This window comes from Thalassophryne amazonica, chromosome 8 (genome assembly GCF_902500255.1).
Source record: "Thalassophryne amazonica chromosome 8, fThaAma1.1, whole genome shotgun sequence".
Lineage (NCBI taxonomy): Eukaryota > Metazoa > Chordata > Actinopteri > Batrachoidiformes > Batrachoididae > Thalassophryne > Thalassophryne amazonica.
Window position 1 is genome coordinate 64,646,198 of NC_047110.1, and position 72,089 is coordinate 64,718,286.

The following is a 72,089-nucleotide window of genomic DNA, read 5'->3' on the forward strand; positions in this document are numbered from 1 at the left end:
GACATTGGGTCAAAAGTTAAAATTATTATTTTATATAACTTTTATGTTCATCAAACCTGGCACACATATGAAAGATGGTTGTGGACTTGGCTAGGTGAAGTCAAATTTGCCAAAGGTCAATCACTGGGGCAGCTGGTGTCAAAATGGTCAAAATGTTTGTTTCTACCAAACTTGGTATGTCAGTTAAGGTCGCCCTGGAAAATGCTATAAAATGTATTTGGTATAGGTCAAAGAAATTGTTTATCCAACTCTAATTGCACAAAATGTGGCACACACTTAAGTGGATTTCAGAATTGCCCTAGGAAGGTGAGCCAGAGGTAAATCGAAGGTGAAGTTCGGTTAGACTGCTGTAGCTGTTATTGCCTTCATGTCCGCTACTATTACCTAGTAGGATTTATAAAAAGCAAATATTTCCACTTGTGCATTAACCTGTTTAAGTTCCTACTGACTGTGAAAAGCTGCTTAGATTGTTCTTGCTGAAAATTCAAAGCTCTTCTGCTAATTATTCAAATGTTACAGCTGTGATTAAATGTCCAAGCTCCTGCTCTGTGCATCTAAATTTCAAAGGTCTGCTGTCTGAGTTACTTCCTTGTGGGAACTTTTTGAAAATAATATGTTGCTTCCATGTTGCAGTGAATGTACTAAATCACATGCATGTCAATGACTGTGAGCATTTTCTAAAGAATTTATTTGTAAGCTGCTGCTCATGACTTTTTATTGACATCACCAGTAATGTCAAAAACAACAACAACAACAACAAAAACAAAAACAAAATACACACAAATATTTGACCAAAAAAAAAAAAAAAAGAGAGAGAGAGAGAGAAGAACAAGCTGTAATTCCACAGCAGAAGTTGTACAGTTTTGGGACACAAATAAATGTGGTAAAAGCACGTGTAATTGTAAACATAAATAACCTTTATGCCCTATTGTATATTACAAATAAACATGCAGCATTTACTACGGATACATTTCCTCAACCACTTATGCAGCTGAGATCATTTAGTTTCCACAATTTCTTCACATCACACTGAAATTTTGACACGTCTTTGGCTACAGAAAAATGGAACTACTGCAAATGATTCAGTATGAAGTGCTGGTGATGTCACTTTGATTATTTTAAGAGGAAAAACACTATATATTTTCCACTGGGATAGGCTCCAGCTCCCCTATGACTTGTAACTGGAATAAGCGGAGGTAGAAAATTAATGAATGAAAGAAATAGTAAGTTGTTTGCTCATTCGTAAAGCTGATAAGGCACCGAAATCTGTATTTCAGCTTATTTGACTTTCATACTCTGCTTCTCTTGTTAACAATTCAGTTACTGGAAGTGGTTCACCGGCAGCCTAGGAAACATGGGTGTTTTGTTCCCTGTACTGATAACAGCACAGGGCGTGAACAGCAAAAATACAGATGAGTGAGTGAGTGAGCATGCGAGTGAGTGAATTAATCCATTCCAGCCAGTTGTGTGGACTCAAAAAACAATATAGTCTATAATCTTGTAACTCACCAAATTGATAACAGTTCATAACAAGGACAAATTAGTTTGTGTTGAACTCTGATGCACCAGATCCACCCCAAAAGCAACTTTGTTTTGCTTACGTATTATTTAAAAACATGTCTGTTTTGCCCGTCACATGAGAGTCAGTTAACAAACGTAGTTAAACTAGCAACACGATGCCCAGTGTGTGTGCAAATACAACACAAAATATACACAAGACCAGGAAAGCAAAATCGGAATTAAAGAATAGACAGAATGTGTGGCTGGGGATGGTGCCAAAACATTTTGTCAGTACTGCAAATTAGTGGTTGCTAACTCAATAACTCAATACCACTCTGAAACCTATATTTTAAACTTTGTTTAGGAGTCTTCGTGAAAAGGAACACATCACAATATGCGTCAAAATCTACAAAAGAATAGCAAGGCAAAATTGGAATTAAAGAATGGATAGAAGATGGGGCTGGGGATGGTGAAAACGTTTTGTCAGTACTGCAAATTATTGAGGGCTAACTCAAAATACTGTTTTGAAACCCGTATTTCAAACACTGCTCTGGAGTCTGCATGAAATCATAGACATCACAGTACGGGTTAAACTATACAACAGGAAAGTGAAATGAAACTGTAATTAAAGAATGGATAGAACATGTTTTTGGGGATGGTTCCAAACGTGTGCATCAGTACTGCAAATTGCTAATGGCTAACTCGAAACATGCTTCGAAACCTCTGATCATTGTTCCAGAGTCTGCGTGAATAAGAAAAAACGTCAGGAGCTGTTACCACATAGTGATCACTGCCACCTTCTGGACAATTCAGGTACATGCATTCATCTTAAATATGAATTTCATATTTAGAGGCTATGTTCAGTGCAGGGTCTGCACGTGCACTAGCACGTACATCGGTTGCTGTAAATCTGACCTGAAAAATTCACAGTAATTTTTATACAAGTCATAGATTCTGTCCTTTTTCTTTTCCATAGTTCAAGTCCATGCCTGCCTTTGTAACAGAACAGACCTTTTCATGTTTTACAGTTTATAGAAAAAAATACCTGAAAGCAAAGAAGTTTAGCAGGCCATTTTCTACCTCATTTCAAGAACATCAACCATTTCTGCTGGCTGGGTTTTGGTGTCTGCTTTATTATTGTCTTCTGTCTCCTGAACTTTTCTTGTCACCTTTGGGCTTGTCTTTCTCAAAGCCTGAGGGCTGTGTATTCCTTTCCGTTGTATCTGTGGGCTTACAGATCCTGAACTCATTTTGCGGTTGAGCAGGGGACTCTTGGAACCTTTCATCTTGGCAGGCTGCTGCAGACTCTCCATAGTCTTCAGGGGGCGCAGGCCAAGAAGTCCACAGTAGTAGTTGCACTGATGGTGTGTCAAGAACTGTTCAAATATGTCAGCGGAGCCACACGCTGATAAACCTTGATATCTGAAGGACACAGAACAATTTTTGAACCCAACTGTTCAAATAATTAACAACATACCACTACCATGTACTGATTTAGACACAAACCCTTTAGACTTGGTCACAACTCTAATGTTAGTCAGCTTCATTCCAACACCTACAAAAATATAACAGGAAAGATGATGGGTATTTTTAGTTCCATTACTAGATATACCTTGAACGCTTTCTATGTTTGGCTTACCCTCAAGCCAAGTGACTAGCAAGTTGCCATGCGTCCACTGATGGATCCAATGCTGGAAGGTGCAACATTTCTGCTCCACCTCAGAAGCAGTTCTGGAAATCAACTTGCCTTTAGGTTCCATCATACAATACATTTGGAAGACGCCCTCGATGTCAGCCTCCACTGTGGCATATGGCACAGAGTTTGCAGGCCGGTACATCAGATACTGTGGAATCACTCTGTGGGCATCAGGAAACAACATAGGTCATAAGTGGTGCAATGCCATGTGTCGAATAGGAACCATTTATTCCAGCTACAGCAAACTTACTCTAGAGAATATCCAAAGTTCTCAATGGCTCTGGTTTCGGCTGCAAATATTTTACAGTACTCACGAATCATGTTTTGGACTTTGCACTCCTGCCAACACAAAGATAACTGTCTTGTAATTACTGTATAATCAAAAGAAATTGATTAGATAACTTATCTCTGCCAAAGCGCTTACATCATCACTACTGTCTGTTGGGTGGTTGGTTTGATTGTCAGCAGCATTAGGCAAATACCAATGAACTAATTGTAATGAAATTCCAAGAAACAACCCTTTAAATTTGGGTGCAGATTGAGTCAAGGGGGGAAGCCAAGACAGCAATCAGGATGAAAGATCAGTAATTAGGAACAAAGTTGAAGCCACAGAAAAGGTCAGCATCAAAGGTGGATTAGCAGTATCAAATATCAGTATCAACAATGAGTGATGAGGAACAAAGATCAAAGGATCAAAGTTCAGCAGTCAGGATTAAAGGACAGAGTAAAATATGAGTGAGCAGGACCAAATATCAGGATGACTAATGAGTGATCAGAAACAAAGCTCAGGATCAGAGGACAGTGATCAAGATCAAAGTTAATCAATCAGGATCAAAGGTCAGGATCAACAATTACTGACCATGACAAAAGATCAGGCTCAGAAAGCAGTGATCAAGATCAAAGTTGAGCAATCAAGATCTAAGTTCAGCAATGAGGATCACAGGTCATGATAAAAGATGAGTGTTAAGGATTCCATGATTGTCTATTCATTGGTGCACCTTGGTCTAGATCCAGACCTGGTGGACAAAACCATCTTTTTAGACAGTTTTGATCCACTAGTCTTGGAAACAATGTGTCAAACTGACATTTATGTTCAACACTTTGCTGATAATTTATTAAATAATACGTTTTTGACTTTGACACCTGTCATTCAAGTTTGACAGCATATCATTTGCCACTGTGCTCTTTATTTTTTTCTGGGTGTATATTCAATCATCTGCTTACTTGCTTAGTAATATCTTGATTTCTCTCTGCAAGGTTCATCTCATGTTTGGTCCCATAAGCGATGGGGCTTTGAACTTTCATGATGCATGTGCTTCCAGATTCAAAGATGGGATCCAGGCCGTAAATGACCTTCACTCTGCTGGCTTTATGAGCACAGCCCTCCCCGAGGTGCACTGCTTCAGTCATGATGCGACCAAAGTACTTGTCGCCCCAACTGCCACAGTCTGCTAGGCCTTTAGTGAACAGCATGGGGGTCATTTCAATCTCCTCTCCAACTGAAGGAAAGAAAAACATTCCCAAATGGACAATACATCATTAGAGCACCATTTGTTGATCCACATTAATTGTGCTACTGAACAATTACCTTCCAGATCATCTCTCAGTAGTATCTCAGACAGAACTGCAAAACATATAACAGTCTCAGGAGGTATCATTTATGTTTTGTAGATAATCTGCATGATTTCTGAAGGTGTAACTTACTGTCGACACTGAGGAGAAAGTCAGTGGTGTCTGTCCCATATTCGTTGGTGATCGTACAACCGTATACGGCACAGTCATGGCTGGATGCGAGAACGATAGCCAGAGCTACTTGGGTTTCGTCTCCGCCGCTTGTGGACATAAAAGTGCAAAAATGCTGATTAGTGCAGCAAATAACGGAAACAATCCTACAAATTTTGATAGAAGCAACAAATTCAGGACAAATACTCTATTACACATTACTTTTTTAAAACAAAACGATTGGACATTTGAATTTTCAATAGGATCCAGGTCGGGGTCAACTGAAGAATTACACAGGGGTCAAAATTAAAAGATGCTCCAATCTTATTGAAAACTACACCAGATTATTTGTCTGATCATAAAGATTCCAAAAAGATATAGTTTGGACTATCTGTGACTGAATGTTCTGGAGTTATGGGGTAAAAACAGCAAAAATGGTGACAAAGGTCAATTTCAGTTTATACAGGGGTCGAAAGTTAAAGTTGCTCCAATTTTGGTAAAACGTGGTGCAAACTATTGGTTTTGTTAATAGGATTAATAAATGGAATGGTCTACCTGACTGTGTTGAATGTTTGGTCTGCAAAGTAAAGGCCAAACAATGTCGACATCCATTGGATTCTATGACGTGTCACATATCTTAACCCGTAACATGATTACTAAGCATGATAGATGTGCAAACTATTCCTTTTTAAACCCCTATTAACTCAACCAATAACTTGTATCACTTTCTACCCAAATTCGATCAACTTTAACTTTTGACCCCTGTACAAACTGAAATTGACCTTTGTCACCATTTTTGCTTTTTTTTTTACCCCATAACTCCAGAACATTCAGTCACAGATAGTCCAAACTATATCTTTTTGGAATCTCTGTGATCAAACAAATAATATGGTATAGTTTACAATATGATTGGAGCATCTTTTAATTTTGACCGCTGTGTAATTCTTCACTTGACCCCTACTTGGCTGCCTACTGAAAATTCAAATGGCCAATGTTTTTTTTTTTTTTTCAAAAGAGTAATGTCGAAGGTGTATTTGTGCCAAATTTGGTGTTTCTATCACCATTTGCATGATTCCTCTGTAACCATTTTTGTTATCTGCTGCACTTGAACACATCATGAACATGTTAAAATGATTGTCTTCTCAGTTTTGCCCAAAGTAAAGAAAAGCCTGCATCCCGAGCCACAAGGGGGCAGTGTGACACAGGTGGGAAGTGTGGGTGCATCTGCTGACAGCAGTCAAGAGCACATAAATAGACTTTTTGTGCTCCCTGGAGATGTCAAAATATTGTGTCAGATTACAGTTTGTGTGTCTAGTCGGAGGTTCTGTTTTGTGTGTCCCAGCTGTGGTGTTCACAGTCACATGAGCTGGATGTCTGCGGTATGAGACTATGACAGAACCAGGGGCGTAGGCAGAAATCATAAAACGGGTGGGCCCAGAAAAAATCAGACGGGCCTAACCTTTGGGGTTGTAGGTAAGGTGTAGGTATTATAATACACCGTTTGAAAAAGTGTGCCTTGTTTGGACAACGCAAGCAACGTTATCATCCTACAGCACTGGCAAAGTGAGCACACAGACGCGACACGTCAGACACAAGTACTCTTCATGGATAATGCATTCTCTGTTTTATGTGATTTGTGTCCTTTTGTAAATTGTTCTCTGCCCTGTGAAGCGGTAATGTAGTGCAATGCCTAAGACAAATTTCCCTAATAGGACAATAAAGTTGACCTTGACCTTGACCTTGAATGCAAGCTGCAGTGCAGCGCCACACACACACACACACACACACATTCAGTGCAAGTCTGGTAGCCTACTTGGCTCGGCCTAAACCCAAAACGTCAATAGGTATTTAAATAAGGCATTGTTTCAAAAATGAATTCCAAGTTTAATGATGAACTCATCTCAGCCAACTGCACAGACGCTGTGTGCACAGTTACACAGATGCAAAGTGTCAGACACAAGCACCCCATGGACAATGCAAGCAGCAACGCAACGCTTAGTCATGTAAAGTCCTTTAAAATAAAAATTCAAAATATATCCGCAACATGAAAACAGGTTGGCTCGGCGGCCAAATTATGAAACTGATAAACAATGGAAACCATGGATCGGCGGCCAAATTAAAAACCATCAGGACGGACACCAACATGATTCGTGGCAGTTGCAATATAATATTAAGAATTAGGCCTATTTAGAAGAAAAAAGTAATTAATGGTCTCACACATTTGATGAATCCTTTTAATGCTACAGCAGGAGACGACGGGGTTTTGTTGAACTCTCTTATCATGTCATCATAGTCCAACAATTCGGTCAGCTCTCTTTCAAGGGAGAGTGCATTCAGTCTGTGAGTCAACATGGATGTTCTGGTGGACGTTTTTATCTGATTAACGGTAGAAAGCAGCCGTTCGACAGTGCATGTTGTTATTGGCATTTTGATGAGGGCCCGCAGAAGACTATTTATTTGAGGAAAAATGTACTCCCTCGTTTATCGCGGGAGTTCCGTTCTAAAAATAACCCGTGATAAGAGAAATCCACAAAGTAGTCAGTGCTATTTTTTGCAATTATTATAGGTGTTTTAAGGCTGTAAAACCCTTCACTACACACTTTTCTCAAACAGGCATTAACATTTTCTCACTTTTCTCTCTTGTGTAAACACTCTCTTTTTTCTTCTGTGCGAGAAGATTATAAACAGACACACACAGAACACAATGCGCAGCTCTCCCTTCGCTCACTGCCTCCGGAGGTAACCCGCAAAGAATCCAAGTCCTCTCTCGGTGACCACGGAGCTCCGCGTCTGCGGTCAACATCCGCATCAAAACAGCGAGCATATAGTCTCTGGACCTGTTGCCAGATTTGGCGCAATTCCACACAGCAGACAGGAGGGCAGTGTGAGTGGCCCCCGCTGCTTTTATCGAGCCCGCAGAAAGAGCATCGGAGGCAGTGAGAGCAACCGCGGTGATGCCGACCGGTGCCGCGACCAACCCGCCTGATAAGGACGCAGAACACAATGCGCTGTTTTAAAAAAAGCATGCAAAATTGCACTAAAAAAAATCTGCGAAACTGCGAGGCCGCGAAAGGTGAACCGCGTTATAGCGAGGGACCACTGTACTCTGAAAATGAATTAATAAAAAAATCACAGATGAAGAACCAGATTTTTTTGACAAAATGTATTAATTGTCGCTCAGTGCTAATGCAATACCATATCATCGGAATACAATGAGGCAGCAACAGGTGACTGTCAAGTGTCGACTCAGCCTTCTCATTGGATGGGGCGGGCCCGGCTGACAAGTGGGCGGGCCCAGGCCCATCCAGGCCCACCCCTGGCTACGCGTAAGGACAGAACAGTGAGGGCACAGGACACACTCTGTGGCCCCTATAAATCTTAACCAGACATTTTGGTTTGGTTATTGTAGAACTCAACACAGTTTGCATATTATTTTGCTGATGTAAGATGAGAAGATGGTTTTACCTTCTTTTCACTTCTAATATTTCCTCTTCATCTTTGTACCACTTAATGGTGGAGTCACTGAGCACATTGAAGAACTGGCACCACAGCTTCAGGTGACCTGAAGCATCTGGGAAAGGCTCGCCCCTGATTTTACGAATGACCTGAGGAGCTGGTGGTACACAGGTACACAACACATGAATATATACAGACGTGTTTCTACAAGAAACCACTCAGAGGTGGGTAACCCCGGCTTGAGAGAGCATAAGTATTGTTTCTCCCTGTGCTCCTAAAACAGGCTATACTAAAATACGAAATGGGGCGAAATGGAGCCTAATAATCACGAAATGGGGGTAAAAAGTAACGAAATGAGAAGACTGACCCAGACTAACTCCAAATATGATTAAATATGATTCAATTAATTACTTGTATTAAATTATTTTTAAGCGAAATGGAGAGAAATGGGGACTAATAATAAACGTAGCGAAATTTAGCAGACTGACTCCAAATGTGATTCAATTAAGTACTTTTATTAATTTTTTTAGCTAAATGGGACAAAATGGGGACTGATAATAACAAAACGGGGGTAAAACTTAACGAAATGGAGCAGACTAACCCACTGATTGAATTTTCATCTCTTGAATGCCAGATGGCACACCTGCCCCTACTACATGTACTGAGCGCATCTAAAAAACAAAACAAAAACAAAAGCTAAACAATTAAATAAAAGTAATTATTTGGAGTCAGTCTGGTTCACTCTGATCATTTTGTTACATTTTACCCCCATTTTGTGATCAACAGTCCCTATTTCGCTCCATTTTGTGTTTTAGTATGGCCCCCTCTAACAGGTGATTTCACTGATTAGCTCGTCTATCTGCCTGAAGAGCTGAACGAATTAAAATCAAGTGGGTTTAGCGGGTGGATGAACCAAGTACATGGGAGGATTTTTGCTCACTGAAGCCAGTGTCCCCTGGCTGAACGGTCCCCTCTAAAAATTGGTCCGCCCTGCCTTCACTGTACATGCATCATTTCAGAGCGTCAGCAGCAGTTCACCGATTATCACCTCGTTTCTGCTTAAAACTGACTTTAGAATAAGTTATGAGGTTTTAATTTGTCATCTGATGGTTATTCCCTTTGATTGCTTTGGGTGTAGAGAGTCAGTCTCAGACACATGCGCTGTGAAGGACCAATTTTTAGGTGGGACCGTTCGGTCGGCGATACCGGCTAAAATTACTGCACCACAAGATTTAGGCACCCCCGAATTGGGAAAAATGTAATATTTGATTTTTTTTTTTTCACTCTCTTTATACAGTCAGGTCTTTATGTATTTGGACAGTAACACGATTTTTGTAATTGTGCCTCTGTGCACCATCACAGTGGAGTTCCAATGTGACAATAGGTGTGTGTAGTGTTGACTTAATTCAAACTGTTTTGCAAAAACACCAGGTTAGGAATTATTGTCATACAGAGTCTCTCTTTGTTTTAGAGGCAACAAGTAATTTATCCATTCATTCCAGGTAAGGGTCACAGGGAAGCTGGAGCCTATCCCAGCAGTCACTGGGCAAGAGACAGGGTACACCCTGGACAGGCTATTGCAGAGCCAACACACTGACAGTCAATTTAAATGTTCTAATTCACCAAATCTGGGGAAGCTAGAGCACCCAGAGGGAATCCATATAAACACAAGGAGAATATCCACACTCCACACAGAAAGGACCAGGTAGGACCTTCTTACTCTGAGGCAACAGTGCTATACTAAATCCAAAAATGGAGTTATCTGCAGCCAGGGAGACCACCTGTGGTTCCAGATACAGTTTAATGTCAAACTTATCAAGTCAAGTCAAGTGGAGCTGTGAGTCAACACATCCACCACACTACATCTGGATCCGGATACAGATTCTGGATCAAGTTTCACTTTATATAGGCTTTAGTAGGAGTACATCAAAACTGTTTCATGGATTCTTACCAAATTTTCATGATGGACAAATATTAGGCCATGGAAGACTCCTTTAAATTTTGGAGGTGATCCGGATCCGATTGTGAATCAAGATTTCAGTTTATATACGCTTTGAAAGATTACGTCAAAACTATTTCACGGATTCTCACCAAATTTGCACCACAGATAGATATTAGGGCATGGAAGACTCCATTGAATTGTGGAGGTGATCTGGATGTGGATCTGGATTCTGGATCAAGATTTCCCTTTTTTTAGATTTGAAGGAATACATCAAAACTATTTCACGGATTCTCACCAAATTTTCACGATGGACACATATTAGGCCATGGAACACTCCATTAAATTTTGGAGGTGATCTGAATCTGGATCCGGATTCTGGATCAAGATTTCTCTTTATACAGGCTTTAAAGGATTATGTCAAACCTACTTCATGGATTCTCACCAAATTTGCTCCACAGACAGATATTAGGGCATGGAAGACTCCACTGAATTTTGGAAGTGTTCCAAATTCAGATTGGCAGACGTCAGGAATGTCTGATTGCTTTTGCTAATATTGTTTATCAAGTCATTACCTTTTGCAAACAATGTTTATTTTGTAATACAGCCCTCATTGGAATAAAAATGCTGAATTATTTGCATAACATTGGAAAAACACATTTGGAAGATTCTGACTGAGCAGACTTCTTGAGTACCTTTCAATGGATCTAGCTTCTTTTCAGCAGGTTTCTCCTCAAGCTTGATGCTGATGGGCTCCTCTGTGTGGGTCTCCTCCGCAACCTTTGGCACCTCCAGTGTGGACTTCCTACGGCTCATCAGCGGGGAGCGCCTCTCCATTGGTGGGGTGTTTTGCCCAGCGGGTGCCTGTAGTAAAGCAGCTCTGCGAGCCTGGCTGGGCGACATGTATGCTGTCTCCTTCTTGCCCTGAGCATCTGGAGCTAATGGACCAGCTCCTACTCCCTCTCCTTCATCTTTAGCTTTTGGGATGAAGATCTTCCGGCGAGCCCCTGAAGCCAACTCCTCTGGGGTGGCCGAGCGAATGAGCGTCAAGCTGTCTCTTCTTTTCAACCGTGGGCTGGTTTCACAGGAAAGAGATGACGTTGGAGTCGACCCTTCGCTTACATCCTCATCTCCCTTGTCGCTCTGTCGGTCCCCCACGGTGATTACAGGGACGGATGTCACAGCCTCCAAGTCCAGATCTGCAGATTTTGACAGAAATTTGCGAAGACTCGTCGGACTCAGCGTTGGACACGTCGGTGTTTTAAATCCCAGTCTCTCCACAGATGACCTGTTGATGTTGAGATCCTCCAAACTCTCTATTTTTGTAGATTTTGTCTTTAAGATTTCAGGGACACTGCTGTCTCCTGTTTTTTCCACCTGTAGCTCACTGTCTCCAACCCTTGGCATTTCATAAAAGATAGCAGGAGTGTTTTCCATTGAGCATTTTGGCGCCGTTTGTTTCATTCTATGTTTTCTGTGGGGCTTTTCAGGTTTAGTGTTCATGCTGTCATCAACAACATCATGTTTTATTCCACTCAGGGAGTTAGGTGAGGATTCTGTTTCTATCCATTCCCTGTGAGAGGACAATGTGTCTTCAGCAACGCTTTCGTGACAAGTGACGGAGATTGGTGGCATGACAAACAAAGTCTCTGATGGTGCTTTGAGTGGCGGTGGAGTATCGGACACGTGAGGCTTTGCACCGCTATCAATTCCCTTGTCATCTGTACATGAAACGTTTATAAGAGGAATCTCTGCACTGTCCTCCTGAGGAAGCTGTTCGCTGCTTTTCATGTGTGCATTTTCACATGACTCTCTCTCTTCCTCTAATTGTGCAACTTCTTTTACTTTCCCTGGAGGTGACAGGTCCAAATTCTGCGGCATTCCTTTCTGTGTGGGTGATCTGCCTCCAGACATATTATAATCTTGGATTACTCCCTCTGACTTGTCAGTTGCATCATTCTTTTGCAAAACCACACCTTCTGATTCTTGCTTATCAAGGGCCAAAATTGTTAGTGGCACAGTGCACTCTTTGAATTCAAGCTCCATTATGTCAGTTTTTGGTATTATAATATGCTCATTTAGGTTTAAATCTGGTGTTGGTAGTTTAGTATCTGCTACGTCTTCAATTGTAGATATTTGGATTTGTGGGATTTTCTCTGTGGGATAGCCAAATTGTTTCTCACTAACATCTGGAGCTAAAACATCACTGTGTTCTTCAGACACAGCATTGTTTTCTTCATTGTTTGCTTCTGAAATGTTCTTAAACCCATCATCCATAAGCTCTGCTTCAACCAGAGCTGTTGTTTCCATCTCCATTTCAGTCTGCAGACTCTCATTGTTTTCTTTAGCACTCTCACCTGTTAAACCCATCGCCTCATTAACTCTTGGTTCGTTAAATAAGTTCACTTCTAAATTTTCTTCCAAAGCGACCATCAATGCATCTTTCAGCTGGCTGTCCTCATCACTGATCTCTAAACTCGATTTGGTTGCAGTGACATCACGGACTTCTGTGGTTTCCACTGCTGTAGCAGGAGCATGTTCCGGCAGCATTTTTAAGTCAGCCATCTCTAAACCCTGTGGTTCTGCAGTGGGCGGAAATGCAAAACTCATTTCCTGAACAAGCAAAGTACATTCTGGCTTTGCTTTTAAATTAATTCCATCTGCACTGTGCTCTGCCATATCAGATGATGTTGAAAGCACCTGATTTGCCATTTTGGAGTCACACGCTTCTGTTCCGTCTTCCAGAGAAGGTGATAATTCAGTAACGTTTGGGCTTTCTATATCTGGATAAAGGTGCATCTTTAATTTCACTTCAGCTTTCTCGTCATCACATAACTCATTGGGTGAACAGTGGTCTTTTGTGTCAGGTGTTCCTTCTTTGACAGTCTTATTGACCTGCATCTCCTTTTCTGAATCATTAGTCATTTCTTTAGCGCTGTCGACTGCTGAGGTAAGATAGGTCTGGGCCTGATTATCTTCTAAACTTGTGAGTGAACCTTTATCTTCATCAGGGGCTTTCATCTGCAGCAAGCCAGGCTCTTCGTCTCTGGTTGAAACTACCAGACAGCTAGTTATAGATTCTTCGTGGAATACAGGAACTACTACTTCAACTTCTTCAGAAGTTTTCTCCCCGGCCTGTTGAGAAATAAGAAGACCTTTTAAAAAAAACATTGTAATACTATTTTCCAATATGTGTACCACTGCACATTTCACCATCATATTCAAAGCTCGATAAAACAATAACTCAAAATCAATAAATGCTTTCTTCTTGTAACATAACTAATTAAAAGGTTGTATAATGGGAACAAACTCATTCAATTCTGGATAACTTTGTTACACCAGATCAATCCAAAAACATTTTTTTTTTTTTTTTGTTATATAATGTTCCATTGATGTGTCTGCTAATTGGACCTGTTTCTCTGTGCATGACCCAGCATGCAGGTGCCTGAGTGTTAAAGACCCCCAGTAGCTGGACAACGCCAAGAAGCTGTCCACGTTTCACCTGGCTGCAGCACATATACTCAACAAAAATATAAACGCAACACTTTTGGTTTTGCTCCCATTTTGTATGAGATGAACTCAAAGATCTAAAACTTTTTCCACATACCCAATATCACCATTTCCCTCAAATATTGTTCACAAACCAGTCTAAATCTGTGATAGTGAGCACTTCTCCTTTGCTGAGATAATCCATCCCACCTCACAGGTGTGCCATACCAAGATGCTGATTAGACACCATGATTACTGCACAGGTATGCCTTAGACTGCCCACAATAAAAGGCCACTCTGAAAGGTGCAGTTTTATCACACAGCACAATGCCACAGATGTCGCAAGATTTGAGGGAGCGTGCAATTGGCATGTTGACAGCAGGAATGTCAACCAGAGCTGTTGCTCGTGTATTGAATGTTCATTTCTCTACCATAAGCCGTCTCCAAAGGCGTTTCAGAGAATTTGGCAGTACATCCAACCAGCCTCACAACCGCAGACCACGTGTAACCACACCAGCCCAGGACCTCCACATCCAGCATGTTCACCTCCAAGATCGTCTGAGACCAGCTACTCGGACAGCTGCTGAAACAATCGGTTTGCATAACCAAAGAATTTCTGCACAAACTGTCAGAAACCGTGTCAGGGAAGCTCATCTGCATGCTCGTCGTCCTCATCGGGGTCTCGACCTGACTCCAGTTCCTCGTCGTAACCGACTTTAGTGGGCAAATGCTCACATTCGCTGGCGTTTGGCACGTTGGAGAGGTGTTCTCTTCACGGATGATGCGAAGGAGATGTGTTGCACTGCATGAGGCAAATGGTGGTCACACCAGATACTGACTGGTATCCCCCCCCCAATAAAACAAAACTGCACCTTTCAGAGTGGCCTTTTATTGTGGGCAGTCTAAGGCACACCTGTGCACTAATCATGGTGTCTAATCAGCATCTTGGTATGGCACACCTGTGAGGTGGGATGGATTATCTCAGCAAAGGAGAAGTGCTCACTATCACAGATTTCGACTGGTTTGTGAACAATATTTGAGGGAAATGGTGATATTGTGTATGTGGAAAAAGTTTTAGATCTTTGAGTTCATCTCATACAAAATGGGAGCAAAACCAAAAGTGTTGCATTTATATTTTTGTTGAGTATAGATGGTTATTTTATAGATGTGGGAATAGACCCATTGTCTGCCTGGGTGGTTGCCATCCAAGACTCAAGGCGGTTCCGTGTTGTGGATGCGACAAAGCGCAGCATCAGCGCATGCTCCCAGACTTGACTTGAGACTTGTTCTGTTAGACCTCAGTGCTGCTTTTGATACTGTTGACCATAAAATTTTATTACAGAGATTAGAGCATGCCATAGGTATTAAAGGCACTGCGCTGCGGTGGTTTGAATCATATTTGTCTAATAGATTACAATTTGTTCATGTAAATGGGGAATCTTCTTCACAGACTAAAGTTAATTATGGAGTTCCACAAGGTTCTGTGCTAGGACCAATTTTATTCACTTTATATATGCTTCCCTTAGGCAGTATTATTAGACGGTATTGCTTAAATTTTCATTGTTACGCAGATGATACCCAGCTTTATCTATCCATGAAGCCAGAGGACACACACCAATTAGCTAAACTGCAGGATTGTCTTACAGACATAAAGACATGGATGACCTCTAATTTCCTGCTTTTAAACTCAGATAAAACTGAAGTTATTGTACTTGGCCCCACAAATCTTAGAAACATGGTGTCTAACCAGATCCTTACTCTGGATGGCATTACCCTGACCTCTAGTAATACTGTGAGAAATCTTGGAGTCATTTTTGATCAGGATATGTCATTCAAAGCGCATATTAAACAAATATGTAGGACTGCTTTTTGCATTTACGCAATATCTCTAAAATCAGAAAGGTCTTGTCTCAGAGTGATGCTGAAAAACTAATTCATGCATTTATTTCCTCTAGGCTGGACTATTGTAATTCATTATTATCAGGTTGTCCTAAAAGTTCCCTAAAAAGCCTTCAGTTAATTCAAAATGCTGCAGCTAGAGTACTGACGGGCCTAGAAGGAGAGAGCATATCTCACCCATATTGGCCTCTCTTCATTGGCTTCCTGTTAATTCTAGAATAGAATTTAAAATTCTTCTTCTTACTTATAAGGTTTTGAATAATCAGGTCCCATCTTATCTTAGGGACCTCGTAGTACCATATCACCCCAATAGAGCACTTCGCTCTCAGACTGCAGGCTTACTTGTAGTTCCTAGGGTTTGTAAGAGTAGAATGGGAGGCTGAGCCTTCAGCTTTCAGGCTCCTCTCCTGTGGAACCAGCTCCCAATTCAGATCAGGGAGACAGACACCCTCTCTACTTTTAAGATTAGGCTTAAAACTTTCCTTTTTGCTAAAGCTTATAGTTAGGGCTGGATCAGGTGACCCTGAACCATCCCTTAGTTATGCTGCTATAGACGTAGACTGCTGGGGGGTTCCCATGATGCACTGTTTCTTTCTCTTTTGCTCTGTATGCACCACTCTGCATTTAATCATTAGTGATTGATCTCTGCTCCCCTCCACAGCATGTCTTTTTCCTGGTTCTCTCCCTCAGCCCCAACCAGTCCCAGCAGAAGACTGCCCCTCCCTGAGCCTGGTTCTGCTGGAGGTTTCTTCCTGTTAAAAGGGAGTTTTTCCTTCCCACTGTAGCCAAGTGCTTGCTCACAGGGGGTCGTTTTGACCGTTGGGGTTTTACATAATTATTGTATGGCCTTGCCTTACAATATAAAGCGCCTTGGGGCAACTGTTTGTTGTGATTTGGCGCTATATAAAAAAATTGATTGATTGATTGATTGACTTGATGTGTCTGCCAACTGCTAGATGTTTACTGTATGGTCAAGTAATGATTGATTAAGAGCAAAAGCAGTTATCACTGAGAGAAAGAAATGCACTAAATAAATAACAGGTTATTTCTCTGATTCATTACGGATTACATTTTAAAACTCAAATATCACAGTCATACAGCCACACAACCCTGTGGAAAAGACTTTGAATTTAGCCACAAAAATGTGAGGAAGTTGGTCTAGTACCATACAGAATGAATGAGGTCAGTGTGTGTTTAGTCTGAATTTTTCCACAAGTCAGTGAAAGGGAGATGGTTGAGCAATATACATATTGTGAATGAGGTTTATTAGAGAGAGTGAGCGAGTGTTTCAGTACACAAATGTAGTAAATCAGAGAAACAAGTTGCTACTTTTATTTTATTTTAAACAGTGGTTACATTTAAAAATTCAAATATCACATTCATACAGCCACACAACCCCGTGGAAAAGACTTTGTTTGAATTTAGCCACAAAGGTGTGAGGAAGTTGGTCTAGCACCATACAGAATGAATGAGGTCAGTGAGAGAGAGAGAGAGAGAGAGAGAGAGAGAGCTTCAGTATAGAAATCCATTAATCAGATAAATAGACAATTTTCTAATTGTTTTAAAGTGCTTACATTCTGCAACTCAGATAACATGATCACTAATTCACAGAACCGTGCACTAATGATCTGAAGCAGACACTTCTTTCTTTCTCTCTGTTTCTCTCAACATGTTTTGCAGTCACGTGTAGCTTGAAATGAGCTTGTCAGTTTCTTTCACTTCCAAACAACAGATGTGCCTCTTTTGCTTCTTCCTGTTACTAGTGTTACTAGTCCTTTGTGCAGTTATGAGTCATTTTATTGTTTTATTCTTTTTGATACTGACTTTACTACTGATAATGATAAAGGGCCTAATATTGTTGATATTATTATAGCGGGATGAAAGTCCCGGGACCCAATTGAAAAGACGTTCCCACTAGCTTGGCTAATGAGGAGTTCCCCTTTGGCTGACCTGGTAGAGGAATGGTCTTTTGTGTGAGCCGCGTGGGTTCGATCCCCACCGTCGTCCCGGCCACGAAGGTCCTGCTGCTTCATTATGATTAATAACACATCAACAAAACCAGTATCACAACATCATCCGAGCATCAGCATATTTATTTCAGCTTTTTGAAACAGTAAATATGTGAAATAATCAAGGTTTTTTGTATCCCTGTTGTACTTTTTATTTTGTCATGTTGCAGTTTATCATTATCATTCATATTATTATTATTACTATTGTTGTTATTTACAATATATCTGTCTAATTAATTTTATAGCAAAATGACTTTTAGTTTTACCTTAAACAAACACACCCTGCTTCTGTTTGCTTGTTTAATGGTTATAAAGAGCAAGAGCACCATAGTCAGTTTGCAGACAGAGCTTATTAGTTCATAACTAAAAAGGTTAGTAAAGGAGTAACTTATTTTGGCTTCTTGTGTTTTTGTTAGGGGTCAGATCCAGATGTACATTTGATACATTTTATGCTGCATGCCCTTTCTGACATAAATACAGATGCACGTAGAGAACAGGGTCCAGGTGCTTTTGCACCAGAGGCCTTCTGTTTTGGAGGAAAGCATGGTAACTGCTCCACAGTGCTGTCCAAATTAGTAAAATATCTGAAAATATGTGGAACAAGTTCTCTGTATATTTTGTGCTTTACATCCTGTCAGTTTGTTCCAGGAACTATGCTATCACTTTAAAAATTTTTCAGTGGTTAGACAGACCACAGCTGCATGCACTGTCCTATAAACAGTGGTGAGCACAGTTCAGCAAATCAGCTAACAGCTAATGAGCAAAGTTAACTTTCTCATGAGCAGAATTTAGCTATTCAGCTAACTTTGATGGTCAAAAACATTTGCAAACCGTAAATACAACCCTCATATATTTGTTCCTATTACAGCTTATACTATAATCTAACAAGTGAAATAGACAAAATATTAAAATTTCACCTCTTTAGATCTGTTTTTCTGATTTTATAGCTAAAAATACCAAGCCAAAGCTAAATTTATAGAATAAAAGTTATCAGTTATCAGTACAGCTAAATGGTTGAGTGGTTTAGTGGTTTATTGGTTTAGCGTTATCATGGCTAACTTTTCAGTTAGCGGATTAGCAGCTATTAAAGACTACTTTGAAGTTAGCATGCTTTTAGAATGTTCATATTATTTTCAAATAAAATTCTAACCCAACGTAACTTTTTGACTGATTTAGAAAACTAAACCTTGCTTAAGCCCCCTCACACTTAGCACAAATGAGCACAAATTAAGCCGAATCAGGCCAAATGGAAAAAAAGCCAAATTTTGAGGCTCAGTCAGGAAGGACAGACATTTGGACAGCTGTGTACAAACGCCATTGGACTATTTTGAATGTGGGCAGATCCTGCCTCGACTGATTCGAGCACATTCCATGTGTATGCTTATGAATGCAGTTCAAATGTAGTTGGAACACAGTATGAATAGCCAAAATGCTGTTACAATGCAGTAAGAATACCAAGCATGCACTCGAATGCCACGCGGGTGTGGTCCGATCACCACCCGAAGTCTGGGTGGAAGGCAAGCAAGGGGAGGGGCGTGCCAGAACGAGCGCTGTGGTCCGCTGTCTTTTGAAGACTGTGGTCTGCTGTCTTTTAAAGATCTGCCGTGTCTTCCTGTTGGATGTAGAATTATATCCATCCTATGAACTGTGAACATGTAAACCAGGGTCTGCTTATGACTGTAGTGCATGTAGTGCATGTAACCGCATGTGTTCAGAGTATTACATCATCAGAACACCAATGTGCACACCCACAGCCATTATTACCGTGGTGGCCACCGGTAATAGCCACCAGTCCATGATGTATCACAGTAAACCCATAATCAGGGGACCCTGTACTACATATATCAGTCCTAATATTGGATAACAAATGTAATCCAGAGGGGAGGTAAGGTAGGTCATGCCAGTAAAATATTACACAGCGGCCACACACTCCCCCTTTGTACGCTGTCTCTGTCTCCCCCCCCCCCCCTTTCTTTCTCTTACTCCCTTCAGGAAATCAGATATGTAGTGGACAGCCGGGCATCCCACTGTGCAGCTACTGCACACAGCGATGAGGACAGAAGATTCTGTGTAGAAGATCCCTGAGGAATGCATTTTTTGATGCAACTCTATAGATCCTTACTGCCAGTTCAGTTTGGGCCAGGGTTTATACATGCCCCCACCACATACGCGCTGGTTGCATGTGGTGCATGTGTGAAGGGTGCATGTGTGACGGGCATGTGTATAGAGTCTGGCCCAATCTGAACCGGCAGTAAGGATCTAAAGAGTTGCATCCAAAAACACGATTCATCAGGGATCTTCCACACAGAATCGTCCACCCTCATCGCTGCGTGCAGCAGCCGGACAGCAGGATGGACCGCTGCACATCAGGGCTGTACCAACTGATCACTCCACTGCGTTGTCCAGATGGATAGAGAAAGAGAGTGTGCAGGCAAGCGCGCGGGCAAGCGAGTGGCGAGCGCTGTCTTTTGCACAGTGGCGGCCCACTGTCCAGCAGGATGGACGGCAGCATATCAGGGCTGTACCAACTCATCACTTCGCTGTCCAGATGGATAGAGAAGGAAAGCACGCGGGCAAGCACGCGGGCAAGCACGTGGGCAAGCACGCGGGCAAGCACGCGGGCAAGGTGCAAAGCATGAGATCCGCCAAGTCTCCCAGGCTTCGAAAACATAGCCCGCAGGGTATGTTCCATCCAGGCACGCAGGGTCCTGGCTGCGCAATGTTAACATCTACTTTACAAAATGGATGCATGCCACAGACATTGCACATTACAATATTTCATTTGCACACCCCAAACGGGATAAACGGGGGGTGCAGTCCAGGACATGTCAGCAGGATTAGACATGACTGACCATTGTGAATATCTCCTGACCGTGATTAGACTGTTCCGAATGCTGCTTTGAAGCCATGAGAATATTTAGAACGCAGTATTTGGTGGACTGGGAGGGGTATGGACCCGAAGAACGCTCCTGGGTGAAAAGGAGCTTCATCCTGGACCCGGCCCTCCTGGCCGATTTCTACCGTCGCCACCCGGACAAGCCTGGTCGGGCGCCAGGAGGTGCCCGTTGAGGGGGGGGTCCTGTTGTGTGGGCCGCCAGAAGAGGAGGTACTGCTGGCCCACCACCAGAGGGCGCCCTGCCTGAAGTGCGGGCTTCAGGCACGAGAGGGCGCTGCCGCCTCACAGGAACAGCCGAGGTGACAGCTGTCACTCATCAACTATGACAGCTGTCACCGATCATCTACACTTCACCCCGGATAAAAGCAGGATGACACCTCCACCACGTCGCCGAGATATCGTTCTCCTACGGAGGTAATACTCTCAGCCTGAATATTCCAATATTGATTCCAGTAGATACATTGTTGCAGCTGTCTCCCCGGAGGACCGGCGTGGGCTGCGACTGCTTCGTTCTGCTTTCCGTCAGACAAGTGTTTGAGACAGGAGCTGCACGAGTGTGTTAGAGGTGGAATTCCCACCGTTGTTGTTACTGGGTGTACACACACCCACACTTGACTGTCTTTGCTCTTCGCCAGCAGTACCAGATCCGACACGCGGAGACGGTGGCCACCTGGGGGACTCGGGACCTGGCGGCTCCAGTATCCTTCGGGTTCGGTGGCGGAGGAAATCGTGTGGTTCCGGTTCTTCTCTTGACGGGCGTCTCCTATCGTCGAGCCTGCCCACACGACACCTTTATCCATTGACTTTGTATTTATTCTATAATCTGCTGTGTGTGGTTGTGGCATTCACAACAGTAAAGTGTTCAAATTTAACTCCTTCTATTGTCCGTTCATTTACGCCCCCTGTTGTGTGTCCGTGTCACTACACTTTCCCAACAGGATATCTCGGCCAGCGTCATGGACTCCGAGGGGCGTCACCCAGCGATTGAACGGCCAATGGGAGGGCAAGGTGCACAGGCGTCTGCAGGAGGCGTGATTGGTGTGTTGCAGCACATCCTCACCGCCTTTATGGCTCGGTTGGACCAGATGACCGAGCAAAACATCCTCCTGAACCGCAGGGTGGAGGCTCTCTCCGCACAGGTGGCAGCGAGCGCTCAGGGTGCTGCTGCAGCTCCTCCTCCTGCCGACCCTGTGCAAGATATGAATGTTCCAGTGGTCGTTCAACAACCCCTCCCACCATCCCCTGAAGCATACATAAGCCCCCCAGAGCCGTACGGAGGTTGTGTGGAGACGTGCGCAGACTTTCTCATGCAGTGTTCGCTCGTTTTTGCACAACGTCCCGTCATGTACGCATCCGATGCTAGTAAAGTAGCTTATGTAATAAATCTGCTTCGAGGAGAGGCACATGCTTGGGCTACGGCGCTTTGGGAGCAAAATTCACGGCTCCTTCATACGTACACTGGGTTTGTGAGGGAGTTCAAAACCGTGTTTGATCACCCTAACAGGGGAGAGACCGCTTCAACTGTGCTGCTGTCAATGAGACAGGGACGCCGGAGCACAGCCGCTTATGCAGTCGACTTCCGCATTGTGGCTGCGAGGTCCGGCTGGAATAACGCTGCGCTCCGCGCCGCCTTCGTAAACGGACTGTCGTCGGTCCTGAAGGAGCATCTGGTGGCCAAGGACGAACCGCGGGAATTAGATGGGCTTATCGACCTTGTTATACGGATAGACAATCGGTTGGAGGAACGCCGTCGGGAACGAGACGACGGGCGTGGCCGGGCACGCGCCGTCCCTCTTCCTTCCGGGTCCGAAAAAGGTCCGCCCTTCCCACGCTCCATGGCCTCTATGCCCCGTGTGGCTACAACTCCCCCTGCTGACGAAGCTATGGACACGAGCAAGGGCCACATTCAGACCATCGACTAGACAGAGGAGGCTTCCCCGCGGGGCGTGTTTTGTTTCTGGCTCAATTGAGCACCAATTGAGAGACTGCCCCGAACGGTTAAAACACCTACGCCCGCCCCTAGAAACTGGGCTTAGGGTGGGCCAAGACATTCACGTGGGACACACGCATATTTCCACACGGCTCCCAGTTACAATCCTGAGTGGGGATTTAACCCTTCAGGCCCCAGCACTGGTAGACACAGGGTCAGAAGGGAATCTGCTAGACAGCAGATGGGCCAGGGAGGTAGGGCTCCCTCTGGTGGCGCTGCCTTCGCCATTGCAGGTGCGAGCACTAGATGGCACCCTACTCCCTTTAATCACACACAGGACACTACCTGTAACCCTGGTAGTGTCTGGGAATCACCGGGAGGAGATAGAGTTTTTTGTGACTCCCTCTACCTCCCGTGTGATTCTGGGGTTCCCATGGATGCTAAAACACAATCCCCGGATTGATTGGCCGTCCGGGGTGGTGGTACAGTGGAGCGAGACCTGCCATCGGGTGTGTTTAGGATCCTCGGTCCCTCCCGGTTCCCAGGCTAAGGAGCAGGTCAAAGACCCTCCCAATCTGTCGGCGGTGCCGGTTGAGTACCACGATCTTGCTGACGTTTTCAGCAAGGATCGGGCACTCACCCTTCCCCCGCACCGTCCGTACGATTGTGCCATTGATTTGATTCCAGGCGTGGAGTTCCCGTCCAGCAGGCTGTACAACCTCTCACGTCCTGAACACGAATTGATGGAGACCTACATCCGGGACTCCTTAGCTGCCGGGCTGATCCGGAACTCCACCTCCCCGATGGGAGCAGGTTTCTTTTTTGTGGGCAAGAAAGATGGCGGTCTTCGTCCATGCATTGATTATAGGGGGCTGAACGAGATCACGGTTCGCAACAGATACCCGTTGCCTTTATTGGATTCGGTGTTCACCCCCCTGCATGGAGCCAAAATATTCACAAAGCTGGATCTTAGGAACGCATATCACCTAGTTCGGGTCCGGAATGGAGACGAGTGAAAGACGGCATTCAACACCCCGTTAGGTCATTTTGAGTACCTGGTCATGCCGTTCGGCCTCACTAACGCCCCCGCGACGTTCCAAGCTTTGGTAAATGACGTCTTGCGGGACTTCCTGCACCGATTCGTCTTCGTGTATCTGGACGATATACTCATTTTTTCTCCGGACCCTGAGACTCATGTACGGCATGTACGTCAGGTCCTGCAGCGGTTGTTGGAGAACCGGCTGTTTGTGAAGGGCGAGAAGTGTGAGTTTCATCGCACCTCTTTGTCCTTCCTGGGGTTTATCATCTCCTCCAACTCCGTCGCCCCGGATCCGGCCAAGGTCGCGGCGGTGAGAGACTGGCCCCAACCTACGAGCCGTAGGAAGCTGCAACAGTTCCTCGGCTTCGCAAATTTTTACAGGAGGTTCATTAAGGGGTATAGTCAGGTAGTTAGCCCCCTGAAAGCCCTGACCTCACCAAAAGTTTCCTTCACCTGGTCGGATCGGTGCGATGCCGCGTTCAGGGAGTTGAAACAGCGCTTCTCGACTGCACCCGTCTTGGTGCAGCCCGATCCCAGTCGCCAGTTTGTGGTTGAAGTGGACGCCTCTGACTCAGGGATAGGAGCCGTGCTATCCCAGAGCGGAGAGACCGATAAGGTTCTTCACCCGTGTGCCTATTTCTCCCGCAGGTTGACCCCAGCAGAACGGAACTATGACGTGGGCAATCGAGAACTCCTAGCGGTGAAAGAGGCTCTTGAGGAGTGGAGACACCTGTTGGAGGGAGCGTCGGTGCCATTCACGGTTTTTACTGACCACCGGAACCTGGAGTATATCAGGACCGCCAGGCGGCTGAACCCCAGGCAAGCCCGCTGGTCACTGTTCTTCGGTCGTTTTGACTTCTGAATCACCTACCGCCCCGGGACCAAGAACCAGAGGTTGGATGCCTTGTCCCGGGTGCATGAACATGAAGTCAAAACCGAGCTGTCGGATCCACCAGAACCCATCGTACCGGAGTCCACTATCGTGGCCACCCTTACCTGGGACGTGGAGAAGACCGTCCTGGAGGCCCTGGCACAGAGCCCGGATCCCGGAACAGGGCCAAAGAACAGACTATACGTCCCACCAGAGGCCAGGGCTGCCTTCCTGGACTTCTGTCACGGGTCCAAGCTCTCCTGCCACCCAGGGGTGCGTAGGACCGTGGCAGTGGTCCGGCAGCACTTCTGGTGGGCATCCCTGGAGGCTGACGTCCGGGCTTACATCCAGGCTTGCACCACCTGTGCCAGGGGCAAGGCGGACCACCAAAAGGCACAGGGACTCCTTCAGCCGCTTCCTGTGCCTCATCACCCCTGGTCCCACATTGGTCTGGATTTTGTCATGGGCCTCCCGCCATCCCGGGGGCACACCACCATCCTCACGATAGTGGAACGGTTCTCCAAGGCGGCCCACTTCGTGGCCCTCCCGAAGCTCCCGTCGGCCCAGGAGACAGCAGATCTCCTGGTCCACCATGTCGTACGTCTGCATGGGATACCAACAGACATCGTCTCAGATCGTGGTCCCCAGTTTTCCTCGTAGGTTTGGAGAAGTTTCTGCTGGGAGCTGGTGGCCACCGTGAGCCTCTTGTCTGGGTATCACCCTCAGACCAACGGACAGGCTGAACGGGCTAACCAAGAGCTGGAGCAGGCCCTGCGATGTACCACATCCGCACACCTGACGGCTTGGAGTGAACACCTGGCCTGGATCGAGTATGCGCATAACAGCCAAGTGTCCTCTGCCACCGGCCTCTCCCTGTTCGAGGTGTGTCTGGGGTACCAGCCCCCTTTGTTTCCTGTGGTGGAGGGAGAGGTCGGTGTACCCTCGGTCCAGGCCCATCTGCGGAGATGCCGTCGGGTGTGGTGCACCGCCCGTTCGGCCTTGTTGAGGGCCCGGACGAGGGCTAAGACCCATGCAGACCGTTGACAGTCCCCGGCCCCCGCATATCGGACCGGGCAGGAGGTGTGGTTATCCACAAGGGACATTCCCCTCCAGGTGGATTCCCCCAAGCTGAAGGACCGGTACATAGGGCCCTTCAAGATCCTCAAGGTCCTCAGTCCCGCCGCAGTGAGGCTCCAACTCCCGGTCTCACTGCGGATCCATCCAGTTTTCCACATTTCAAGATTGAAACCACATCACACCTCACCCCTCTGTACACCCGGTCCGGCACCGCCTCCTGCCCGTATCATCGACGTGGAGCCGGCTTGGACAGTGCGCCGGCTCCTGGACATCCGTCGAATGGGCCAGGGTTTCCAGTATTTGGTGGACTGGGAGGGGTATGGACCCGAAGAACGCTCCTGGGTGAAGAGGAGCTTCATCCTGGACCCGGCCCTCCTGGCCGATTTCTACCGTCGCCACCCGGACAAGCCTGGTCGGGCGCCAGGAGGCGCCCGTTGAGGGGGGGGTCCTGTTGTGTGGGCCGCCAGAAGAGGAGGTACTGCTGGCCCACCACCAGAGGGCGCCCTGCCTGAAGTGCGGGCTTCAGGCACGAGAGGGCGCTGCCGCCTCACAGGAACAGCCGAGGTGACAGCTGTCACTCATCAACTATGACAGCTGTCACCGATCATCTACACTTCACCCCGGATAAAAGCAGGATGACACCTCCACCACGTCGCCGAGATATCGTTCTCCTACGGAGGTAATACTCTCAGCCTGAATATTCCAATATTGATTCCAGTAGATACATTGTTGCACCTGTCTCCCCGGAGGACTGGCGTGGGCCGCGACTGCTTCGCTCTGCTTTCCGTCAGATAAGTGTTTGAGACAGGAGCTGCACGAGTGTGTTAGAGGTGGAGGTGGAATTCCCACCGTTGTTGTTACTGGGTGTACACACACCCACACTTGACTGTCTTTGCTCTTCGCCAGCAGTACCAGATCCGACACGCGGAGACGGTGGCCACCTGGGGGACTCGGGACCTGGCGGCTCCAGTATCCTTCGGGTTCGGTGGCGGAGGAAATTGTGTGGTTCCGGTTCTTCTCTTGACGGGTGTCTCCTATCGTCGAGCCTGCCCACACGACACCTTTATCCATTGACTTTGTATTTATTCTATAATCTGCTGTGTGTGGTTGTGGCATTCACAACAGTAAAGTGTTCAAATTTAACTCCTTCTATTGTCCGTTCATTTACGCCCCCTGTTGTGGGTCCGTGTCACTACACTTTCCCAACACAGAATGCAGTTAGAGGCCACCTCAACTGCCATTTGATATTTTTCCACCTCAAACACATCCCGAGAGTTGAGTGCATGTGCTCTGCATTCGGGCTGGCTGACTGCTTGGAGTGTACTGCTGTCGGAGGTTTTCGATTGGACCTTGACTTTGCCCTAATGGAGGCCGAATTCCCATTTGGACGGCATTCTGGCTCATTCTGCCTCTAGTGTGATGGGGGTGTTAAACAGGCAAAACCTTGTGAGAATCAATGAGTTGCTGTTGAGATGCGTTTGTGTACTGTAGGTCCTGTGTAGAAACACAAACCAGTCAAATCAGTGTGCAGAGCATATTAGGATAAATTAACATGAGGTTCACAAAATTCACAGTGACTAAATAATAATAATAATAATAATAATAATAATCATCATCATCATGATCATCATCATCATTTAAAGGAGCCCAAATGTAGAGATGCTTCATATGGCATGATTTTGGTGTTTTCCCCTTATCACGGCATGCTGCCTTTCCTCTACATTTTTCATCATGTTTGTGGGAGTTTTATCTAGCTACACAGTTTTGTCTTACTAACAGGCTCTTCAGCATTCAGCAGCAACAGGGGACTTGAACCCACTGATCTTTCAGTTAATGGACAACCTTCTACCAGCATTAGTCACGTCGTGACACATTTACAGTGACTACTTGGAAAAAAATAAACTTTCAGCTTTCAATGGAAGGAAATTGGTATCACATTCGGTGTGGAAAAAAAAAAACTTTTACAACATAAGGCTCTTGTGACAAAACAGTTTTCACATCACTTTGACTTCTTTTAGTTTGTCATCTCTATAACACAGCAAAACATGGGAACAGTTGCAGTTCCATATGTTAACCCTAAAAATGTGAATCAGCTGCAAATCATGAATATTATACATACAACCCCTGGCAAAAATTATGGAATCAACGGCCTCGGAGGATGTTCATTCAGTTGTTTAATTTTGTAGAAAAAAAAGCAGATCACAGACATGACACAAAACTAAAGTCATTTCAAATGGCAACTTTCTGTCTTTAAGAAACACTATAAGAAATCAGGAAAAAAAAATTCTGGCAGTCATCTTTATAAATCTCATTGGAACGGCACCAAACAAAAGTTCAAGCATCATCACCTTGCCCAATGCAGATTCGAGATTCATCACTGAATATGACTTTCATCCAGTCATCCACAGTCCACGATTGCTTTTCCTTAGCCCATTGTAACCTTGTTTTTTTCTGTTTAGGTGTTAATGATGGCTTTCGTTTAGCTTTTCTGTATGTAAATCCCATTTCCTTTAGGCGGTTTCTTACAGTTCGGTTACAGACGTTAACTCCAGTTTCCTCCCATTCGTTCCTCATTTGTTTTGTTGTGCATTTTCGATTTTTGAGACATTGCTTTAAGTTTTCTGTCTTGACGCTTTGATGTCTTCCTTGGTCTACCAGTATGTTTGCCTTTAACAACCTTCCCATGTTGTTTGTATTTGGTCTAGAGTTTAGACACAGCTGACTGTGAACAACCAACATCTTTTGCAAGATTGCATGATGATTTACCCTCTTTTAAGAGTTTGATAATCCTCTCCTTTGTTTCAATTGACATCTCTCGTGTTGGAGCCATGATTCATGTCAGTCCACTTGGTGCAACAGCTCTCCAAGGTGTGCTCACTCCTTTTTAGATGCAGACTAACGAGCAGATCTGATTTAATGCAGGTGTTAGTTTTGGGGATGAAAATTTACAGGGTGATTCCATAATTTATTCCTCAGAATTGAGTGAGTCCATATTTTTTTTCCCTCGGCTTGGTCTAAAAAAGTAACCGTTACTGACTGCCACAATTATTTTTCCTGATTTCTTATAGTGTTTCTTAAAGCCAGGAAGTTGCCATTTGAAATGACTTTAGTTTTGTGTCATGTCTGTGATCTGCTTTTTTTCTACAAAATTAAACAACTGAATAAACATCCTCCGAGGCCGGTGATTCCATAATTATTGCCAGGGGTTGTATCACAATATTTGACAAGTGGGTAGTGCTGACACAGTGACTTTAGTTCCCACTCTCACATCACTTTGAGACCATGGATATGACTGAAGCCTGATCAGTGTACTGCGGCACAGTGTAAAATAAAGGACAAAATACGCTTCTTGACTGGAAAAACAGACATGTCTTTGGGGAAACTAAATACAATCCAACATTCTTGTAACAAATATCACCATATCAGGTTCTGTAATTTTAGTTGTATTGGGTTCTGTCATATTCAGCTTTGCCCCAAAACAGAAAGAGGTTATTGTACTTGCCATTTCTATCTGTCTGCAGCAATACCTTCACAACACAAGAGCAATTTCATTAAAACTTGCTTCATAAAATAAGTGGTCCCTCTGTTTACAAAACAGGTCATGCCAAGTTTATAGGTCTAAGGTAAAAGTCAAGGTGAAGTCAGAAGCCATTATCTACTGTCCATAGCAATATTTTCAAAATGGAAGCATGGAAATGTCTAGGAGAGATGGCAGTGGAGTTTCTAACCAGTTTGTTTAATAAAATCTTGGAAAGTGAAAGGGATGCCTGAGAGGTGGAGACGAAGTGTGCTGGTTCCTATTTTCAAGAACAAGGGTGATGTGCAGAGCTGCAGTAACTACAGAGGCATAAAGTTGATCAGCCACAGCATGAAGTTATGGGAAAGAGTAGTAGAAGCTAGGCTTAGAAAACAGGTGAAGATCTGTGAGCAGCAATATGGTTTCATGCCGAGAAAGAGCACTGCAGATGCAATGTTTGCTCTGAGAATACTGTTGGAGAAGTACAGAGAAGGCCAGAAAGAGTTACACTGTGTGTTTGTGGACTTAGAAAATCTTATGATAGGGTGCCAAGAGAAGAGGTGTGTTATTGTATGAGGAAGTCTGGAGTGGCAGAGAAGTATGTTAGGGTAGTGCAGGACATGTACAAGAATAGTGTGACACCGGTGAGATGCACAGTAGGAATGACAGACTTATTCAAGGTGGAGGTGGGATTACACCAAGGATCAGTTCTGAGTCCTTTCTTGTTCACAATGGTGAACGATAGGTTGACGGATGAGATCAGACAGGAGTCCCCATGGACTATGATGTTTGCAGATGACATTGTGATCTGTAGTGAGAGTAGAGAGCAAGTAGAGTCTAGATTGGAGAGGTGGAGATATGGTCTGGAAAGCAGGGGAATGAAAGTCAGTAGGAGCAAGACTGAGTATAGTGACTGAGTGTGTGAATGGGAGGGAGGACATACAGGTGGCTGGTGTGACAGAGGAAGATACAGAGGACAGAAACAGTTGATCTGCTGTGGCGACACCTAACGGGAACAGCCAAAACAAAAAGAAGAAAAGGAAGAAGATAAAATTATTTGACTGTCCTCTTGCAACACAGATCCTCTCATGGGCAAATGCCAAAGTAAATCAGAGGTCATCTTCTACTGTAGTACCTGTGGCAATATTTGCAAAATGCAAAGAACAGTTTCAATAAAACTTGGTTGATAAAGTGTGTCCTTGTACAACACAGGTCAGGTCAAGGTCATAGCTATAAGGTTAGGGTAAAATCAGAGTTCATCATCGAGTGTCTGAAGTGACAAATGTTTCAACCCTCTTAGCTGGCAGTGGTCAGAAAGATTGACATATATCATGAGTAAAATATTTTCATTTTTTAAAATGTCACAAAATAATGCAATCTAATAAGAGAGCAAAATAAACTATTTTCAAAAATGAAGATAAACTCTATTTATCTGATCAATGACTGCACATTTTTAATTTGGATTATTATCCGACGCAATCAAATATGGCCATCGGGTATTGCGAAGGCTTTGCGTCCATCCGCAGTCTGTCTGTCTGTGCTCAGCATAAGTCCAGTCCTATTATTGCCAAAGTCTTAAAATTCAGAGGGAACATTCTTGGGACACAGACCTTGGACAAGTTCAAAGATGGCTAACCTTGACCTATTTTAAGATGTGTTTTAAGAGGTTAAAATGTCACATTCTGTTTCAATCTGTTCAGGTTTTTTTTGAGCGGTGGGGGTGACAGCCAATCAGTAGAGCTGCACTGTGACATCAGTGGCAGGTCTGTCTAAAATCACTTCATTTATGTTTTTATATAACATGTTTCTCATATATTATGTAAAAGCTAGTGAAAAATAAACACTTCTAAAACTGAAAATGCTGTTTTTGGAACCTAGTAACACCTCTGAAGTGATTTACAAGACATTTCGCTGACTTTAGCGTGATGACGTCACAGGCTGGTTTAGCTAGCTGCTCCTCTGGAGCAAAATTGTGTACATTAGCGTGCACACTAACTTTCACTAACTCAAAGCTAACTTTCACATCAGGGTGAATGTGAGGCATTATTTGTAAAGTGCTTTGAGCGTCTGATGCAGATGGAAAAGCGCTATATAAATGCAGTCCATTTATTTCTATGCAATTAAATTTGTCTCATTAATACCTGCAAGTGCACAGAGGGTGATGTGATGTACAAATATTACTTGATTTGCACAACTTCTGCTCTTGTCAAAAGCTCATGTACATGCACATGCAAAGCCTCCTGCAGATGCCGTTAAAACTTAAATATTGTTTTTGATTGTTTGATTGATAGATGGGCTTTATTGAACATGTGCAAACTGCATGTAAGACAATAGGATCTTAATAATCAATTACACCAGTGCAAATTATAAAGAACACAATGCTCATACGGCCGAGGGTATTTTAGCATTGCGTTCTATTTTTTAACTACCACAAACCATGATTTAGGTTACAATCTTCAAAAATTATTACTCATTGCCACTAAGTTCACCATTTATGCTTCCTTATACAAATATGATGATGATGATGATAAAGATGATGATGATAATAATAATTTTATTGTACTATGATCATTTATTTCATTGCCTACATTTACATGTAGCTCAACAGTGAGTGGTGTGTCTTATTTGAAAGTTTCAGACATGCAGCTTATTCATCCTTGAAGCATACTAACTCTAAAATGGTCATCTTTAGTCATACAGTAGGCCCGTCTTTTGTCTGTGGGCTGCACAGTGCTTCGAGTATAACATGACAGTGTTAATCTCCCACACGTGAAACATAGGAAACGAATGAATCGATTCTCAGAGCCCCATAGCGACATGAAACTAATGCTGTCTTCCTCTCTCTCGTCTCGATGAGGAAGAGGTTTATTTTAAGATATGGGGGAGTGAGGAATGTTTCCAATGTGTCAAGTCCCGCCTTTCATGCTGAAACCTGCCGCACAACTCTACTACCGTTCACCGGCATCACATGCACGGCTCTCCGGCCCTGTTTGTAATGTGAGACCTCCTGACATTTGGGTTTCATCATGATCTCTGACGCACTGTTCCCGCCCCCCAATCACAGACAAATATGTCAGATATTGTTCATCCTTTCTCGAAGTGTGATGTGTAAAAGTGGTATTTATGAGACACATGGTCCCTATGGTTCCCAGTTTTTCTCACCCTATCATGTTGTGTTACAATGACGCATTAAAAGACTTTCACATGACTCAGATAACTTGTTCTCAAAAATTGCTGGAGTCACTCAGTGTTTTAACACTGTAAATTTTCTGCTCTACTGTCCCTCTAAGATGACATCTGTAGTTCTCAACATGGAGTGTTTGCATTCTTATCAATAGCATTTCCTCAGTGTCACCAACAGTGACTGGACTTGATTACAGTTTATTATTTGGACTTGAAGTAGCTCCTCTTATGCTGTATCTCAAGGAACAGAATGGGATATTTGTTGACCAAAGGGTCACAGGTTCAATCCCCACCCATGCTTCTATCTGTGTCATGTCCTGGAGTAGTGGGGGCACCAGAGGTTTTTTCCTAGCTGGGGCTATGATTACTGTTTGGCACTGGAAAAGCCTGTAAAATAAAATAACAATGTGTCTCCTTTCCAGATTGCATCCAGATATAATACTGACCCGATTACAATTACATGTGAGGATGCAATCTGCGATATGCTGAAAAACACACACTTGAACTTTCCATCTGAAGGTCAACATGCTTTGCCTCACATTCATTCATTCACTCACAAACATAATGTTAGAGTGGTATGTGAGGCGCTATAATGGGCCACCTTTTGGTGTTTTAATCTCTGTATTGTTGCTTTCTGGTGCTATTCTCGCCATTATTCTGTCACTGTCCATATTAATAAAATGCTATTATTTTTCTCCATGTTATCTGGCTAATCTTGCTCCTCATTTCATGTAATATAACTTCCTTTTCTGGTCTTCCACATTTTCGAGTGTCTGTACTTCCACGTTTAATTGTTTGCGTGCTTATGTAACCGCTATTAAGTCATTCCCTTATAACCAGATTTGGTTCATCCTGCTTTCTCTCATTACAGTTGCAGTGCTTATTTCCAATGTTTTTGCCTTCCTTTTGCAGACCTTTGCTGCTGTCCTGTGTTCCTAATTTTTCCTGCTGTTTTGGAATGATCACACTCAGAGCTTTTTGTTACTAACCTTTGCCTGTTTTTGGATAACTCAGAAAGACTGTTACCTGTTGAACACCTACTGCTTGTCTAAGACCAAGCCAGTAGTCAGAAATTTTTCTGCACTGACCTTTTGTGGACAGCAAATTAGTTTTTACTTGTCTTATGATGTGGTTCTCTGTGTTGGGGTCCATTGCCAAACATTTGCAGGTACTCACCTGCGCATAGGGAGCAACTTTGGGCTTCAGGCACATGCCCAAGGATCCTTTGGTCTTAAGTCCACCACTCTGAACCCTAAACCATAAACCCCCAATGACTAATCAGGTGATCTACGAGTAAAATCTGTGCATTTACGCCATGAGTTATGCGCCCACTTTCAAGATATTTGTTTCCTTCCTGTCTAGTCCTACACTGGTAACAACATCCCATGCCCACAGATAACTCACCTGCCTTCAGTCTATTTTTGAGCTTGATCTAATGAACCATTGACACCCTGTTTGCTAACTGTCTGACACTTTGCCCAATCTTAGATGTTTACTGTGAGTGACTTTACTGCAACAAGATTACTCAGTGCTTCAAGTGATCACTATGTCCAAGAGCTTTCTTTGGAGTCAGCCATTGCGTTAACTTCAGCATATTTGGCATCTCTTTCCACAATGCAAGACCACTCGATTTACCTTGAATTCAACCTGAAGCCTGGTCACTGGTATTTCTTCATCTGCATCTCTGCTGTCTGCTTCCACAGAGACTTCCATGTCTTCCACGGAATAATAGACTTCAGGGATCCTCTGTGTCATTGGATCCTCGATACTCTCAGGGAGCAGTTCATGGACTTGTGGGAGGTCTGATTGCAAACCACTGTCTTCATGTTCATATGCTGCCAATGAATCTGATGACAATGACTGTTCTATAACTGTGATCTCTGAGGGCTCCTTTGATTTATCTCTGTCTACGGGTGCAAAATGCTCTGTCAGAGGCTTGCACTCTTCAGGAATCCACTCGGATTGTGGCTGAAATGACGGTGGTGTTTGCGACCGGGCAGGATAATGCTTTTTCACCTGATTCTCAGTGTGTTCACGAGAGACCTTCTTGCTTTTGCCAAAGAAGAAGTCTTTGACTGTGTGGAGCATGGAGGAGATAGATGTCTGTAGGTTGTGGTGTTCGTGGTCTTTATGAACCTTGCTGTGATGTTTCACTTCCGAACCCTGTTTGGTATGAGCTACTGTAAGCGGCAGCTCTGGCTGCCTTTCATTTCCTTTTTCTCTGCCAATGACAAATTCTTGTTCTCGCCTTGTCTCTCTTTCACACTCTTCTTTTTGTTTGCTCTCTTGCTGATCATCTATTCCATCACTTGTAAAATGTACGCCCACCTCTGTAGATGTCTCCCCTTGAGATAGGTTCTGTTGCTCCTCAGCCTCCTGTGATTGGAGAGTCTCTGCCAGAAACTGGGCCAAACTGAATCCTCCATCATAACAGTTTTCACTACCTTTCCCGATCACATGGCTTCTGCTGATGCCACTATTAATTCCAACTTCAATACCATTTGCGATTTTCATTTTCTTTTTGGCCGAGCTGTTCACTTTGTCTACACCATTTTCTATGGATGTTTGTTTGACTTCTGATGTTACACCATTTGTTTCAGCAGCAGCTCCCTTCTGCATTGTGGCCTCCTGGAGTGATGCAATTTCCTCTGATGGAACTGGTCGCTTCCTTTGACTACGTTCAGGGCTGCTCAGCGGTTTCTCTTTCTGAATGTTTCCTTTACCTCCCATCTTCATCTGTTCCTCCAGCTCTTTTTTCTTCTTCTCTGCTTTCAGCTTCAGTTTTGAAAAGAACCGCTGATGGATCATGTACTCGTTCATTATACCAACTTCCAAAACCCCCGAGCAGGAGACAATACCTTTACTATTACTGGCTGACACCTGATAAATGGCAGCATCATCCAATGTGCAGCTGAAACAGAAAAATTTAAAACAAAAAAACATGCACATGTCAAAACAAAATATCTACAGTGATAAATACATTCATATAAAATGTACTATCAACATGTACCATAATTAGAAATACAATACTGTGTAAAAATCTGGATTAATAATAATAAAAAAACAACTGCTGCAAAAATAATCATAAGCTTCTGCATAATTTATGATAAACACTGCTATAAGTAAAGACAACAGACAATCAATATTTCACTTGTCTTTAAAGTTAAAATTTGATTATTTTGAGTGAACTATCTCATGGCTTCCCATGAAATTCATGTTGACCAATTCAAGTGCCTTAATGTACATTCTTTAATAAACCACTTTCTTGAACAAAAACAGAAAAAAAACACAAAGTGAAATGAACATTTAACTCTTTCAAATTTTACTCTTTGCTGACACACTAATGAAATAGGTCAGAAATTACACCTAACTTCACAATAACATATCTTGAGAGGGGATAAAAATAATAAGGTGCTTAAGACTTTTGCACATTGTTTAATTACAGTTGTTTGACATACTTGTAAATGTGGAGGCTGTGAAATTTCCCATTACGTCGAATCTCATACTTTGGGAGTCCGCAATACCGATCCAGTTCCATATCGTCTTTATACCATTTCAGCTCAGGAGCTGGGTAACCTAAAAACATGAATAGAATAGAAAGAAAACAATTTATTGTGTCAGATTTACGTATGAATATTACACATTTTGCATCATAGTGTGACTGCAATTGTGAAAGCAGTGATCAGTCACTATGCTTGCTATACAAAGGCCTCATCTAAAGAGATATTCTGGGCTGTATACAGTCAGGTCCATATGTATTTGGACAGCGATGTGCTTTTTTTGTGTGTGTAATTTTGCCTTAGTACACCACTACAATGGAGTTGAAATAAAACAATCAGTATGTGGTGGTGGCAGTAGTGTAAACTGTCAACTTTAATTCAAATCTTTTTAAATTTTATTTATTTTTACATAAACTATTATCAATCAATCAATCAATTTTTTTATATAGCGCCAAATCACAACAAACAGTTGCCCCAAGGCGCTTTATATTGTAAGGCAAAAGCCATACAATAATTATGTAAAACACCAACGGTCAAAACGACCCCCTGTGAGCAAGCACTTGGCTACAGTGGGAAGGAAAAACTCCCTTTTAACAGGAAGAAACCTCCAGCAGAACCAGGCTCAGGGAGGGGCAGTCTTCTGCTGGGACTGGTTGGGGCTGAGGGAGAGAACCAGGAAAAAGACATGCTGTGGAGGGGAGCAGAGATCGATCACTAATGATTAAATGCAGAGTGGTGCATACAGAGCAAAAAGAGAAAGAAACAGTGCATCATGGGAACCCCCCAGCAGTCTACGTCTATAGCAGCATAACTAAGGGATGGTTCAGGGTCACCTGATCCAGCCCTAACTATAAGCTTTAGCAAAAAGGAAAGTTTTAAGCCTAATCTTAAAAGTAGAGAGGGTGTCTGTCTCCCTGATCTGAATTGGGAGCTGGTTCCACAGGAGAGGAGCCTGAAAGCTGAAGGCTCTGCCTCCCATTCTACTCTTACAAACCCTAGGAACTACAAGTAAGCCTGCAGTCTGAGAGCGAAGCGCTCTATTGGGGTGATATGGTACTACGAGGTCCCTAAGATAAGATGGGACCTGATTATTCAAAACCTTATAAGTAAGAAGAAGAATTTTAAATTCTATTCTAGAATTAACAGGAAGCCAATGAAGAGAGGCCAATATGGGTGAGATATGCTCTCTCCTTCTAGTCCCCGTCAGTACTCTAGCTGCAGCATTTTGAATTAACTGAAGGCTTTTTAGGGAACTTTTAGGACAACCTGATAATAATGAATTACAATAGTCCAGCCTAGAGGAAATAAATGCATGAATTAGTTTTTCAGCATCACTCTGAGACAAGACCTTTCTGATTTTAGAGATATTGCGTAAATGCAAAAAAGCAGTCCTACATATTTGTTTAATATGCGCTTTGAATGACATATCCTGATCAAAAATGACTCCAAGATTTCTCACAGTATTACTAGAGGTCAGGGTAATGCCATCCAGAGTAAGGATCTGGTTAGACACCATGTTTCTAAGATTTGTGGGGCCAAGTACAATAACTTCAGTTTTATCTGAGTTTAAAAGCAGGAAATTAGAGGTCATCCATGTCTTTATGTCTGTAAGACAATCCTGCAGTTTAGCTAATTGGTGTGTGTCCTCTGGCTTCATGGATAGATAAAGCTGGGTATCATCTGCGTAACAATGAAAATTTGAGCAATACCGTCTAATAATACTGCCTAAGGGAAGCATGTATAAAGTGAATAAAATTGGTCCTAGCACAGACCCTTGTGGAACTCCATAATTAACTTTAGTCTGTGAAGAAGATTCCCCATTTACATGAACAAATTGTAATCTATTAGACAAATATGATTCAAACCACTGCAGCGCAGTGCCTTTAATACCTATGGCATGCTCTAATCTCTGTAATAAAATTTTATGGTCAACAGTATCAAAAGCAGCACTGAGGTCTAACAGAACAAGCACAGAGATGAGTCCACTGTCCGAGGCCATAAGAAGATCATTTGTAACCTTCACTAATGCTGTTTCTGTACTATGATGAATTCTAAAACCTGACTGAAACTCTTCAAATAGACCATTCCTCTGCAGATGATCAGTTAGCTGTTTTACAACTACCCTTTCAAGAATTTTTGAGAGAAAAGGAAGGTTGGAGATTGGCCTATAATTAGCTAAGATAGCTGGGTCAAGTGATGGCTTTTTAAGTAATGGTTTAATTACTGCCACCTTAAAAGCCTGTGGTACATAGCCAACTAACAAAGATAGATTGATCATATTTAAGATCGAAGCATTAAATAATGGTAGGGCTTCCTTGAGCAGCCTGGTAGGAATGGGGTCTAATAAACATGTTGATGGTTTGGATGAAGTAACTAATGAAAATAACTCAGACAGAACAATCGGAGAGAAAGAGTCTAACCAAATACCGGCATCACTGAAAGCAGCCAAAGATAACGATACGTCTTTGGGATGGTTATGAGTAATTTTTTCTCTAATAGTTAAATTTTGTTAGCAAAGAAAGTCATGAAGTCATTACTAGTTAAAGTTAATGGAATACTCAGCTCAATAGAGCTCTGACTCTTTGTCAGCCTGGCTACAGTGCTGAAAAGAAACCTGGGGTTGTTCTTATTTTCTTCAATTAGTGATGAGTAGAAAGATGTCCTAGCTTTACGGAGGGCTTTTTTATAGAGCAACAGACTCTTTTTCCAGGCTAAGTGAAGATCTTCTAAATTAGTGAGACGCCATTTCCTCTCCAACTTACGGGTTATCTGCTTTAAGCTACGAGTTTGTGAGTTATACCACGGAGTCAGACACTTCTGATTTAAAGCTCTCTTTTTCAGAGGAGCTACAGCATCCAAAGTTGTCTTCAATGAGGATGTAAAACTATTGACGAGATACTCTATCTCACTTACAGAGTTTAGGTAGCTACTCTGCACTGTGTTGGTATATGGCATTAGAGAACATAAAGAAGGAATCATATCCTTAAACCTAGTTACAGCGCTTTCTGAAAGACTTCTAGTGTAATGAAACTTATTCCCCACTGCTGGGTAGTCCATCAGAGTAAATGTAAATGTTATTAAGAAATGATCAGACAGAAGGGAGTTTTCAGGGAATACTGTTAAGTCTTCTATTTCCATACCATAAGTCAGAACAAGATCTAAGATATGATTAAAGTGGTGGGTGGACTCATTTACTTTTTGAGCAAAGCCAATAGAGTCTAATAATAGATTAAATGCAGTGTTGAGGCTGTCATTCTCAGCATCTGTGTGGATGTTAAAATCGCCCACTATAATTATCTTATCTGAGCTAAGCACTAAGTCAGACAAAAGGTCTGAAAATTCACAGAGAAACTCACAGTAACGACCAGGTGGACGATAGATAATAACAAATAAAACTGGTTTTTGGGACTTCCAATTTGGATGGACAAGACTAAGAGACAAGCTTTCAAATGAATTAAAGCTCTGTCTGGGTTTTGGATTAATTAATAAGCTGGAATGGAAGATTGCTGCTAATCCTCCGCCCCGGCCCGTGCTACGAGCATTCTGACAGTTAGTGTGACTCGGGGGTGTTGACTCATTTAAACTAACATATTCATCCTGCTGTAACCAGGTTGATCAATTATTATATCATTTACTAACAGGGACTTAGAAGAGAGAGACCTAATGTTTAATAGACCACATTTAACTGTTTTAGTCTGTGGTGCAGTTGAAGGTGCTATATTATTTTTTCTTTTTGAATTTTTATGCTTAAATAGATTTTTGCTGGTTATTGGTAGTCTGGGAGCAGGCACCGTCTCTACGGGGATGGGGTAATGAGGGGATGGCAGGGGGAGAGAAGCTGCAGAGAGGTGTGTAAGACTACAACTCTGCTTCCTGGTCCCAACCCTGGATAGTCACGGTTTGGAGGATTTAAGAAAATTGGCCAGATTTCTAGAAATGAGAGCTGCTCCATCCAAAGTGGGATGGATGCCGTCTCTCCTAACAAGACCAGGTTTTCCCCAGAAGCTTTGCCAATTATCAATGAAGCCCACCTCATTTTTTGGACACCACTCAGACAGCCAGCAATTCAAGGAGAACATGCGGCTAAACATGTCACTCCCGGTCCGATTGGGGAGGGGCCCAGAGAAAACTACAGAGTCCGACATTGTTTTTGCAAAGTTACACACCGATTTAATGTTAATTTTAGTGACCTCCGATTGGCGTAACCGGGTGTCATTACTGCCGACGTGAATTACAATCTTACCAAATTTACGCTTAGCCTTAGCCAACAGTTTCAAATTTCCTTCAATGTCGCCTGCTCTGGCCCCCGGAAGACAATTGACTATGGTTGCTGGTGTCGCTAACTTCACATTTCTCAAAACAGAGTCGCCAATAACCAGAGTTTGATCCTCGGCGGGTGTGTCGTCGAGTGGGGAAAAACGGTTAGAGATGTGAACGGGTTGACGGTGTACACGGGGCTTCTGTTTAGGGCTACGCTTCCTCCTCACAGTCACCCAGTCGGCCTGCTTTCCCGGCTGCTCGGGATCTGCCAGGGGGGAACTAACGGCGGCTAAGCTACCTTGGTCCGCACCGACTACAGGGGCCTGGCTAGCTGTAGAATTTTCCACGGTGCGGAGCCGAGTCTCCAATTCGCCCAGCCTGGCCTCCAAAGCTACGAATAAGCTACACTTATTACAAGTACCGTTACTGCTAAAGGAGGCCGAGGAATAACTAAACATTTCACACCCAGAGCAGAAAAGTGCGGGAGAGACAGGAGAAGCCGCCATGCTAAATCGGCTAAGAGCTAGTAGCTACGCTAAGCTAGCGGATTCCTAAAAACACGCAAAGTGAATAATGTGTAAATAATTTAGAGGTGATTCAGCAGAAGGAGTGCTTTAGTTAAGGCACGTAAAGATTACACTGGGAAACAAATCGTAATCTAGATAACTAGATCAATCTAACTGCGCAGATTAAACAGCTAACAGATACAGAAAAACACCGCTGTGCTCCGGAACAGGAAGTGATACAATACTGCAGTGAGAGTCAACCACCAGTAGTATTAATCATTTAGTAATTATGGCCATTTGTATATGCACTTCCTTCATTTTCAGAGTCCATAAGTAATTGGACAAAGGAAAAATAAGAATTAACTGAGTGATCAGGGGAGAAGGGCCTTAGTCAGGGAGGTGACCAAGAACCCAATGGTCACCCTGTCAGAGCTCCAGCACTCCTTTGTGGAGGGAGGAGAACCTTCCAGAAGGACAGCCATCTCTGCAGCAATCCAGTAATCAGGCCTGTATGGTAGAGTGGCCAGACGGAAGCTACTCCTTAGTAAAAGGCACATGGCAGCCCGCCTGGAGTTTGCCAAAAAGCACCTGAAGGACTCTCAGACCATGAGAAACAAAATTCTCTGGTCTGATGAGACAAAGATTAAACTGTTTGGTGTGAATGTCAGGCATCATGTTTGGATTAAACCAGGCACCATCCCTACAGTGAAGCATGGTGGTGGCAGCTTCATGCTGTGGGGATGTTTTTCAGTGGCAGGAACTGAAAGACTAGTCAGGATTGAGGGAAACATGAATGTAGACATGTATAGAGACATCCTGGATGAAAACATGCTCCAGAGCGCTCTTGACCTCAGACTGGTGCGACGGTTCATTTTTCAGCAGGACATTGACCCTAAACACACAGCCAAGCTATCAAAGGAGTGGCTTCAGGACAACTCTGTCCTTGAGTGGCTCAGTCAGAGCCCTGATCTGAATCCAATTGAACATCTCTTGAGAGATCTGAAAATGGCTGTGCACCGACGCTCCCCACCCAACCTGAAGGAACATGAGAGGTGCTGCAAAGAGGAATGGACACAACTACCCAAAGATAGGTGCACCAAGCTTGTGGCATCATATTCAAGAAGACTTGAGGCTGTAATTGCTGCCAAAGGTGCATCAACAAAGTATTGAGCAAAGGGTGTGAATACTTATGTACACGTGATTTCTTAATTTTTTTATGTTGAATAAATTTGACAAATAAATAAATAAATAAATAACTTTTTCATGTTGCCATTATGGGGTGTTGTGAGTAGTATTTTGAGGGAGAAAATAGGTTTATTCCATTTTGGAATAAGGCTGTAAGTGCTGTGAATACTTTCCGGATGCACTGTACATAGAAAACATAACACCAGAAAATCCAAACATGGTTATTATATTCATAACTCTGTAACAATTTTATATGGAGAGGATACTTCATGAAATTTTGAACCAAAATACCTAAATGACTATATTTTACATCAGACATAAGTTGATCAACATAGGATAAAAGTGAAAATTCACTCTCCTTGCAAAATTAATGACCATGTCATTGTGACTGACCCATTAGACAATTGCAGGGGATGGATACATGAACATTTCCAAGTCACTGAATAGGGGTTGAACTTTATTTGCATCAATCAGTAACACATACAAACAGTACTCTCTTATAAATCTGTCTGGAGTAGGCAGTTTTCAAAACTTGCTTAATATATCAAGTAGGAGATGAATGAGGAAAGCTACCAAGACACCCAGAAAAGTTAACAGGAGTTATAGGCTTTTGTGGATGTAATTGGAGAAACTGGGGAATGGTACAAAATTGATCTATTTCCAATCAGAGAAGGAGCAGAGAAGGAGCAGAGAAGGCTTTTATAACACCATAAAAACAGAGCTAATCTGGGCTTGAGTCTCCCATGTGCCTTCTGACAAACTGTACCTAAAATTTAACATATTCTTTTTAAGACTATCCTTCTAAATACTGCTTGTTAAACCCCTTGAATTAAAGCTGAAAGTCTACACTACAAGCACATATTGCCTGTTTTATTCCAACTACACTGTGATGGTGTAAAGAAGCAAAATTACCAAAATTGTGTCACTGGGCCACTGGAAAAATAATACAATAAATTGACTATAACACACTGAGATGTTGCAGTGGGCACCAATCTGGCTGTTGCATCATGTTTGTGAACTGCATGACAGAACAGCTGTTACTGTTCAATGAGCTGACAGGAGTGCCTTCCTGCAAAAAAAAACATCCTCAAAAACAAGCCCCAGTCACTAATTTGATGATGAAATTTGGTTTTGCAGTTTGATTTAACAGTGTTTCAGTTATTAGAAAGCAGTGTTGTCGACGGATGTAAAATCCTTTCTTTGTTTTCAGATAAGTCATATCCTGTCTCTTCATATCGCTCACGTTCTCCAACAAGCAGTGAGCACGGGGACGACGTTTGCCTACCTGAAACCACACAGGTGAATTTCACATTGCAGTTTTCCGACACCGCCTTCGATTTCAAGGTGGTATCGAAGGATGGCTGGATATCCTCTGTCAGCTGAGCCATGATGCTGCACAGTGTGCTCCTGAAGGCAAACAACCACAACAAACAACAGTATCAGCTCTTCTTCTTGTTTTCGGAATAAGACAATTCAAATTAGTGACCTCTTCACCGTTGTGCAGTACACTCCAACTGCAGTACTTGCTTTTCAAAAGGAGAAGATGTTAATAGAAGTTTCTGGTAGTGAATAAAAAATGATCACAAGATGACAAGCAAACAAAACTTACCAGGCCAACAGTGAAACTGGTATCGACCACTACGAGTGAACTCAACACTGAACGAAAGTATTACATCACTGTTAAAATGTGTGGGCTTCATTCTGGGAATAAACCAAGAGGTGTTGTTAAGATGTTAGTTGGAGGAGATGTTTTAAAGGTACAGATTATTACCTCAGTGGTCTGTAGTGAGAATACCTTGAATAGCTATTCAGAAAGGAGGCAAATGAAGGGAACTCATTAGTCGCGTCCATAATTAATTGAGTTCTGCGTACATGGAACCCATCAAAATGAGACATTTTAAACAGTGCGCTTATCTTAATTTTGTGGGTTTAAGAGAAACATGGTCAATCTACTTAGTGCATTGGCATTATAGCATTTTGGCTGCTCCTGGCTTAGTGCAGCTAATAACAGAATATTTACAGAGGAATCTTTCAACTGGTGAAACAAGCACCACATTTAGCACAAGCACTCCCTAGACATTACTCTTTTGATAAAAACGACTGGCCACTTGAATTTTCGATAGGCAACCAGTTAGGGGACAATCAAAAAAAATTACACATCAAAATTTAAAGATGCTTCAATCATATTGAAAGGTATAACACAGTATTTATCTGATCATAAATATTTCAAAAAGGCATAGTTTGGACCTATCTATGTCTGAATATTATGGAGTTATGGGATAAAAACAGGAAGAATGGTAAGGATCAATTTCAGTTCATACAGAGGTCAAAAGTTAAAGTTGCTCCACTTTTGGTAAAAGGTGGTGCAAATTATTGGTTGAGCTAAAAGGATTGAATGCTTGGTCTAGAAACTAAAGGTCAAACAATGTCGACATCCATTGGATTCTATGACATGTAACATATCGTAACCCGTAACATCATAACTAAGCATGACAGATGGTGCAATCAATTCCTTTTAAACACCCCATTAACTAAACCAATAATTTGCATCATGTATTATCAAAATTAGAGCAACTTTAACTTTTGATTTGACCCCTGTACAAACTGAAATTGACTTGTCACCATTCTTGCTGTTTTTACCCCATAATCCCGTAACATTCAATCACAGATAATCCAAATTATACCTTTTTGGGGTCTTTCTGATAAAACAAATAATATGCTATAGTTTTCAATATGATTGAAGTATCTTTTAATGTTGACCCATGTGTAATTCTTCAGTTGACCCCTACCTGACTGCCTATTGAAAGGTCAAGTGGCCAATCAGTTTTTTTTTTTTTTTAAGAGTAATGTCTAAGGAGTATGTATGCCAATTTTGGTGCTTGTTTCCAGAAATGAATGATTATTACAGTTATCTGCTCTACTAGCTTGCTTGTGTTCACGACAGCATGTCCAGTATGGAGCCACATGTTGTATCGACACGTTTTACGTTCCTGGTGCAAATCTGGATGTACATGGAGAATGGACAAGTTATCCTCATGAAAAATCCTGCAAAATGGACAAAAGTAATGCACAAAATTTCATACATTTCCCATGTATTGGTCAGCCAAGAGGCTGTGAGGATGTTACAGAAAAACAAGATGGCTGAAATTTATCTTATAGCGTACTTTATTAATACTATTATTGTTCTGACCCTAGCCATAACCCTAACCTGAACTTACATTTCTTAAATGAGAAACACACACTGCAAATGTGTGAAGAAATTCAGAGGAATGCACACCAAATGTGCTTAAATTATCGTATACCATATGAAACACACCATGAGAATATATTTAAATGGGGCATACATGGTATTGAACCAGGGCCCTTTTGTCTTGGAGCAAGCTCATTAAGTGCTTGCATCACCTTGCTGCCTAGTCAATTAACTGAAATTTACTGGGTTAATTTATGGAAATGACTGTGACTTAGATTATGAAATAGCTAAAATGTATTTCCCTCTGCCAACAGAGAAAGATGTAGAAAATGAGATTGTCCCTATTTGTTTGTTTCCTGTGTACAAGGTAACTCAAAATGTAAATGCAATGGAAGTTATTGTGGAGATGGCCCTTGGGTCAGTGTATAGTTGATTAAATTTAAAGGCATATCAGGATGTGATTCAACATCTTTTCTTTTCTTTTACTTCTTTTCAACTCATCTCTTGCAGTAACCGGCCTTATGACATAATAAAGAACTGTGCATATTCTAAGTGAAGACCTGTAGACACAAGCTTATAATCCCTCCTCTGTGGGTTGGAGAAGGTATTAATAGTTGTCTAAAATTACCCAAAAAAATAGTACACATTTATTTGTTTCATGCTGTTTTAATATGATCTGCTTTCCTGAAGTGTTTATATATATATATATATATATATATATATACAGGGGAGTATGCAATATACTCTGGTTTAAGCGAAAAGAGAAAGGCTAAAGTGGTTTGGGTGTACATTACAAGTAGAAGAGGTTGCCTACCTGTTTTCAGGCCGAACATCTGAAATGTAAGTCTTGCGACTTTCTGTACGGCCATTGGAATAGCTGCCCTCATCTTCACTATAGCTGCTTAGTCTCCCATTGCCAGAAAAAGAACGAATCATTGGTCTTCTGGAAGTCATTTTCCACTGAAGCAGTTGGAAAAAAAAATGTTAATATCCAAAGAAATATGTGTCACCAACAGTCAACCGAGGAGTGTCCACAGCTTGATGTCACCACTTCAGAGTCTGACTGTGTCGTCCATGTAAAGCCCTTGAAGAAGGAAATGAGAAGACTTGAGAATGACAATAAAACACTGAAAGACAGTGAAGAAAATATAAAAAGCTCATACAAGGTCAGCTTTTCATGCAAAACTCAAACACACTGTTCAGAGCCAATGCCTGTCTTCTCTGGTCAGTTGCATTAGGCAAAGTTATAAATAGAATCAACTATCAACTTGTATAAGGCCTGTCAGCAGTCAAACACAGCCCAAAGATACGTTATTTACCACTAAACATTCAGGCTATAATCCATGGGTTTCTTTGACCAAGTACAACTTGGCAAATATTCCAGCACTTACCTCTGAGGTCTTTTCAGAGTTGCTTTGGAGCCCAAGTCTGTGAGGCAAATTTCCGTAACTGCCAATCATAGACATGCATGTGTTGCCAGCAGAAGCCTATTTATAGCAGGCCTACAAATAAGTGCAAGAGCACATTGGACTTTCCCAAAGTAGATGTTAGACTTAGCAAAGAAGTCAAAACTCAACAAAATGTTGACTAAATCACAGCCATTTAAAACCAAGAAACATTTTTAAATGATAGCAGTAAAAAAGTCTCATTGTTGATCATACAATAAAACAACCACTGCTATGTTTTATACACTACAAGTATATTCTTTCAGAAGCAGAGTTCCCCATCTACAAGACTTATGAAACATGTCTGTAACATGTTTCCTTCCGTAAGGAAAGGCCCATCATTTGGTATTACATCACATATTCAAAACACGTCAACCCGTGTACTGCTCATGTTTCACATAATAAAATATGAAGAAGCTCATCTGACTTTTGTTTGGGTAATATAGTTTGATTTAATAGTGTGGCAACTAAAAATATAACCAAACTTTTGTTGCATGAGGACTGGGAGTTGAAATGGACTCAGTTGCAGTGAGGCAGGAAATGATGAATAACAGTTTATTGTGATTGTGCTGATGACGTGATGGAATGGAGACAATGAGGTGAAAACACTGGAGGATGGGTTGCAGGTGAGGGAAGCCAGTGGAGCTGGTGGTGGCTGTGCATTGCACAAAGAGACAAAAATGAGAACAATCTAACAAATCCAGACAGGGGAACTACACAGACAGAGCAGAAGGTTAGGTACGCTGGAGGCCAATTTTACCACTTCCGATGACAGAAACTTCCGATGGCGGCATTCACCTGTGTAGCTCAGGCTTAAGTAGGACACCACTGATTGATACAGGTGTATCGCAACCACAGGTTTAGATGACAATCAGCTTTACTGGCAAAGAAAACACAGGAAGGATGGGGAAACAACACAAAAGGAGCCACACCAATTCCCCAGACCACAACAACTTTGACATATCCTCAAACTATACTGTCTTTAAATGTAAAATGTTTTTATAGCTTTGTTTTAATTCATTGGATATGGATCTGTAAATACTCCAGGACAGTGATATTTCTGTATTTATTCAAGTTAAATTTATTTTCATATTTAATTTATATATTTATTACTTAAAAATATTTTCATTATTTATGTCAATATATCTTTTAATTTATTAAAAATATTAAAAATAAGTGGTAAAATCATTTATTTTAAATTTATGTAACACACAGTATGTCTTTAGACATATTGAAACATATTATAATAAATGTTTAAGAACATGATTTCAACACAGTATATTTTAGGGACTAGATTACTTATTCATTGTTATTTTGTTAGGAACCTGATAAAACTGAGAAATGGGAGGAGGACAGTTAAACATTTGGAAAGAGTAAAAGAGAACAGTTCCATCCAAGGGAGCCCAGCTTCCATTCTGAATTAGTCATTTGTTTTCAACTGTGTACTCGTATAGTTTTTGTTTGTTTGTTATTACCACTGCACAGCCACTGGTCTCAACATCACACTGTATGGGGAGTCCGTCATTCAGTCAGTCAGTCAGTCAGTCAGTCCGTCATGGTTAGCCTTTGCCCTGCTTCTCTCTCTCCTTCCCTTTTTAACCCTGTGTGTAGTTCTGAGGTTTTTCCCCCAGATGGTGCACTCTGAACCGATTCTCACATGCTGCGCATCACCGCTGATCACGACCACTCAGCTGCTGTGCATGAGCGGCTGATGAGGAGCGAGTTATATAATCCCAGGATGGTAGTTCAGTCTTGTCGGATTCTTGAGTCTATGCTGACTATCCAGGAGCCTTCCAGATGCCCATGATACAGAGATCCATGATCTGAGGACTAAGCCTAATTCCTCTGTGGCCTTGACTGAGTTTTCCTGCTGCTACCAAGCACCTAAGACGTTGGAGCTTCCCACAGCTACACTCAAGCTACCTGGCCAACTCTCTAATTCCCGTATTAGAGTGAACTGTCTTTCCTGGTGTTCCAGATGCTTTCCTAAGTGCCTCCCATGCTGCCCTGGCTCCTGGTTCTTGGCTACCTGCACAGCTACGTCACTTTGGATCTCCTTGGCTCTTTGTTCAGAACGCGACTCTGCTACACGCCATTTAAGTTCCTCCTTGTCTTAGTGGGATCCTGTTCTCACTCTTCCCTGTCTGTGACTGTGCTATGATAAAGAGCTGTTCCAAGAACTCTTCCTAAGAACTGCATGAACTCTGATATCAAACAATTAAGAACCCAGCTGCATCAAGTCCTGCTTAAATGGAACTGCATCACAAGACGCAGCACTTGACCTCTGACCTCTGGAGACAATTTGTGAACTTTGGACAATTCCTGAACAGTAAACCTTATTTCCTAAGAAGAGAACATTATTTCCAGAAGTGTGAACAGTCCTATGTTAAGCCTTCTGTGAACTGTGACTGTTTTAAGGCTTCAGTGTTATGGGTGCATTTACTCACCAACTGTCTTCTTTCATCTAGTTCCAGGTCTCGGAGTCATGCGTTCCACTTGGTCCTGGTCCCTGAACCCCTGATACCAGTTCTCCTTCGAGACTGGCTCAGAAACCTGCAGCACCCTGATTTCCATCGCTATGAGCGGGCTGACTCTCACCTCAGCAGGCCACCTTACCAGCACAACTTTGTTCCTTGTTTAGTGTTAATAAATCTTTTTCCTTCATAACCCAGTCTGTTTCATGCTCCCCTGTGTTTAAGTTCATTGCCAAGTATTGGTCCAGTTCCATCTGGACCTCTAACCTTAACACATTCAACACTTCTGTTGTGATTGACTTCAGCTGAACTGCCCAGATTGTCACTGTACTTTGCATATGTATTATGCATAATGACCCCATGAAGCCTTTGGGTTTTGCGGCCACATAGTTAAATAATCCGGCGGCTAAGGGACAAATTTTAGGGGAATCATGCACTTTTTTACAAAAGCGCCAAAACTTTATCAGAGGTACTTTATAGTGTCCTGAAGTATATAAGATCGGGAGACATTGAATCCATAAACGTCTACACTCTAAAAACTTGGGTTTAAGAGAATAACCATTTTCAGCCTTCTACAGCATATAATTCATGACAAACTCTTATCTAAATGTCTATTTAAGTTTATAATATAAACTTGAAGATTATGAAAAATGTATTAAGGCTAAGTAGGGATGCTTTGAATGTACTTCAGTGTGCTTACACTCTTAGAAAAAGCGTTAATCTAGGGAAAGTGACTAAATATTGTATAACTCATTGTGAATATCAATATACCTATGCAATATAGCTGTTTGCGAGCATAGGGCAAAGGAAAGATGCTACTCATGCATTCTAACATATTTACACTCTAAAATAACAACAGTGTTTGAACGGAAAGAAATGCCTTTTTATTAATTACAAGAAATCAATTTTGTTTTTATGGCCATAACCATTTAGTTAGTTTATGCTATATCTTCCATAACATAAAATCAGACTCTATATTAATTACTTAAAGTGACTGAAAGCTGTTTACATGCATAGAAAAAGAAAGTATGCTACAAATGCACTTAAACATAGTTTACACTCTTAAAAAAATAATGGTAAATTAATGTTACAATTTAAGAACACTGTAGTTCTATAACAGTTACTTCTATAACTTAGATTCTGCATGACTATTTATGTTCAAATCCAGTAACACAAAAACTGTAGCACACTCCTAGAAAGAGTAAACATATAGACATCTTCACCACCATAATTATGTTGTTTGTTTCAGTTTTTATAGATGATAATATTATTATTATTATTATATTATTATTATTATTATTATTATTGTTGTTGTTGTTGTTATCATTATTATTTTATGTTATTGGTATTAAGACGATAATCACCATATTTTCTAACTGAAAACATTGTAAATACCTGGTTGGCAAACTTCCTAGATATGCAAAAATGTGTCATGAATATTTTAATGAACTACTCTCTACAGCTTTCATGCTAGGAAGATCACAGTGACCTAATTTTATGTCTCAGAGGTAGAGGCCTGTTAAAGATCCCTACAGGCCTGAAATGGGTCCTGTACCGCTTTCCATTTTGAAACATACCACCCTGCTAATGTATAAGGATGTGCAATGACGTATGACGCCACACGACGGACGATACATGATCACATAAGCTCAGTATAGCTTTGCACGAGTTGCATTAGCCATTCTCTACAGCTTAACAATGTCCAATCTTGATCACTGGCCCCCTACATAATAACCATATGATCGTATTGTCATATGAATAGCAAAATATACACTGTATTATAACCATGCAAACACCCTTTAAAAAAAAAGCAGGATACAGGGCTAAAATCAAATGTCTCCCGCTTTGACATGACTTAATATAACCTAAAGAGTCCCTGGACAAAGTTTGGCGCTTTTGTAAAAAAGTACACGATTCTATCCCTTAACTGCTGGACTAAAAGGTCAAAAAGTCAGTGGAGCGTACTTTGTAAAACTTTTGTCAGTGCAATAACGCCTTTCATAATTACCTGTTTGACACCAAATTTGATAGCCTCAGTCACATTGTGGCATTTCTAAACTTCTGAATATTCCATTGAGTACTGTTAGGGCCATAATCCAGACGTGGAAGAACATTTAATTTCACCATAAATCAGCCACAACCAGGTGCTCCTTGCAACATTTTTGACAGAGGAGTGGAAGGAAATACCAGAAGAGTTGTCCAAGAACTAAGGACCACTTGTGGAGAGCTTCAGCAAGACCTGGAACTAGCAGGTACAATTGTTTCAAAGAAAACAATAAGTAATCCACTCAACCACCATGGCCTGGATGCTCACTCACCACACAAGACTCCATTGCCAAAGAAATAATAAGGATGTTGATGCTTGCTTAAAGTTTGCTGCAAAACATTTAGACAAGCCTGTGGAATACTGGAAGGATATAGTCTTGTCAGATGAGATGAAAATTTAATTATTTGGAGGCCAATTAATACACACCATGTTTGGAGGGTAAAATGTCACTGCATATCAGCCCCAAAACACTATACCAACAGTGAAGGTTGGAGGTGGAAGCATCATGGTGAGGGACTGTTTTTCAGCATACAGCTTCCTTCCGTCATATCATTGAAGGAAGGATGAATGGTAAAATGTACCGAGACATTCTTGATAAAAATCTGCTGCCATCTACAAGGATGATGAAAATGAAACGAGGGTGGACAATTCAGTAAGACAATGATCCCAAACTCACAACCAAGGAAACTCTCATTTTGTTTCAGAGAATGAAAATAAAGCTGCTAGAATGGCCCAGCCAATCCAATAGAAAATCTATAGAAAGAGTTCATAGAAGAGGTCCGCAGAACCTTCAAGATTTGAAGACTGTTTGTGTGGAAGAATGGGCTAAAATCACATCTGAGCAATGCATGTGACTAGTTTCTCCACAAAGGAGGCATCTTGAAGCTGTTATTACCAACAAAGGCTTTTATATGAAGTATTAAATAAATTTCAGCAAACGTTTTCATTATTTTTTCCTGGTATCATTCCATTTCATTACACATAACTTAATTTCTGTACTTATTTGTTTTGGTTTCTTTTCATGTATGGATTCATTTGTTACCAAAATCTGGTGAACATTTCATGTCAATAGCACCTTTACAAATATATTTACTGAGAAAAATGGTGACGTGTTCAATACTTATTTTACCTTCTCATATATATATATATATATATATATATATATATATATATATATATATATATATATATATATATATATATATATATATATATATATATATATATATATAGGGGTGGTGGCCAAGTGGTTAATGCGCTTGGTTTCAGTTCAGAAGGTTCCGGGTTCAAATCCCACCCCTGCCACATTTCTCCATGTAATGTGGAGTTGCGTCAGGAAGGGCATCCGGCGTAAAACTTGTGCCAATTCAAACATGCAGATCCACTTTGGATTTGCTGTGGTGACCCCAAGTGCAAACAAGGGAGCAGCTGAAGGGACTTACTTTTACTATATATATATATATATATATATATATATATATATGAGGGGCAGTCTTCTGCTGGGACTGGGACTATATATATATACACCAATCCCAGCAGAAGACTGCCCCTCCCTGAGCCTGGATCTGCTGGAGGTTTCTTCCTGTTAAAAGGGAGTTTTTCCTTCCCACTGTCGCCAAGTGCTTGCTCATAGGGGGTCGTTTTGACCGTTGGGGTTTTTCTGTAATTATTATATGGCTTTTGCCTTACAATATAAAGCGCCTTGGGGCAACTGTTTGTTGTGATTTGGCGCTATATAAATAAAATTGATTTGATTTGATTTGATATATAACTCTGAAAATACCTCAGAGGTAAGTGCTGGAATATTTGCCAAGTTGTACTTGGTCAAAGAAACACATGGATTATAGGCTGAATGAGGTGAGCTGAGGTACACCCTGGACAGGGTGCCAGTTTATCGCTGGGCCACAAACAGACAATATAGTGATACCAGGCCAAAATAAACTTTTTCATGTTTTATTAAAATTGGTTGTCTTGAGTAATCCTGTCCTTGTCAAGCCTTGTTTGGTACTATGTTATAAAATATGTTATACACTATGGTGGCCTAAATGTGGGCTTGTGACCAGGTCACAATCACAAAAACAACGATAAGGTGCCCTTGGGTGAGGTAAATTAAGTTGCTCCTGGTGTGCAGTTGAGCACTATGTGTCTCTGAACGGGTGAATGTGGATTATAAACACATAATCTGTGCACCGGCTTTATAAATGCATTTCATTTCCACCCCGAAAAAAATACATGAAGACCGTTTTTCAACCTGCGTGTCAGATGTGAACGAGCAGGAACAGCCATATACAGTCAACGCAATCTATTCATTACCGTAATGACACAAATAAATGGCAGCGACTCCACGACACAAATCGAGACGCGACCTCCGCGCGGATTTTCTGTTTGACCACTTCAGAGTTAATACAGATATTTATTGTAGTATTATTGTAAAACTAAAATAATATAATTCTAAATAAGGTATTCACAGTCAGACTTGGTGTTTTGAACTAAATGCGCCTATATTGTGGACATACTGGTAATATGCTGTCTTGTTCCGGGAAAGGGAGGCGGTGAGAAGATTTAGTTCAAGTTGGAAAACACTGGGAGGATTTAAACAGTCTGTATCACGTTCCGCGCTGGCTGCACCCGAGTACCAGTCTGAGTACAGGTATGAACTATAACCTGTTTTGTGGTTATGTAGAACACCGCTTGTTTTATCGTCGAATCCAGTTTGTTCTTTTCCCCTCACTTGTGTTGCGTGTCTTGATTTGACATCATGAGAAATGAAAATCATCTAGTCAGCTAGTCGTGGATATCCTGTTGACGTTTAAGCACAAAGTTTAAGTAAAATTGCAGTGTTTGCACTTCTTTATTTTCTCTCGCTTCCAATTTCCTTATATACAATATTTATAAAAACTGTCATTCAACTTGCAGTGTTTGCACTTCTTTATTTTCTCTGGCTTCTAATTTCATATATATATATATATATATATATATATACATATAATTATATTATATATTCTATTATATATATATATATATATATATATATATATATATATATATATATTATATTATATATTATATTATTATATTATATATATTAATTATAATTATATATATATATATATATATATATATATATATATATTATATATTATATAATTATATATCACACATTTTTTATATATATATATATATATATATATATAATGTGTGTGTGTTTTTGCACTCCTGTTTACAAACACACATTATATATATATATATATATATATATATATATGTGTGTGTGTATATATATATATATATATATATATATATATATATATATATATATATATATATATATGTATATATATGTATATATGTATATGTGTGTGTGTGTGTGTGTGTGTGTTCATACACACACACCTGTTTATATATAATATATAAAAATTGTCATTCAACTTGGACTTATTTCCATCACAGCCTGGTCCTTGAATGCCTCACCAAGAGAAACTATAGCCTCAAATAAAGAAGATGCACTGAGGAGTAGATCTGCATTCATTCAAATATGATCAATGGTAAAGGACATTTCAGGCTTATCAACATGTGACTTTTAGAAACACTCACAACTGATGATTTCAGGTGACTGAGATTCTCATTTGTCGTGTTTCAGAAATACTCATTGTGCGTCATCCCGTCAGTGTGTGTGTACCGGTCAGCCATAAAGTGACTCTGAGTGTCCGTGCTGAGGGTACAGGTATCCTGAATTACCAGTGGTTCACTGATAAAACAGAGGTGTGTGATTTTTATTTAAAATAGCTAAATTCAAGTTGGTTTTTTTTCAAACTTGTAGTGATCTTTCGGAATTGTTTTTTCTTTTCTTTCTGCCACTGTATTTGCCTCTGTACCTAATTACGCTATTATATATATTTTATTTATTTATTTATTTATTTAAAGATTCCTGGTGCCATTCATGCAGACCTGACGATTTGTGCTCAGAACACTCAACTCTACGTGTGCCGAGTAAATGACCAGTTTTACAACTGTAAATTCAGTGAATGGGTGAAAGTAAAAGTGCTGGATATTGATAAATCAGGTAGAGTATGCCATTTGGATTTAGAGTGTAGTAGCAGAATGCATAATTGTTTTGCATATTTGCAAAATCGCTTCAGCTTGTGAGACCATAAGATTTTGTGCACAATCAGTTTTTCTTTTAATCTATGTTTTACACTTATGGTTGAGTTTTTATGGTAGACAAGGACTTCCAACAACTTCATTCTGGATGCTAAGAGCAAAATATATGTCCAAAAAACTCCTGCTATGGAAATCCATATGTGAATTCCTGCTTGTTCTAAGACACATCTGCTATGGTGAAGCATGGCGAGTTGTAGCTCTTTTCTTGTTACAGTGGCAGGCAATATCAGTGTTTATATAGTAGTTTTTTAATTATTTATGGATATTTTTGAATAACTTGAATATTGTTTTTACACCTGTTGGCCTAGTGAATCAGATTAATGTGTCATATTGCTAATTACTGTTGTGTGTATTTATTCCAATGATCAGGTTTGCCTCAGCAGTGGCAGGGTGAGCCCCACATTGCTGTTAATCCTGAACCCCACACAGTACGTCAGGGAGAGAAAGTTATTCTTCGTTGTGTCGCCTTTGGCATCCCGGCTCCACGCTATCAATGGTACAGAAATGGCCAGGCTCTGCTGGACAAGACTGGTGACACACTGCAGGTAAACAGACATGACGGCCCCATGTTTGCTTGTCTCTATGATGATACTCGGTGCTTACACTGTCTTTGATTGTGTCATTTCACTGGCTCAGAGTTATGCAGCTTTCACAAGCCAAGTCTCCACTGCCATTTAACTAGGAACGTTGGTTAATATTCCCCTCTCTCAAAAAAATAAAGGTTCTTGTTAAGAACTTAAATTATTTTGGTGTCTCTAGATTGACCATACAACAGCGACACATGAAGGATCATACCTGTGCTCAGTGTCAAACGTACATGAAGAAACATGGACTGAACCGGTTGATGTTCATATAGGTAAGTCATAAGGGAAATACTTTAAAAAAAAATTTTTTATCAGCTGGATCCTCTTCCAGTTCTTGCATTGCATGTTGTTTTAGTCCCTTTTGTATCAGTGGAAACAAAAAACTTGAGGTATCTTAAGGCCACGGTCCTTTAGGCATTAGTTCTTGAGCTGTTTCCATTATGCTGAAGACAGGAGGTACTTTCCTGTTTCTGCAGAGTCAAAAAGGAAGTTAAGACTCAGAATAGCACTTAGACACAGAACACGAAAGTGATGTAAAGTGAAGCTGTGTCTTAAATTTCATCTGTTTGCCGTCTGTTTAGTGTCAAATACGTGGTGTGCAAAAAGAGCTATAAAGTTGATTAATGTTTTATCATATATTAGTACCTTCTGGATACAATTTCAGTGTTTCAAATCTTTGGAAGAGTGAATATACTGTAAAAGGAATTTGTGTGTGTGTGTTTCTGTTTTTCATATCGTCCAGCAAAAAGTGCAGTCCTCACAGGTATTGTTTTATGAAACTACCCTTCTATTTTTAGTGTGCATGATAAGTAAAGATGGAAGAAATCACAATATGTAATGCAGTTTCCTTATGTCACAATGCTTAAATTTGCCTTTGGTCTTTGTTTTAGCAACTGACAAAGTTGCATTGCTTATTGGGAATCTGAATTACTCCAGTCATCCTGGCCTGATGGCTCCAGTTGTGGATGTACATGAACTTGCCAATCTCCTACAGCAGCTTGGCTTCAGAGTGGTTTCTCTCTTGGACCTTACCAGGGAGGAGATGCTGGCTGCTATTGAAAGGTTCATTCAGCTTCTTGACAAGGGAGTTTATGGTCAGTAGAATATGAAGCTTTTTCTATGCATCTGTTACTGAATATCTTAATTGTGTGTGTGTATGTGTGTGCGTTTAACCGTAATATTATGCGGGCCCCAAACTAGGGTTGCATATATGTTATTTTCATTCATTCCTTTGGTAATCACTTATGTGGTAATCAGTAAATCTATAAAATGTCAAGAAATAGCTTTTAAAAATCATATAAAATGACCTGTAGTTGACCAAAACTCAAAAAAAAAAAATTGGAATGTATTTAACTTGATGCATGTGGATAATATAAAAACAAAGAAAAGGGGCCTATACATGTCCCTGAGAAGCTCTGACTTGTTAAAGTGTGGCGTTTTTGCTCAATAACAGCCTTAAACCACTGGCTGTCAAATTTTACTTTCACATCCTATTACTCTCCTTACCCCCCCCCCCAAAAAAAGAAAAAAAAAATTGTAATCCTAAAATGTTTCAATATTCTGGAAAAGAGTACTAGCACCATTTTTAATTTTTCTGTCAATAAAATTATCAGAATCGATGAAAATTTTGGATTTCTTTAACTTTCCGGCCAAAAAAATCTGTCTAGTAACTGTCACCTGACTGCCTCAATGAATCATACTGACTTGATTCATTGCACAATCATATGAGTCTTTTTTTCCCCCCACATGAACCAATTTCATTCACCTTTACTTGCACTTCTCTTTTTCTCCCAGTTTGTCTGCATCAGATGGAAAAGCTGACCTAAACAATGAATCAGTAATCAAACTACCAGATTTTTTAACTGACTCATTTCAGCTCTAATTTAAAATTTTCCATGCTAACTCGTACTCACTCTTCTCCACTTGTCATGGGCAGCAATTGTACCAGTTTAACTAAATTCTTCTAAATGTGTATCTGAGTGCCGATGGAGAGCTTTCATTGATTTAATGGATAATATAACACAATTATGCCATTATTTGTGTTGAAATAAGTCAAAGTTTTTACTTTAACATAGGCATTTGAACCAGTCCTACAGTGTTGAAGCACATGATGATAATTATAGCCTCAACGAGCAGTCGTGTAGTTTAGGGGAAGTACTGTGAGCCATTTCTATTTTTCAACACAAACATAAATGCAAACTTTTTTGATAGATCTGCTGTGTAAAATTAAACATCTTGATATTTTAACTTTATGTAATGATTAGAGGGAAAAGGAATGATACACACTTATGAACCACTCAGTAAAGACATGAGGCATCTGTCTGCTCTCCAGTGTTATCTTTATAAAACCTACTTCAATCACTTTATATTTTTGTCATTTCAAGAGTGGAGAATGTTACAATTGTAATTGTGTGCCAGTAGTAACTAAATATGCATTTTGTCACTCTGGACAGGTCTTTTCTACTATGCAGGACATGGCTATGAGCGAGCTGGGAGAAATTATTTGGTGGCTGTTGATGCTCCACAGCCGTACCGCCCAGAAAACTGTGTCTGTGTGCAGAGGGTCATGCTCAACATGCAGCAAAAGAAGACTGCCCTCAGTGTAATTCTCTTGGATACTTGTCGAAAATGGCAAGTACAAGAATGAGTTAGTTTTTCACTGAGATGTTTATAATGACTGTGAAATTTTGCTTCCAGGTTACCTGGGTGTCTTATGTTTCATTATAATGACAACTTTGTTTCCTTCTAAAGGTACAACCAGGATTGTACCCCATCAGCCATCATGCCATTGGGACCCAGTGGGAATACTGTTTATGGCTATGCCACGTATGTACTTTTTATTTTGTTGATTAAACTAGACAGCACTCAGAGGGCACATACTTCAGACTAAATGAGTCAACTGTCTGTTTTTAATCAAATCCAATTTTCATTCATTTGCCAAAAATGCATAATGTGACACTGTAGATCTGGGTTGTTATCCAGATACGCACCAAATTACACATTTGTTGACATTTTCAGTTTACATATACTCAAGAATTCTATGCACATGAAAGGCGTAGTTCTCTCAAATTTCGTTCACAAATTTTCTATAATCTTTGTTAATGAGAACTTCAACTGGCCAAGATAATCCATCTACCTTGGAGGTGTACTATATCACGATGCTGAAGAACTGGTGTGATTATTGCACTGGCAATAATAAAAGTATATATAAGTCAAGTTTTTTTTTTTTTTTTTTTCTTCACCATTAAGACTCACATATGAGCAATTGGCAAAAATGTAAAAACAAATCAAAATACCATATTTTTCAATGTGAACTGACTTGGGGGAACAAAATTAATCTATCTACAAAATTTCTAAAACCTTCTTGACATGTCTTGATAACATGCAAACATTAATGAAAACACATAACCTATATATATGTGTATGTATGTATATGTGTGCATATATATATATATATGCGTATGTACGTATATGTGTGCATATATATATATATGCTTACGTATTGTGTGCATATATATATATGCGTACGTACGTATATGTGTGCATATATATATATATATGCGTACGTACGTATATGTGTGCATATATATATATATGCGTACGTACGTATATGTGTGCATATATATATATATGCGTACGTACGTATATGTGTGTATATATATATATATGCGTACGTACGTATATGTGTGCATATATATATATATGCGTACGTACGTATATGTGTGCATATATATATATATGCGTACGTACGTATATGTGTGCGCATATATATATATATGCGTACGTACGTATATGTGTGCGCATATATATATATATATATATATATATATATATATATATATGCGTTCGTACGTATATGTGTGCGCATATATATATATATATATATATATATATATATATATATATATATATATATATATAATATATATATATATGCGTTCGTACGTATATGTGTGCGCATATATATATATATATATATATATATATATATATATATATATATATATATATGCGTTCGTACGTATATGTGTGCGCATATATATATATATATATATATATATATATATGCGTTCGTACGTATATGTGTGCGCATATATATATATATATATATATGCATTCGTACGTATATGTGTGCGCATATATATATATATATATATATATATATATATATATATATATATATGCGTGCGTACGTATATGTGTGCGCATATATATATATATATATATATATATGCGTGCGTACGTATATGTGTGCACATATATGTATATATATATATATATGCGTGCGTACGTATATGTGTGCACATATATGTATATATATATATATATATGCGTGCGTACGTATATGTGTGCGCATATATGTATATATATATATATATATGCGTGCGTACGTATATGTGTGCGCATATATATATATATATATATATATGTATGTATGTATGTGTATGTATGTATGTATGTGTATGTATGTATGTATGTGTATGTATGTATGTATGTGTATGTATGTGTATGTATGTGTATGTATGTATGTATGTGTATGTATGTGTATGTGTATATGTATGTATGTGTATGTGTATATGTATGTATGTGTATGTATATGTATGTATGTGTATGTATATATGTATGTATATGTATATATGTATGTATGTATATATGTATGTATGTATATATGTATGTATATGTATGTATGTATATATGTATGTATATGTATGTATGTATATGTATGTATATGTATATATGTATGTATGTATATGTATATATGTATGTATGTATATGTATATATGTATATATGTATGTATATGTATGTATGTATATGTATATATGTATGTATGTATATGTATATATGTATATATATGTATGTATGTATATATGTATATATGTATGTATATGTATGTATGTATGTCTATATGTATATATATGTATGTATGTATATATGTATATGTATGTAAAACTGCTGCAATTCTTATATCTCTGTTTTAATGACTAACGCAGGTGTGAAGATGCTGAAGCCTTTGAGGTCCAGGATGGAGGCAGAAGTACTGGAATCTTCACAAAGTACTTGATCAAGCACATCCTACAGACGGAGAAAGTCACACATGTCTTAGAGAAGGTTTCTGAGGGTAAGTATTTTTTGTTGTTTCCATGTTTTTGAATACAGTGATGATACATTTCTGGCAAGGTAAGAACTTTGAAAAGTGAAATTTTAGCAATTTACTTGACATGACAATATCTCCCCCCCCCCAACTGTATCACCGACACTTAATAACTAAATAATTAGCCATAGTAGCATATAGTTGTAATGCTATATCTGTGCATAACATCAAAGTACAAAATTGCATCTTTGCTATTTTACCCATGTTGTCGAGTGGAGTTTGTTGCAGATCTGTGGTAGTGACGTGCTCCCCTTTTCAAATGACTCCTTTGTTTAATGTTGTTTACTTGGTCCTTGTTAGCAGAGTTGGGACTGAGCATCGGTGAAGAGTTATGTTGTACCTTTTGGGGAGTGTGTCTTGTTGTCTAGGCTGGTAGCACAATTTTGCAAGGTACCATGAGCATGGGACCACATTCTCTGGAAATTCACCCTGTTGGTGAGAGAACAGTAAGACATCTGAGAGCTGCCGAGAGAAGGACAGCTGCACAACCTACTGGTGCTCTCATATATTCACTCAGAAAGCAAGAGGTCCTGAAAAACAGTATTTGTGTCTAATATACTGTAGGATTTTAATCCATGATTCTTTGTTTCCTTTTATGCCATGAAGGCAGACTTTGAACAGCAAATTAAAAATCTCATGGCTTACTTTTTTTTTTTTTACTTAAGTACTTACTTACTTAAGAGATGGAAAATTAAATGCTGATGATGAAGTACTGTGAGCTTATATGTAATGGGAACATAGTGAAGACAGCTTGTCTGAAATATTGCTGTGGACAAATGTATTCCAGTGCCAAGCATGAATCAGAATTGGCCAGTTGGTCAGGACTGTGGCAGGTGTGCAGAGAACTCCTCCTTGGAGTGGCTTTGCTAACCCAACTCCTTGGTTTCGTAATCTGAGATGTCGAATTCTACACAAAATTGTTGCAAATGAGACCCTTCAAGGTCAGTTTATGTTGCTTCTCAACCGTAAACAGTTAAAATAGGTCATCACATCAGGATGTATAAACCTGTTCCACTTATCGTGCAAAAAGAATGCCAAAAAAATTGCCAATTAGCCATCATTTGTCCTTATATGTTGTATTTTACTGAGCTGACAACAAGTGTCATTTTTTTTTTTTTTCCGTCTAAAAGCCTATTTCATTGTTTTCCTTGGTGATCGTGTCAACCATCTAAAAGCCTGTTTCCAGGGCTATGGTTTTCTAATATATTTGTTAACTCATGTCTGAAAAAATTTTGCATCACGCAAGAAAAACAGAATACAAGTGGAACGTATGTAAAAAAAACAAACAAACAAATAAAATAAAACTTAATACAAGATTAATCAAAACAAGACAGATTTTTTTTTCATTTGATGTTTAAAAAATTAAAATGTGTAAAAGCTCAAGGGGTCACAAACAGCACTGAGGTACTGTTAGTTATTTGTTACTGAATATGATTATTATTGTTTATGCACATTCAGTGAATTGTACCAATTAATGTATAATTCAGTATTTATTATGTCTATATGTATACATACACATGCATTTGAAAACTTTACAGATTTAATGTTTGATGTGTGTAGATGAGTTGCATTCATTTTACTCATTCATTGTTTTGGATATCTGTCTGCAATGTGTCATATGCCTAAACTATTCAGTGCATTCATGTGTGGTTTTTCTATATAATTCCCTTTTCTCTTCTGCACAGTTATGCCTATTTGTTAATACTTCCCTTTCATTGTGTGCTTTATATCCTTAAACAAGGGTTTTCCAAAGTTCACTTTTCTGTCTTTTAAGCTGGTCAAATAAAGTGAATTTATGAAGCTTCTGTGGAGTTGTGCTGTTCTTCCAGGAACCACTGTACATTTACCTTTGTTTGCTTTGCTTTCCTCCTGTAGATCTTGGCAGAGACCCTCTGGTCGCAGGCAGGCAGGCGGTGGAAATTAAACACACCTTAAAGGAACCTCGATCCCTTGCAGATTCAGTTCAGACCACTGGCCACACCAAGGAGCTGCACTTACGGGATGCCTGCTGGAGACAAGCAAATGGTATGTTTCAAATATGTATTTTTTTTAAGCTTATATAAAAGCAGATCAAATGATAATGAAGACTGCTGTGTCAAATATGTCCACATAAACAGCTCTGTTTCCTGTTCCATCCACCCACTCCAACTAGAGGACTCTTAAAAATCATTTTCTGTTGTCTCATGCAGTTAGGGACATGTATTGCTCACACTTACCTTTCCTGCACTGCATAGTGTAACACATCAATGAATAAAGTTGTGGTTTAATGTGATTGCTTTAAAATCACAATTAAAAACAAACAAACAAAAACATGCAACATTGTAGTGAATCATTATAGAGAGCGAGTCATTTTTGAGGCTTTCCTGTTTTCTAGAAAGAAGACCCTATAAACCTGTTAGTATTGATTTTACCGCAATATGCTGTAGTTGGGTAATGATCTCATTACTTTGTGCACTGCACTAAAACCACATTCTGATTAAAAGGCCCAAAATTGGTTCATCAGAAACTAGTCAAAGTCAGCTGCCTGCTAGAGGAATTTCATGTCATGAAAAAAGTACCCTCAGTGAAGTAACTTCTGAGCATTTCACTATTTTGTAAGTCCCTTTAGCTGCTCCCTTGTTTGCACTTAGGGTCGCCACAGAAAATCCAAGGTGGATCTGTATGTTGAACTGGCACAAGTTTTACATTGGGTGCCCTTCCTGACGCAACTTCACATTACATGGAGAGATGTGGCAGCTAAGCATTTCACCTTTTTGTTAGTGTTAATGCAGAGTCCCTAGTTAGATAGGTAAGTAGCTAACTAGAGCTAGACTAATCTAATTCCTAATCAAATTCAATATCATCCACAATGGAAGGTTTTGAGTGTGTTGCACTCACAATATATTCAGTTAAGATGGAATAATCCAACTGCACAAAATTCTTCATTTATTTAATTTAATCTTGGCGGGTTACTGCAACATTCATATCTGTTAAATAAAAAAAGTTTTCAAAAGTCATACAAAATGATTTTTTTTTTTTAGCACCACGACTATAATCTTGCCAGAATTCCTATTTAGCAAATTTAGACCCAGGAAGTGCACACTTAGTCATTTAAATTAACTGGATTCACAACTATGGTATATCACAGATTTTATTTATTGTACAAGTTCACTGATAGTTACAATTTGGTAGAAGCAATAAAAAAATCTTTCTGACATGATCTTTGGAGCATTTCATTATTTTGTTGTTTGTGTGCAGAGATTACCTAGCTAGCTAACCAGTGTATGCTTTAGTGTGTGATTCACGTACAATATCTTTAACTACATTTGAATAAACCAACTGCACAGAAATCCTAATGTATCAAATTTTTTCAGCATTTATTTTGTCTTAGACAATTGTTGCAAAAATTCTACTCGATTGGATTCACAACTATATCATACAAATTGTATTTTATTGTACGCATCCATTCTGTTAAACAAAAAGCACAAAAAACAACCCACAACTAGTTAACAAGTCGCTCAAAAACATTTTTACTGTAGATTTCTTGATTGTTGCCATACATTTTGCCCTAGTTAATGACATTTAAATTCACAACAATTGTATGTTGTACAGATTATAGTTATTGCATGATGTCTGCGCTTGCTGGAATTTTACAGAAGCAATAAAAATCTCTCTTCATAGTGCATACCTGAATCACTCACCCGTCATAAAGCCACAATAAAACCCTGACTAACATGGTTTAAAACTGTCCACAAAACAAAAATGAGTAAATGTTTATTTATTTACAGTGTTGCCACAGAAGAAGGTGTTGATGTTTCTTTGTGGCGTAGAGGTGGAACTCAGTTTCTCAGCATTGTTTTCCAATGTTCTGATGGCTTTTGCCGTCATCAAGACCACAGGACCCCGAACCCAGGACTGCACCATCACGCTGAGAAGCATACCTGTAAATATTGTTCATATTCGTCTCATGATTCATCATTATCTGTACAGCTTCCACGTGGCACTTATAGTGAAACTGTTGCACCACAATCTTCACAGCTTTGAGCCACAGAAAACAATTTGAATAATTATACGCTGTATATTGTTCAAGGGCAGGAAGTCGAGACTCTTTGTAATATACTCACACCGTAGTGTGTTGGCCTTTGGTAGTGCTCACTGAAGCCTAACTTTAATGTGTGAGTCAGTAATCTCAACATTATGCTTTAAAAACTTCATATATTTACATAACAATTTTCTATTTTTCTCACAATGGAACACTTCCGGTTTCCATATACCGATATTTATTTTCTGGACCGTGACCGTTTATGCCCTCATGTGTCATGTTTGAGGAAGTTCTGCACATATTTGGGCTTCCAGGCTACTCCATTCACAAATAAAGCAACCGCAGGAAGTGCTACAATTCATTCCTATGTGTCTATTGTAGCAAAGTGACACCTAGTGGTTTAATTTTTTAAAAGAGCCAAACAACACAATGCATTCTAACATTAACAAGACTGCATTTGAATATTAATGATTTTAAATACTGTGATTTCTGAGATGACACAAATGTATTGTTACAGTGGGTGAAGAGAATGTATTTATGTTAACAAATTGTGTTATTTCTCACCTCTGAAACTTTAGTCAATGGAAGATGTTTTATCCCGCCCTGGAAGGTCAGAGGAGATGGACTCTCTTCTGGCCAGCATGCCTGACAGCCATGATTGTACGCTACGACTTTGTACACTGCAGAAACTTAAGGTATGCACGTAGTGAAATGTGTTGACAAAGGAAAAAAGTCTTTGCAAGAAGGCATGTCAGAGAAATATGATTGTGTTTTTGTCTTCTTCGCCTTTGTTAGGAGTCGCTGGTTATCAAAGTGGACCTACACTTTACTCATATAGACAGTAATCAGCGACTAACAGAAAGCCAACACGTGGACATTGGAAAGCCTATGGTGGCATCGTGTAAACTCTACAAGAGAAGTCATGGAGCATCTGCCAAAAAACAAGGAGCTTCTTCTCAAAGTGTGAACATTTCAAGCAGCAAAGCGCCGCTGCATCAGACTCAGGCTGCTCCATGTCGCCCTTTCACCAGAAAGGCGGAATGCACTGTCAAAGTCACGGCTCCAAAGAGCAACGAGCCAGAAGAGAATGATGAGAATGAACTGCAGAACTGGACATGTGGGCAGTAGAAGATTTGTGTTTTTGTGAATACTTGGATGTGTTTTTATGAAAGAGGTTTAATTTTTGTGAATGTTTGTGTTCTGAATGAATAAGTGAATGCTTGAGGTAGTATGCATGTATGTATATATTTCACCCACTGCTCAGTACTGGATGAATAATGACACTGCAGTTTTTTCCCTTTAAAAAAAAAAAAAAAAAAAACACTGATTAATTGTAAATTTAATGTATTTATATGTGGGCAGTATGTCCTACTGTAGCTAACGGATAATTCCTTTAATCATAATGAATGTATTAAAGATATTTTCATGATGTTTTAATACAAATCATCTGAAATATTGTGCTTGGGATTTCTTTTCAGTACTTTGATGTTAAGAGGCTATTATACTACACTGTGATAAATATTGGTCTTTATCAATTATATGATCATTCGAGACTAAGCAGATGAAATATCTTTCATCTTGTGTCACTGTAAAGGTAAAGGAATATTTACAGCGTCATTTGCAGTAAATTATGCTGTCACAACAATGTCATCTCATTTATGTTTCTCCATACGTTTTCTTGTACTTTGTCTAATGGTCTATGCCACAGTCTATGTTGTTGGCATGTCAACACCTGTCAGTACCAGCATCTAGTGCACCATTAGACCATGAGGCAAACTACAAGAAAACCTATGGAGAATAGTGGCTCACAATGTACAACCCCTGGCAAAAATTATGGAATCACCGGCCTCGGAGGATGTTCATTCAGTTGTTTAATTTTGTAGAAAAAAAGCAGATCACAGACATGACACAAAACTAAAGTCATTTCAAATGGCAACTTTCTGGCTTTAAGAAGCACTGTAAGAAATCAAGAAAAAAAAATTGTGGCAGTCAGTAACGGTTACTTTTTTAGACCAAGCAGAGGGAAAAAAAATGTGGAATCACTCAATTATGAGGAAAAAATTATGGAATCATGAAAAACAAAAGAACGCTCCAACACATCACTAGTATTTTGTTGCACCACCTCTGGCTTTTATAACAGCTTGCAGTCTCTGAGGCATGGACTTAATGAGTGACAAACAGTACTCTTCATCAATCTGGCTCCAACTTTCTCTGATTGCTGTACCCAGATCAGCTTTGCAGGTTGGAGCCTTGTCATGGACCATTTTCTTCAACTTCCACCAAAGATTTTCAATTGGATTAAGATCCGGACTATTTGCAGGCCATGACATTGACCCTATGTGTCTTTTTGCAAGGAATGTTTTCACAGTTTTTGCTCTATGGCAAGATGCATTATCATCTTGAAAAATTATTTCATCATCCCCAAACATCCTTTCAATTGATGGGATAAGAAAAGTGTCCAAAATATCAACATAAACTTGTGCATTTATTGATGATGTAATGACAGCCATCTCCCCATTGCCTTTACCTGACATGCAGCCCCATATCATCAATGACTGGAAATTTACATGTTCTCTTCAGGCAGTCATCTTTATAAATCTCATTGGAACGGCACCAAACAAAAGTTCCAGCATCATCACCTTGCCCAATGCAGATTCGAGATTCATCACTGAATATGACTTTCATCCAGTCATCCACAGTCCACGATTGCTTTTCCTTAGCTCATTGTAACCTTGTTTTTTTCTGTTTAGGTGTTAATGATGGCTTTCGTTTAGCTTTTCTGTATGTAAATCCCATTTCCTTTAGGCGGTTTCTTACAGTTCGGTCACAGACGTTGACTCCAGTTTCCTCCCTTTCATTCCTCATTTGTTTTGTTGTGCATTTTCGATTTTTGAGACATATTGCTTTAAGTTTTCTGTCTTGACGCATTGATGTCTTCCTTGGTCTACCAGTATGTTTGCCTTTAACAACCTTGCCATGTTGTTTGTATTTGGTCCAGAGTTTAGACACAGCTGACTGTGAACAACCAACATCTTTTGCAACATTGCGTGATGATTTACCCTCTTTTAAGAGTTTGATAATCCCCTCCTTTGTTTCAATTGACATCTCTCATGTTGGAGCCATGATTCATGTCAGTCCACTTGTTGCAACAGCTCTCCAAGGTGTGATCACTCCTTTTTAGATGCAGACTAACGAGCAGATCTGATTTGATGCAGGTGTTAGTTTTGGGGATGAAAATTTACAGGGTGATTCCATAATTTATTCCTAAGAATTGAGTGAGTCCATATTTTTTTCCCTCTCCTTGGTCTAAAAAAGTAACCATTACTGACTGCCACAATTTTTTTTTCTTGTTTTCTTATAGTTTCTTAAAGCCAGAAAGTTGCCATTTGAAATGACTTTAGTTTTGTGTCATGTCTGTGATCTGCTTTTTTTCTACAAAATTAAACAACTGAATGAACATCCTCCGAGGCCGGTGATTCCATAATTTTTGCCAGGGGTTGTAGTGCAAAAAATGTCTTCCCAAAGATGGCGTATGAAAATATCGCCGAAACAAGCTCCTTGTCCGATCTAGTGGTTTTGAGTCTCATTGCGTCACCAACTCTTTCGAAACGTGTCGAATGCACGTGTTTCATATTCTGTGTGGTTGACGCATAATGAAACACAAAGGAGTTAATCCAAACAGGTTGAGTCAGGTTAAATGGTATTTTTCTCATGACGAAAATCTCCACGAGCACAAGGAAGTAAACAGTCAGCGGAGGATCTGTACGTGCATTAGCACATGTTTATTTGTGTTCACTGTGTATTTGGCAATAGGATGGCTTTTGAAATGATTTTCGGAAACTTGATATATATAAGTAAATCATCTCTGTTGGGATGAATGCCTTATATAGACAGACAGTCCCCTAAGCCCCTTATCCCCGGTAGCTCGCCGTGATCGTATAGTGGTTAGTACTCTGCGTTGTGGCCGCAGCAACCCCGGTTCGAATCCGGGTCACGGCAAAGTTGTTATACTTAGAGGGAGAACTTCATTTTTTTAATCTCATTATTAGTGATCGCAAAATACTGAAAATGTACGATTTTCAAATATGATTGGACAAAACATGAGAAAGGATCCCTTGGATGACAAGAATGTAAAGAGTTTTAATGGAATTTTAGTAAATTATCCTTCTGGCTTTTGAACCGCACTGAACTGTCAGGTAAAATGTCAAAGAATACATCAGTTATCATTATCAATTTGTTGCATGATTGGTGACTTTAATTCCTGTCAATAACACATTATTGTGACATTGTTAAACGAATAAACATTTACAGCAGGGTCTATTATTTAAAAAAAAAACCCATTTCATTTACTGAACACAGTATTGTTTAGTTTGGCAAATACTTGAAACAAATTACAGATTTTTAAAAAAGGGTTTAAAATTAAAATGTCTTTCTGCTTTAAATTCACAAAAGTGGACCACGGTGTACTTTGCCCCCCCCCCCCTTCAGTTTGAACGGATGAGAGCAAAGTAAATAAAAAAACAAAAATAACAAATTGACCATCAGCAGTGGATTGAATCTGTTTTCGTTCTCAGTTCAAATTTGTTTAAATGTACACTCAACAAAAATATAAACGCAACACTTTTGGTTTTGCTCCCATTTTGTATGAGATGAACTCAAAGATCTAAAACTTTTTCCACATACACAATATCACCATCTCCCTCAAATATTGTTCACAAACCAGTCTAAATCTGTGATAGTGAGCACTTCTCCTTTGCTGAGATAATCCATCCCACCTCACAGGTGTGCCATATCAAGATGCTGATTAGACACCATGATTAGTGCACAGGTGTGCCTTAGACTGCCCACAATAAAAGGCCACTCTGAAAGGTGCAGTTTTATCACACAGTACAATGCCACAGATGTCGCAAGATTTGAGGGAGCGTGCAATTGGCATGCTGACAGCAGGAATGTCAACCAGAGCTGTTTCTCGTGTATTGAATGTTCATGTCTCTACCATAAGCCGTCTCCAAAGGCGTTTCAGAGAATTTGGCAGTACATCCAACCAGCCTCACAACTGCAGACCATGTGTAACCACACCAGCCCAGGACCTTCACATCCAGCATGTTCACCTCCAAGATCGTCTGAGACCAGCCACTCGGACAGCTGCTGAAACAATCGGTTTGCATAACCAAAGAATTTCTGCACAAACTGTCAGAAACCGTCTCAGGGAAGCTCATCTGCATGCTCGTCATCTTCATCGGGGTCTCGACCTGACTCCAGTTCGTCGTCGTAACCGACTTGAGTGGGCAAATGCTCACATTCGCTGGCGTTTGGCACGTTGGAGAGGTGTTCTCTTCACGGATGATGCGAAGGAGATGTGTTGCACTGCATGAGGCAAATGGTGGTCACACCAGATACTGACTGGTATCCCCCCCCCCCCCCCCCAATAAAACAAAACTGCACCTTTCAGAGTGGCCTTTTATTGTGGGCAGTCTAAGGCACACCTGTGCACTAATCATGGTGTCTAATCAGCATCTTGGTATGGCACACCTGTGAGGTGGGATGGATTATCTCAGCAAAGGAGAAGTGCTCACTATCACAGATTTAGACTGGTTTGTGAACAATATTTGAGGGAAATGGTGATATTGTGTATGTGGAAAAAGTTTTAGATCTTTGAGTTCATCACATACAAAATGGGAGCAAAACCAAAAGTGTTGCGTTTATATTTTTGTTGAGTAGTTACGTTTGCACATCATTCATACCAATGTCGCCCCCCTTGTGTATAACAGACATTTCACCTGAAACTATCCTGAGGCCAAAGCAACCAAGTTTAATATGAAACTTTTAGTAGAAACCTCTCAAAAACCAACACTTTAAATACCAGTTTTTATTAAGCCAAACAAAAATATCTCTGTTTGACAGAATGACTCAAATTTCAATTAACATATTTTTATATAAGTTTGAGGTAATGTTTAGTTGTCATAAGAGAGCACTCCATATGTGTGTGTGTGTGTGTGTGTGTGTGTGTGTGTGTGTGTGTGTGTGTGTGTGTGTATATATATATATATATATATATATATATATGTGTGTGTGTGTGTGTGTGTGTGTGTATTTATTTATTTAACATTTATTTAACCAGGAAAGTCCTGTTGAGATTATAAACCTCTTTTTCAAGGGAGTCCTGGCCAAGAGGCAGCAGAAGTTACATCAGTTACATCAATTTACATAACTACAAACATAAAAAAAATTCTAAAAAACATTTACATTGTGATGAAGTGGTTTCAAGTGCTCTCAGTTTGGACTTAAAGGCATTCAATGAAATAAATTCTGTTAATTTCCAGTCCTTTTGCAACAAGTTCCAAGTAGAAGGAGCAGAATAAACAAACGCCCTTTTTCCATGTTCGGTGCAGGCAAATGGCACCGTCAACAAGAAATGATCATTTGAACGCAATGAATAAGATTCAATACTCCTCTGTGTGATTAAATTACAAATGTAGGAGGGTAGCAGTCCGAGCATGGCCTTGTAAATAAAAGTATACCAATGTCCCAGTCTTCTGGTGGACAAAGAAGGCCATCCCACTCGATGGCCTTCTTTGTCCATCTCTCTCTCTCTCAAAGATGGATAGAGAGAGAGAGATAGAGAAAGAGAGAGGAAAGGAAGAACAAACATTTTAGTGATGCACATCCCTCCAGAGGTTATAAACATTTCCATTGCAATACTGGGTTTCAGCATGCAATATAAGTATTACATTTCACAATTTCAGTTGTTACAGGTGACATCACAGAGTACTTATACTACACTAATACTGTTGTAATTATCATCACAATAGATGTACTTCAAACCTGACCAAGATGTGAATTTATGTCCATAAAATGTTCAAATTGCATATTGAAAGTTTTGATGTTAAAAGACAATTTTGTGGGTAATTTACTAAGACAAAATACGTAATTAATTGTGGGTGGTAAGGTGACGTAAACAGCAGTCAGTAAATGAGAATTTTGCATGGCTGTAAGTGCAAAATGAAATGAAACCAACCACTTGGAGCTATGCGCCTTGGTTACACTCTCCCACATACCTGAGCGTGTTTATGCGCAGTGCTTCCTGTGTGCAGAGCAGTGATGTCCTGCATAGATATCTGACATCTGTGTGGTCCACCTTTTATACATGGAGACATTTATTCTCAAAGAAACAAGCACAAAGTAAAGTTAAATATGCCAGAAATTTAAAGTGGATGATTTTTTTAAAATTTATTTTTAATTTTGTGTGGCATCTCTGCTGAAACCTACAGCAAGAATGCTGTCGGTTTGTTTCCCACCTGGTCATTTCCGTGTGGAGTTTGCATGTTCTTCGTGTGAGT

At 40.5% G+C, this 72,089-nt stretch overlaps 2 protein-coding genes and 1 non-coding gene across 3 annotated transcripts; 2 read left to right on the top strand and 1 right to left on the bottom strand.

Annotated features, from left to right (window-relative positions):
* Nucleotides 1-848: 848 nt before the first annotated feature.
* On the bottom strand, nucleotides 849-45,948 carry alpk3a (alpha-kinase 3a). The gene is made up of 13 exons (XM_034176517.1): nucleotides 45,679-45,948; nucleotides 42,960-43,081; nucleotides 35,682-35,799; nucleotides 33,859-35,134; nucleotides 11,009-13,448; nucleotides 8,384-8,531; nucleotides 4,901-5,028; nucleotides 4,785-4,820; nucleotides 4,421-4,695; nucleotides 3,447-3,535; nucleotides 3,140-3,357; nucleotides 3,007-3,055; nucleotides 849-2,922 (listed from the first exon to the last, which is right to left on the bottom strand). The coding sequence occupies exons 1-13, from the start codon at nucleotides 45,816-45,818 to the stop codon at nucleotides 2,577-2,579; spliced, it is 5,385 nt and encodes a 1,794-aa protein (XP_034032408.1). The 5' UTR covers nucleotides 45,819-45,948; the 3' UTR covers nucleotides 849-2,576.
* A 7,425-nt stretch (nucleotides 45,949-53,373) lies between these two features.
* Nucleotides 53,374-66,178, top strand: malt3 (MALT paracaspase 3). Its single transcript, XM_034176518.1, has 15 exons — nucleotides 53,374-53,480; nucleotides 54,281-54,375; nucleotides 54,471-54,592; nucleotides 54,755-54,893; nucleotides 55,361-55,536; nucleotides 55,751-55,847; nucleotides 56,318-56,338; nucleotides 56,466-56,669; nucleotides 58,029-58,206; nucleotides 58,327-58,401; nucleotides 60,568-60,695; nucleotides 62,604-62,753; nucleotides 64,496-64,650; nucleotides 65,328-65,444; nucleotides 65,545-66,178. Exons 2-15 carry the CDS (start codon nucleotides 54,366-54,368, stop codon nucleotides 65,875-65,877), a joined length of 1,905 nt encoding a protein of 634 aa, XP_034032409.1. The 5' UTR covers nucleotides 53,374-53,480; nucleotides 54,281-54,365; the 3' UTR covers nucleotides 65,878-66,178.
* A 2,498-nt stretch (nucleotides 66,179-68,676) lies between these two features.
* On the top strand, nucleotides 68,677-68,748 carry trnah-gug. The gene has a single exon. It is a non-coding gene; the product is annotated as a tRNA-His (tRNA).
* The last annotated feature ends 3,341 nt before the right edge of the window (nucleotides 68,749-72,089 follow it).

Coding starts and splice junctions, on each gene's coding strand:
- malt3 (XM_034176518.1), top strand. Junction 54,894..55,360: donor GCTGGATATTGATAAATCAG/GTAGAGTATGCC, acceptor TCCAATGATCAG/GTTTGCCTCAGCAGTGGCAG. Junction 55,848..56,317: donor ACCGGTTGATGTTCATATAG/GTAAGTCATAAG, acceptor CATATCGTCCAG/CAAAAAGTGCAGTCCTCACA.
- alpk3a (XM_034176517.1), bottom strand. CDS start 45,818: ATGACTTCCAGAAGACCAATGATTCGTTCTTTTTCTGGCAATGGGAGA. Junction 13,449..33,858: donor GGCTTCAGGTTGAATTCAAG/GTAAATCGAGTG, acceptor ATTTCTCAACAG/GCCGGGGAGAAAACTTCTGA. Junction 4,696..4,784: donor ACTGAGAGATGATCTGGAAG/GTAATTGTTCAG, acceptor TCTTTCCTTCAG/TTGGAGAGGAGATTGAAATG.